Source organism: Ruditapes philippinarum, unplaced genomic scaffold (assembly GCF_026571515.1).
Source record: "Ruditapes philippinarum isolate M1 unplaced genomic scaffold, ASM2657151v2 ctg3467_1_1_1_1, whole genome shotgun sequence".
Lineage (NCBI taxonomy): Eukaryota > Metazoa > Mollusca > Bivalvia > Venerida > Veneridae > Ruditapes > Ruditapes philippinarum.
The window spans coordinates 1-72,089 of NW_026862068.1; the positions used below are offsets into that span (position 1 = coordinate 1).

At 32.6% G+C, this 72,089-nt stretch overlaps 2 protein-coding genes across 2 annotated transcripts; one reads left to right on the forward strand and one right to left on the reverse strand.

Annotated features, from left to right (window-relative positions):
* Positions 1–4,876: 4,876 nt before the first annotated feature.
* On the reverse strand, positions 4,877–54,944 carry LOC132717826 (uncharacterized; the record flags this gene model as incomplete). Its single annotated transcript, XM_060701398.1, has 7 exons — positions 54,885–54,944; positions 37,277–37,510; positions 17,911–17,964; positions 16,082–16,336; positions 14,161–14,202; positions 6,089–6,379; positions 4,877–4,906 (listed from the first exon to the last, which is right to left on the reverse strand). Coding segments are annotated over exons 1-7 (930 nt in total), but the record flags the coding sequence as incomplete, so codon positions are not given.
* Positions 54,945–55,071: 127 nt separating this feature from the next.
* Positions 55,072–58,529, forward strand: LOC132717828 (uncharacterized). The gene is made up of 2 exons (XM_060701399.1): positions 55,072–55,137; positions 58,083–58,529. Exons 1-2 carry the CDS (start codon positions 55,126–55,128, stop codon positions 58,467–58,469), a joined length of 399 nt encoding a protein of 132 aa, XP_060557382.1. The 5' UTR covers positions 55,072–55,125; the 3' UTR covers positions 58,470–58,529.
* Positions 58,530–72,089: the final 13,560 nt, after the last annotated feature.

Here is a 72,089-nt window from a genome sequence, read left to right on the forward strand (position 1 = left end):
ATATCAATATTTATATGACTGAAATATTTTGGAGGGAAAAATCAGCACACAAATATGCAAAGTGCATTCTTATTAAAGCAAGACGGTAAGAAGAATTCATTATTGTCATTATAATCGGACAATAAAGGTACATCATGTCTCAGAAACAAATACATTTTTTCATCTTTAGAAGTGGCAAACATGAATCTTTTTAATAAATATGTTTAAATAATGTTTTAAGAGAATGTTTGATTTCCGTACAAAATTCTAATTCAGTATAACTATATACTTACGAATATTGCCAAATATGAAACAGGTTAAAAAGATGGCAAATGTCATTGGCTAATGAGTAACTCATTAGATACTACAATAGTACATGAAAATTAAAAAGCATTTGAGAAATAAAAGTAAAAGCATATCTTATGCATAATGGGCATTTAGATGGGAGAAAAGATAAACAAAATCTAGTTGTCGCTTTTAATGCATACAGATGAATTCATTAATATATACACATGTTTCACATGGTACATGTCAGCCTTAAATAAGAATAAATTTGGACAGTATTTTAAACATTAAGATATTTATATAGTTCATATCTTTTAGCTTGTCATACATATCTTATTTATTTTTCAAAACTGGAATCTATTAAACATGCATAATATAACATTAATATTTAACAAGTTGTTTGTTTTCAGTTTTATGTAAAAGCAATATATCTTTAAACTTATTAAAAAGTGATATTAGCAGAGTGCAGACATGCAGATATTTGGGTTATGGGCCCGCCACGCTTTCAATGCGCCATATATTTGATTTTTCAACTACATAAATTAATGACAGTTCAACTTTCATTATATTTTTCTTACAAAATCTTTCATTTACTAGAGACATTTCATGATATTATTATGAATTAATATTCAAAACATTTAACATTCGTCTTATGTGACCGGAATATGAATTTATTTAATAATGATATCCTATTTTATGTTTTCCATTCTTACAGTATTTTAAATATCAGACATATGTTTTAAGCAAATTTAAAAAAAAAGAAAATTAGCAGAGCGAGGTTTCGCTTCACGGACCTCTGGGAAATGGGCCCAGCACGCTTCCACTGCGCCACTCTGCTGATATAGTTATCATTTAAACCGCCCTTTTTAATGACTATTCAACTTTCATTCTATATTTTCTGATGCAATACATCATTTTAATTAATGACCTCTGGGTTATGGGCACAGCACGCTTCCACTGCGCCACTCTGCTGTCCTTATTTACATTTAAACTGTCCTTTTTAATGACTATTCAACGTTCATTCTATTTTTCTGATGCAATCCTTCATTTTAATAAATGGTATGCAACTATATATATATAATAAAGAATTTCAAAATACAGAGTTATCTTATTTAAATTACTGGTATTGAAGAAGTATCCGTCGGCCAGTAGCTTCTTTATCCAAGTTTCTTTAAACTATTGTCTTGCTGAATTTGGAAATAGTCAAATATTATACATGTATTAATATTTATATGACTGAAATATTTAGGAAAACTATCAGGATACAAATTTACTCAATGCATCTTATTAAAGGAAGCAAAAAAACAAACAAACATAAAAAGAGAGAACAGATAGAAAAAAATGAAGTAAAAACTGTTTAAAATCGTTTATTAAACATAACTATGATTTCATTTTTAAGTGCATCCCATAACATAGTCATCCTCAAATGATAACTAATTTGGGTAATGTTTCAGATACTTAGATATATTAACATTGTTCATATTTTTAGTTTGTTCACATATTACGTTTAATTTTCAAATAATGCAGGTATTTCAGCATTTAATTTATTCTTATGTGACAGGAATATGAATTTATTTAATAACTATGCCATTATTTAATGTGTTCCAGACCTACAGTATTGTATCATAGCCATATATTTTAATCAAATTTAAAAAAAAACATTTAGCAGAGCGAGGTTTCGGACCTCTGGGTTATAAATATAAAAGCATATCTTATACATAAAGGGCATTTAGATGGTAAAAAGATAAAAAATATAATATTGTTGAAACTATTTGAAATCGCTTTTAATGAATAAAAAATAATTCATTTTTATATAAACATGTTTCACATAGTACATGTACTGTAAGCCTCAAATATCAAGGCATTTGGACAATGTTTTAAACATTAAGATATTTATATAGTTCATATATTTTAGCTTGTCATACGTATCTTAATTATTTTTCAAAATTGGCATTTATTTAACAAGCATTTATAAAAGTATTGTATGTTTTCAGTTTCATGGAAATACAATATATTTTTAAACTAATTTAAAAGAAGTATTAGCAGAGTGAGGTTTCGATCTTCAGACATAATGGTTATGGACCCAGCACACTTCCAATAAGCAACTGTGTTTATATATTTGATTTTTCAAGTACATAAGTTAATGACAGTTCAATTTTCAAAATATTTTTTATGACGAAATCTTTCATTTACAAATGGCATGCCATTATATCATAATGAATTGATATTCGAAAACTCTTATAAACTTAAAGATATACCACATTATCCACATATTAATATCAAAATGTGAGAAAATAAGAACCTCTACGGTAAAATTGAAAATGTTGCAGGTTCGGTTTGATTGAGCCCGGCCATGGACGGTACTGTCAAGGGCAAACTACCGTCCTCGTCCCTAGCACCGGCTTAAGCAGAATTCAATATTTAAATAGTAAAAATTTTAATTTAGAAACATCGGCAGATGTGTCAAGTTAAGCTATGTCCAAATTAATTTTAACTGAAGGCTGACAGTCGATGTACTTTGTTACTTTTGTTAGCGATCTGAAGTTTTTTCTTCTTTATTTTCTTTTACGGTCCGAACTTAATTAACGTGAGCACACTTCTACTGAAATGAATACTTATACGACGATTAAATATAAAAGAACAGATAAAATAATGAACTCATTTAATGATAGATCTTATTGAAAGTAATGTATGTTCTTGTTGAAAATATAAAACTATTCAAAATATTTACATGGCCTAAAAGTTTTTTGGTAGTTCAATGTGTTGCCAATTATATTTGCATGTAATTTTCGTGCACTTATTTCAATCGGACAGAATTCTCTTTCATTCATAAACAATGATAAAATGGCTGCTTTCAAAAGAAAGTCATATTTACTCAAATTGGTTTTGTCTTATAACATTGAAAAAAAAACACTTAACATTTATTGCATTAATATGTATAGATTCCGGATAATGGACCTCAAATTTCGTATGTTTGTTTCCTTATTGACATTTTAACGCATTTATCCGTTGATTTTTTTGTGGAGGGGACATGTTGTTGTAACTTGGATTTTTTCTGATAGAATGTCAGACGTTATACAAGAAATCAGCATTTTCCAACGAAAAACTGTTTGTGTCGTCGAAAAAAACATTAAATGCTGAAATCAACAGTTACTTTATTCCAGGATATAACCAACCAATTTATTTTATTCTTCTTATTTTAATTAACTAAATTCACTCCCGAGTTGCTATATCAAGTTCGCTACACTTTTCCGTCTGTTTCTATGATGTCCTGTTTCAGGCAGTTAAAATATCACTATTGCCCTTTTTGAACTTATAATTTTTTACATTATCCAGGCTCTCATTTTTACTTTCAAGTACTTAAAATAGTCGAGCACACTGCTCTTGTTAATAGTCGCGAAATATCGAAGAACCTTTACCGTTTTATTCTCTTAAGATACATGCGAAAGTTAAGTATATATTAGTGTTCATTCATAATTAGAAACTTCGACAGGAGCGACAGGAAAATGTTTCTAATTCCTGTAGAACAGCTACAGATGAATACTAACATATTTAGTGTCAAGTTTTATTTGGCCTCATTATTATTCACTTTATTACGTCACTATGCGGTCTATGAAGTACTATGAAAAATAGAAGTCGACTATGAACGGAATTGGATATACTAGTAGTATTGACTTTTGTTCTGCTATGAAAATTAACGTACAGAACTTTTTTTTAAAAAATACAGCGTTTTCAATGGATGACAAATAAAGTTAGACACTAAGGTTAATTATTGCGAACTCTTACATTTTAAGTATATGTTAGTGTTCATCCGTGCTGTTCTACAGAAATTAGAATCTTCGACGGGAGCACAACAGCACGGATGAACACTAACATATACATAGTATCGACTTTTGTTCTTATATGAAAATTAACGCACATAATTTTAAGAAATACAGCGTTTGCATTGGATGACAAATAAAGTTGGACACTAATTCTCCAAAGGATTGAATTAAGCATTCGACAAAATCAACTTTGAAGAACTGCCAAAAGTTTCAATTATGAATGTAAAATCTCTCTACTTTATCTATAACTGACCCAGACAGGACACCGTACATTTCAGTTGCACTACATCCACATGGAAGGTAACAGTCGAGCGTTTCTTACAGACGTTAGAATACACTTTTTGAATAGTTCTGCTGTGGGTATAGTTGTTTAATAAAACTTATTGTAAAAAGAATAAATAAGTGTTTTATTGTTCCAAGGGATTTTGAAATTTCTTGGCATTAAATGTTCACAAAATTGGGACCATGTGACACGCTCAACACCTAGACCCTACATTCAAGAGCAAGGTCATTATTGGGTGTCAAAGCTTAACATGGTTTGTTTTAGGATATTTTAGGATATTTTTTTGTGTCAAGTATGTATCTTTTTCATCAATCAAGGGATTTTGAAATAACTTGGCACCAATGTTTACATTAATAAGACGACATGTCTGTCATGCTCAACACCCAGATACCTACCTCAAAGGTCAAGTCACACTTGAAGATCAAAGCCTAAAATGTCTGTTACAGGGTATGATGCCAAGTCAAACCTATCCAAATAAAATGTCATTTGTGAATCGCCCACATACCTTGATTGATGACTGGACACGGAATATACCCTGTAACAAACCATATCCTGTATTGATTTTGTATTTGTTACATTTTGTGGCTTTGAAATAGTAACAACAACTGTAAAAATGTATTTCTGTTGACACACGTTATTTCATTATTCGTTATTTCTTTAATGTAAATATTATTTCTTGCTTGTGAAGATGTCGCTTTGATTAAAATTGTTCACTGAAAGTTCAAATCAATACCTCAATCTTTTGAGTTAGCTACATTTTGTGCTTCATGTAAAACTTCCCATAGGCGGGGGACGTTGGTAACTCTGTGACGAATTTTTTTCTTTTTTTTCAGTTTATTAATATTACTTGCTCAGAATCCTTGTTATGATGTTTTTTGTCCAACAAAAAAATTGTTGAAAATAAATTAACAGGAATAATGGCCCAGGTAAAAGAAATGTTATGTCAAGAATACAAAAATATTGCATTTGTCATGACTCCAACAAATTCGGCGCAGTCTGTGTATTTTTTTTAAAGTTTCACCGACTTTTATGTTCGCCACATCTCACTTTGTGCATTTGCAATCAATCATTTTTTTTATTAAAACTCAAAATCTTATTAAGTATTATGGTTATGTTCTGGGAAAGAAATATGTAACATTTTAGATAATGAGTTAAAAGTGACATATGATCCTTGTAGAAGTGGTCACAGTCTACTGTTTATAGTCTAGTTGCATTTCATTTAGCTAAGTTTTAAAACCTTTTTTCGCATATTATCATGTTATATCATTGTTACAATCTTACAGATTTAGAGTGGTTGAAAATGAAATGAAATTAATTCTTCCCTTTAATAATGCAAACATAACCTTTCAAATAAATAAACATTAATTGTGCAATAATTAGTGTTAACTCAGCTTTTGTTGCTATTTTATTTTGACGTTTGCCAAGCAAAGAAATATTAAATTAGCCAGTATAAAATCAACAAACATAAGGTAATTAAGGAAACGAAGCAATCTGCAATCTAACAGAATGAAAATGAAACTACATTTTATTTATATATGTTACACAAATAGTTACTCAGAGCGTGCAAAAATACATTCTCAAAATATTTATAGTTACATGGTATTCTTATATATACCAACTCAAATGTAATATATACACTATTTTTAAAGTTCAAAGTTTATTTCATTTCCCTTTTGACACCTGTTGTAAATACTCATATTGTTTAAAAGGGACTAACTTGTTCTATTCTACATTCGCCTTCACCATCTAAATTTGCAACAAACTTAATATGTACGTTTTTGCATCTCAGCTTCCAATAATCGTAGTTTCTGTCACAAATGGTTATTTCAGCATTTTTCCAATCTTTTTTTTCTTCTTTTCCTAGATAGGTAATAAGGCCATGCAATAATTTCCTAGTTTTTGCCGTATTTTCGTCATCTGTCATGGCTTCATTTCCACAAACTTTGATAATCATATGTCCGACTGCTACTTTATCGATTTTGTCGCACTCGTAAACGAAATCGTTACACTATAAGTAAAAGAAAATAAATAGATGATATTTGTTAGTGTAAGATTAAATAAACCTACTATGTTAAAAAATATGAAATAATAAAGCGCTAGTAAGAGAACAATAATCAATTTATAAAGTTGACAGGATTAACAAGAGCCACCATCAGGCGGGGAGCGCTCGACATTTTTACTTTTTCTTAAGGCAAACAAATAAACGGTTAAATGGAGACGCAGGCAAAATTTTCATATCTTCGATTTGAATTTATCATCCAATATTCTATAAATGACAATTAAACGTATGCACTAAGCAGTCTAAGGAAAGCAAATTTTTTCCATAGAAAGAAAAAAAAATGTTGGTTTCCTAACCTGTTCCACGTGGGTCAGGTTAGAGCAATATGAGTTCACGATAGTTATCAAGAGAACTATGGGAACGTAAAATGACCCGTCAAATGAGGGGCTTAGACTTGTTTCAATTTTACAATATCCACTCTGGATGAACGAGTTTTGTCACGTGACCACAAATGCAAACGCCGATTTAACATTTCAGCAAAAACGGACCCAATTTCAGGTAATTATTTGCAGATATCTTTTTTCCACTGCGAGCACAAAAATAAGACATAGACCGTAGGACCCGGCGTAAATTAAGCTTTTATATTATGTGAATAGTTATTACTAGACTTAAGTAGTTTTTTAGAACACTTCGACACAAATGTTCTTTTCGCAAAGCAAACGCCGATAGGTTTTACTTTTTCCAATCAATTTTTTCACTGGAAATACATGTTGAGGTAAAATAATAGAGAAAATGTCTTTTTAAATGCCATTCCCGTCCCTAACTCATTTATAATTCCATTAGCAAAGTCATATTTGACATAATACCATGATATTCCCCGTATTGTCTAATTTGCAAACGTCGTTTGAACATGTAAATATGCAAACGCCGGTTGAACATATTAAATATATATATTTCTTGCATCTCAGACAGGATTATCTACCATTTACACCGGTGCTTGTAAACTCTGTCTTACACCCACATGTAAGACAATTCGCGTGCTTTAAATGACGTCATTGACGCGCGCCTTTTATGAATGAATCGCGTTCTTAGGATGACGTCATTTTCCTTTATGAATGAAGTTATATGTTTATATACTACTATAAGAAAAAAGTGCGTAATGTATATACCAGTTTTCATAATTTTTGTTCCGAAAATATTGTAAGCTGTTTGTACAGAAGGGAATATCTAGCTCTCGGGTAACTGTTTAGTGGAAAGTCGACAGATATTCCGGTCTGTACGGCAGCCGGTGTAAGATTATTATAAACCGGTGGTTATTTAAGTCAAGTTGCAAATATTACAATTCTCTGAACAAAAGACTTCTCTCTTTTCTTCTTTTTTATTTAAAACATTCTTCTTCTTGAATAACAAACTTTTATAAAACTTCTGTATATCTCATATATAGATGTATACATAAAACCGTATAATCTTCTCAAAAATCAATTCCACACAAAATCCGTAAGGAATAAACTTTGATTTAAAAATTTAGAAAAAATTTCAATCTTCTTAGGTTGAACTATACAGCGACGTTGAACTACACAGTGAGGTCACTTGGAGTTACGTGTTTCAAATAAAATTTAACGAAGGTGTTTTCTTTCGACCAATCTGCAGCTTTGAGAATTTGGACCTAAAGCTCTTGTAGAATGTGCTGTTTCACTTTTATGTTTATCTTCATAAGCCTCTTGAATAGTTTTAAGAATATATGAAGCCAAAGTTTGTGAAGAAGCTTTAGAATGAGGTATATTTATTGTCAGAAATAAACTTGTTTCATCTTTACGTCTGATGGTTTCAGTTCTTTTAAGATAGATAGCAAGTGCTCTTCTTGGATGGTCTTAAAAGCTGGTACAAAAATTTTTGCTGATGAATGACCAGGTCTATCCTGTTTAGCCAAACCTTGTCTGATAAAAGTTTTCCCATCTGCCTTCACAGAAATAGCCCCTCCTAATGTTAACGCTTGAAGGTCGCTCCAGGCTCTCCTGAATGTCGTGATAGCTGTAAGAAAAACAACTGTTAAAAATTAAATTGATGTTCTTCTCAAAGGTTAAAAAGGAAATGTTTGTAGCGTACTAAGAAATTTAGGCAAATCCCATTCAGGCAACAACTTTGTTACAGGAGTTCTTAAATTGAAGTAAAACTGCAGATAAAATAGAGCGGTAACCTACTGTAAACCTTTATTGTACAGATCTGATAAAAACTCCGCACAAGTATTTAAGGATGCTGTGAAGGAATCAATATTCTTTTGACGACACCATATCATAAATTGTCTTAATTTACTGGAATAATCTTTCGGAGTACCAGTTCTCAAGCTGGCTGTAAGATGTTTTGAAAAAAACCTTTTTCTCGAAACTGTCTGTCGATAGCAACCATGCAGTCAGTTTCAGAACACCTGGATTTGGATGACATATCTGAGATTCTGGTTGTTACAGGTTTGTAACCAATAGAAGACATAACGGTTGAGCTACCGACAGATTCAATAAATCTGGAAACCATGGGCGTCGTGGCCAGAATGGAGTTATTAGAATCAGTTTGCAATGAAATTGTTTCATATGATGAAGAACTCTGGAAATGAGACAAATATAGTTCAGCGTTCAAAAAGACACCAACGGGCGCTTGCATATATTTCAAATGACCAACCGACGTTTGCACATTTTACATGATCAAACGACGTTTGCAATGGAAAACATTGGTTGATATCGAATATAACCTTGCAAATGAGATTATAAATAAGTTAGGTACGAAAATTACTTGTAAAAAGACATATAGACACTCTACATGGGTTTCCAGTGAACAAAAAAGGTTAGAAAAGGTAAAACCTATCGGCGTTTGCTGTGCAAACAGAAAATCTGTGTCGAAGTGTCCTAAAAAAACACCTAAGTCTCGCAATTACTACATACATAAGATAAAAGCTCAATTAACGCCGGGTCCTAAGATCTAGGTCATAATTTTGTGGATGCAGTAAAAAAAAGATATCTTCAAATAATTACCTGAAATCGGGTCCGTAATTGCTGAAATGTTAAATCGGCGTTTGCATGTGTGGTCACGTGACAAAACTTGTTCATCCAGGGTGATATCCACAGTATCTGATTTTTACGTCCAGGCTTTGTTATTGTCAAATAACTTGTTTTAAAACAACTCGTTGATTCTGTCTGCGTCTTCATTTCGTTCAACATATGCATATTTATTAAAATGTTAAACTTACATTATATAGTATTTATACAGAAAAAAAACATGCTGAACTTTAAAACACATCGTTTTAGCGTTTTAGTTAATATGACGAATTTGATATTTTGTCATTTATTTCCCTGAGTATCCCTTTGAAACAAATATTTAAAAAGAAAATTAAAGACAAAAATGAGATTGTCTTTTGTTATTTTAATAGGTCCGTCTAGTCACACTAGTTGTTTCGTCCAAGTCTTAAACATTTCCATAAATAAATGGCAAAGCTAAAAACAAACAAACAAAAAGCTTAAATAAGCAAAATTCAATCATCTGACCACTGCGATAAGGTCATTTAAAGCTAAAGGTCAAAAATAGTTCAACCTTTTAGAAGGTGTAGTCAAAAAATGTTTTGTTCAAGTATTGAGACAAGAAAAGCATTGATGCAAAGCATCAAAGGGCGTCCAAGCAAGAAATGCAGAAAGTGGAAATGAACTAGTAGACATATGATGTCAGGATATTCTTATAAACTTTTCAATGGTTAATTGGTTTTTACCAGAATGAACGGACGGAAGACATTGTTCATTATGAACTTTGATTGGCATGCTAGAGATTAGAATATTACTTGTTATTTCTTTATGATCGTGATTATTAATAGCAACGGATATACATGTATACAATCATTTATAATCCATATGTGTAACGCATGATCAACACCACACTTGTGGAATTGTCCCTTATTATGTAATCGCTATTAGCGAAAACCCCCTCTTAAGGTATCTGTTCACACTTAGTAAAAATATGACACTGGTTATATTACCATGTCATGTTGAGCATTATTGTTTATTATACAATAATTGTAATATCTATTTTAATAACAAAAATACAGATTTTATGAATATTGTTTCCTCTCTTTTTTGTGTTTTTATGTGCTTTTTTAATACTGAGTTTTTTACGTTTACTACTCTTTTTTTTATTAAAATTGTAAAATAAATTTTAAGAATTCAATTGTCATATTGACCGACGATTATAAGTCAAAACTTAACTGGAAAAATGTCAGTAAATTATGGTTAATCTTTCAATATATAATATTGTTTATTCTTAAACCATGTACATGTACATTTGTATTTTTCTTTATCATTTTTTAAATTATCAATCAATTAAATTATTAATAAAATCTAATTTGTAACTTTGAATAATTCCTCGACATCTTTACTAAACACGAATAACAAATTAAATAAAATATTTCAAAGTTGATAGTGTCATATTAAAACCTTTTTTCACAATTATTGTACATTTTTATTGTTTTTATCTCATATAGATAAAATAAAACATGCTATTGTTGTTGTTGTTGTTGTTGTTTTCTCGAATTGTATGTTTATGTATAATAATAATCAATAAATTTGAGAGTTGATCTATGTTTATTAATTATTGTAACCAAACTAAGTGACAAACATTCATTTTGGAAAAAAGCTTATTTATCTGTAAAATATTTGTTCTGTTCTGTAACGATATCAAACATCTACTCCAAAACCGGGAGAGACCGGACAATAAACGTGTGGTCACTAGTATCCCGGTCAAAATAGACCGGTAGAGACCGGAATTACCGATAGGAGTACATCCCTCTATAAATAGATTTTCGGAATATTTAGGTCATCAACTCATCATTCTATTTTAACATACCATGATAACCCACTGTGTACTACAAAATGATAAATAAAAAAAACGAAGAGACGGAAAAGGTTATTGCATTTGAAAATGTTTGCATTGCGAAATCCTCTAGTTCGCTATTCATTGTACATATCGCGACATTTCAGTTTTAATTAATAATAATCAAGCACCCTCATACCGATCGGAATGATCGGCTTTTATTATGACCGACTAAAAGGCTCGAGAAGTTGCTGTCGCCCTTTCACAAAATCTGATTTCATTCCATAAAGGGGCGCCGCGCTTCGGCGCGGACGCCAATAATTAATAGATTAACTACCAAGTTACATCCATAGCAGTAATCCATTTTTTTATATTCAAGGTCAGGGTCATACATGATTCCAGGTCAATTAGAGTTTAATGTACATGAAGGTCCTCGTGTTAAAGATGTTATGTTTAAATATGAAGTTTTTTTCCATTAAAAACAAAGGGACAGCAAAAACAAGCGAATTTAATTATTTTTATCTTGATGGTGAAGGTCGATTTAAGGTCAATGTCACATTTTAATTAGTCAATTATGTTTCTTTTGATAGCAAGTCTTGTTTTGTCCAAGTACAAAATCAAATTGGTACATAAATAATAAAATTATGATAATTTAACCACAATTCAATGATTTAACCTTGACGGTCAATGTCATTTAAAACTCAAGATCATAGTCAGGTCAGCCTTTCAGAAAGTCTTGTCCAAAAGGTTGTTTTATCGAAGTATGAATATAATCCATTGATTAATTATTCAGTGACAGTTAATTATAGCAATATCAGTGAAAATTTAATAATTTAACATTCAAGGTCAATGTCATAATAAGCTAGTCTCAATTTGAATTTGACAAACAAGAAGTTCTTATCCTTAAGAATGCTTTGTCTTTATAAGTCAATCCAGTTATAGTCAGTTACAGCACAAAAAAATAATGAAAATTTCAATTATTTGACCTTCAAGATCAAGGTCATTTATGAGTGAGTGTTAAGGTCTGTCTAATTAACTGGAAGGTCTATCCTAGAATTTTGTTCTGTTCAAAGTCTGGATTTGAATTGGATTTGCAAATTTGTAAATATTTCGAGGATTGTTTCATTTGAATAAATAATTGTTGACAAATGTGTATACATTCAAGAAGCGACTATCATGTTTTTGAAAGATTGTCTTATGAACGCTGGATTGCTATTCCGACGACAAAGGCGAAGAAGATATTAGAAATGGTGTACGTCCGTGCATCGATGGATCCCGGAGAATAACTCCAAAATTACTTGAGTGATTTCTTCAGTATACTGATAGAGCATATTGGGAGAAAGTGTTCAAGAACAATAACTCTACTTTGCTTACGTTAAGACTTATTCCTCTGTATCATATTTACTTGAAAACTTTGTCCGAATCATAACTTCGAAAGTACATGAGGGATTTACTTCAAACCTTATACACTGATATAGCACATTAGCAAAAATTGCACTATACAATAGCAATAATTCTACACTGCCTACTGTTAGAGTTATTCCTCTTTATCAAATCTATTTGAAAAAAGAATCGAGAGCATAATTCCAAGTGTACTTAAGGGAATAATTTAAATATTCCGTTTCTGATGTCATGCCTATCCTATACCATACATATACAGTTCATCATTTAAGATTGATACACGTATCCATTTGACCTAAACTTGCATTGGTGGGACGTTAACCAACAAAATAAATAAATGTTACATAGTTCTGTTAATCCTGTTACCACCTCATTATTCCTCATACCTGTTTTGGTAATGAACATTAATATAATTTTGAAAACATTTTCAATGCCTTATCTTTTTCCACCTAACTCAGCATGATCCTAATGGACCTTTCCGGTTTTTTTGAGCGGAACATTTAGCCCCACCTTTTCCATTCATTTCTAGGTCAACTGCTCACAAACAGTATCACAAACATAACCACGTGTTCTTTTGTGCAGGTCAACCAGTGACTATGTATTATCTCGGTGTAGCAATTAGACAACAAGTTAGCCAATTTACATAAAATTGTAAACACTGGAAAGGTCCCCTTTTAAAGGATTTCCTCTCACAATGTAAAATATACGAAAGTACCTCCTTCAGGTTCGAAAGAACAACCTTCCGGAGACGGGATTAACCATGTAAAACATGGCTCTTATTACCTACGGGCTGGAGCCCTCAGGATATTGGTTTGCGGCTCTTTTTGAAGCATGGAGGAACACGAGACCTGTTTCAATACACGGAGGAGCACATGATCTATAAGTGTCTGTGAACCGTACTTGATTGGTCTCGATACAAAGTTATTTTCAAACAATTATAAAAAGAGTTAAATAAAATATCTTTAAATTATTACAAAACTTTCCACCGCAGGAAACCTTTTTAACTTGTTTGAGGACTGTTATTGCTTCGACATATTCATTGCAGTAACTGTTTTTGCTCGTAGGATATCAAGAGCATTTTTTTTTCTTGAAGAAGGAATTTTGATTATCAGACTGTTCTGTGTTAATATAAAAATTAGATACGATGTTTGGTGATCAGTAAATTGAATGAATTGGAGTATTTTTTATCCTTTTAATTACGTTTGTAATTTAAGTTATTTATAATTTCAGCTTTGCTGACATCAGGTTTGATTATGTCGAAATTGTAAGCGAAAACAAAATTGAGTCTGGGAAATCTCTTCAAAAGTAGCCTCTTTGTTGAAAAATGTGAAATAATATTTTGATAATTTTCTCTGTGAAATTATCAAATATAATTTTTACGGATAAACCATTAATCCAAATAACAATAAACAAATTGAAAAATATTTGATTCAACGACGGATTTAACAGAAATATGTTATTTTTTGTATGGTTTATTCTGTTTATAATCGAATCTTATGATAGTGCTTACTTACTTTACAGTACTAACAAAATTTTACACTTACCGACGGTGAAAATGAATATTCTTCGCCTTTAAACTGAACAATCTGAAGAGTAAATGAAAAGCACCTGTAAATTCATGCAGGACAGAAAGTGATTAAAGAAAGAAAATATTAAAAATACAAATAAAAACAACAAGAGTCACCACCGGGCGGGGGCAACGCTCGACTTTTTACTTTTTCTAAAAGCAAACAAAGAAATGTTTGAACAAATCTTAACGTTTCCTTTTTAAAAAATTAATCGGTCTGTCTTGTCACATTAGTTTTCTCTATACAAATATATATACATACGCATTGATATGTATATATATATAATATATATAGAAATGAGAGAATATATACTCACATACCACCACATCGATATGCCAGTCCAATTACGGCACAGCGCCTAACAGAACAGTCATGAAAGCATAGCCACTGCTCATCCACCATCTCAAAAATGATGGTTTCAGAACAGCTTTATATACAGTCACAAACTGCACTACACATTAAAACAGGCTCAACATTCGCATATATAGAGTTTGTTCTCTGTAATAATGTATCACAAATCAACGATGACATTTTTATTGTCTTCTTCACTGATTGGGACCAGAGAACTATATATCTATTTCCGATAGTCAACTCGATCCCGTAAGATCAAGTAGGATACAATGAATTTAGATATAAAGGGAGATAATTAAATTCAATACAGTTATACTTTCCCCTACGTGGGATCAGATAAAGATACAAGTGTGCAGATAAATTGTTATAGAAATGAGAGAATATATATACACACATACCATCGCATCGATATACCAGTCCAATTACGGCACAGCGCCTAGCAGAACAGTCATGAAAGCATAGCCACTGCTCATCCACCATCACAAAATGATGGCTTCAGAACAGCTTTATTTACAGTCACAAACTGCACTACACATTGAAACATTCTCAACATTCGCATATATAGAGTTTGTTCTCTGTTATCATGTCTCACAAATCAACGATGACATTTATGATCATTTAATGCACAAATCAGTAAAAATTCAGTAAATTTAACTTTCAAGGTCAAGGTCATTAAAGAGCCCAAGTCAATTTGAGTTTGATAAACATGAAGGTCTTGTGCTTTAGAATGTTCTGTTATAAAATAAAGATATCCATTCAATAATTACAAAGTTACAGCCAGTTACAGCAAAAAATAATGAAAATTTCAATAATTTGACCTTAAAAGTCAAGGTTATTTATGAGTGAAGGTCAAGGTCTGTCTAGTAATTTTTAAGGGCTATCCTTGAAGATTATTATGTTCAAGTTTGAAGACAATCCATTCAAAAATAACAAAGTTACAGCCAATAATAGTCCCCCAAAAATGAAAACTTCAATAAATTGACCTTCAAAATCAAGGTCATTTATAAGTGAAGGTCAAGGTCTGTCTAGCTTTTTTAAGGGATATCCTTGTAGATTATTATGTTTAAGTTTGAAAACAATCCATTCAAAAATAACCAAGTTACAGCCAATAATAGCAAGGACAAGCAAAATTTGGACTTTTGACCTTGAAGGTCAAGGTCGTTTATGGATGAAGATCAAGGTTAGTGTGGTCCACTGAAAGGTCTTGTCCAAAGGGTTGTTGTGGCCAGGTATGAAGACAATATACCAAGAAGTAAAACAGTTATGATCCTGGTACAAGTTTGCGGACGGTAACGGCAATGCCGCCACCTCTACTTTTTTTTTAAAAATCGAGCAAATAAAATGAAAAATAAATAATAATGGTTAAGAAAATAAAGATAATTTTATGAAAGAAATGAAAAAATATAAAAATATGAAATTGAAATTTTTTTTCATCTTCTGCTGAATATGTGTTCATCAACAGTTTAAGATGATGTTTATATAACTGATTTTTATAAGGCACACGAAATAAGCTCTCGCCCTATATAATAGATATATTCATTCTTACGATAGGATTTCCTTTGCTGTCAAATGAAGCAAGAATATTGTTCTCTCTCTTTCCTGCAGAAATTGTGTATAACTTGCCAGCATCGTCATAAAAAGCGATTTCTGTATTGCATGTTATATCCTTTTCACTCCTTTCTAGAAATTTTGCAATACGCATACACAATAACCCGATGGCAGCCTGCTTTTCTTCTTTTGCCATCATCTCTGTCATAATTTTAAATGGTGTATCTGTGTGTTTCCCATGAAAAGGCCATGTCTGAATCGATACGACAATGTTTTAAAGTTTCATTCATCATCATGTACACATAAAACATTCAAATCTATATTACATTCAAATATTTTAGCACAATATTTATACCTTAGCCGCTTTTCGACTCCTTAAAAACGGTATTATACGAAGGTAATTCAACCATAACTTTGGTAGTAAACAAACCGCAACCATAGGCACTCGGTTCCTAAACCTTCTATGATTTTAATTTATTTTTTAAAAAAATTCATATCATGTTTATAAAATACTACAAGGTTTCGCAGCCGCCATGTTTTAACGCAACGGAAGTACGTTGACTGGTGTACAATTTTCATTAAAAAACACTAGTTCCCGATTCGATGAATAGAGACTATTGGCTAATACGGGTACCACAATTATTGACTATTTCGCCGTGGTACCCGCATCAACAATATGCTTTAATATGTGACTCGGGAGCCAGTATTTTTTTTTAAAATTGTACACCAGTCAACGTACTTCCGTTGCGTTAAAACATGGCGGCTGCGAAACCTTGTAGTATTTTATATACATGATATGAATTTTTTTTTAAAAATAAATTAAAATCATAGAAGGTTTAGGAACCGAGTGCCTATGACTGCAACGACATATATGTCCATGTTCCCAATCTAAAGGGGGACATTAGGGGTATTCGTTAAAACAATTAAGAGGAATTTGCCGTGGTCACGAGGGTGAGATTGTTTCAGAATAGTTGCCTAGCAATGAACATAACTAGGTGGAAGTACGTCAATGATCACAAGGGATAATAATAGCAACCTTAGAATATTTACTTCTGAAATTATTGCATTATATAATGAATGACTCTCGTAAAGACGAACTGAATTATAAGCGCGTCAATGAAAAATGATTCTTGTTTACCGTTAACCGTTCTATGAACAGACACTTGGGGGGTCAAATACTTTATTGAGCCTTGATGGTAAAATATGTAAAAACTGTTTGAAAACCAGTTAGATGTCAATTTTGTGTTTAAATATTATAATATTTTTATATAGTGTTTACAGGGGCGTATCACGTTGGGGCAGGATATGACCCCAACCGTCTGTGTTTCAAGGGTGTGTGATAAAAAATAATTTATATTCGTGTAACCTCCATAAAAGTTTAACAAACACGCTCTTGTTTGTTCTAAATACATTGCAGCCTTTACCTCTTAATGCATTATCTCTCTATAATAATAATTTCCACATTTCTATCTATCTGTTTCGATATCCATTGAGTTCGATTCAAGCATTGGTATAAGAAATATTATCTTCCAGTTCTTGAAATCTACTTATGAATGGTAAAAGTTTTTAAATACGAGGTAATCTATGTAGATTGACCAATGTTTAAATGTTTCTGGTAATATATCAGTGCGTATGTGTGAGTGTGCGCGAGCGTGTTTGTTTTGTCAGTGTAAAAAATAGCAATGTTTTACAAATTTGTCTAAAAATGCGAGGGTGCACGTATCGTTATTGATTTATTTTATATTAGATAACATACTTTGATTTATAAACCACGAATTGCAATACTTTTGAATTGTATCTAATTTCATAAAAATGAGAATTACGTACTTTAAATGGTTTTCCGTCTGGCTTTAATTCTGCTGCGCCAACAAAACGTCTTATCTGCAACAAAGAATCATACATATTCTTCAATGATACCGCGTTAATTATATCTAACAAAAAATTGTACATGGAACAAAAGACAAACAGGGAAATTTCAGCGTCGTGAATTCATCAATGCAACTTAACGAATTCACCTTTTCAAATTCTTCAAGGTGACCTTGACCCTTGACCTTACAACCAAAGTATCATCAATTGGTCATGGGCAATGCTGTTCCAACCAAGGTATGGTTATTAAATACACTTTACGTGATTAACATAAGAAACATTACAAAGCCATAGATCAAAACAGACATGTAACTGCTAATTTATGCAAACAATTTTACCACAGTCACGTGACCTTTCTGTACTGACCCTAAAACCATGACATAAATAAAAGGTAATGTGATCATGGTAAAATTGGCGCAATGTGTAGAGTGCAGATTTGACATTTCTCAGGTCAAGGTCACACCAAGTCATCTTGTATCGACTTCAACATTTCGAGTTCGCTCTGTGTCTTTTAGAAAGAAATTAAAGCTTTTTGACAAACATATTACTTATTATGAGACGGTATGCAGAACTGACGTGCGAGCCACCTGAGATCAAAATGCGTTCGTCCCTATATAGACTTATATAGGAGTTTCCGTGTCCGGTTTGTATATTTTGAACCAGTGGAAGGAAAGTAAAACTGCTTACCAGAAATCTTAACAATAACAAGACAATGTGCAGAGCGCAGGTTTAAACTTTTATAGATCAAGGACTCGGTCACAATGTAATAATTCATAATTTCAAAATTTTGTAACCTCTCTGCATTTTTATACGGATTGTAGGAAAATAAATCTATTTGGCAGAAATATAAATATTACTGAGATGATGCGCAGAGCGCAAGTTTTGACGTCTTCAGTCAAGGTCACACTGACTCATTTAAACTCTTTATATAAGTGTAAATACATGTATTACAAAGGGAGAATTTATTAACATGTTTCCTCTCAATACATATGTATGCTACCTCCCTTTATTTCCCAAAATCTATAACTTCTTTATGTATACACCCTATATTTTTTTTTCTGTAAAGTTTCTAATTATTGAGGAGACATTAGGTTAATATTATTTAATTATGTTTAAATAAGTCAATCTTATTAACTAAAATGATGTTATTTAAAATGTGTTAATTCGCTAAAAAAAATAAGTTGTAAATTATACATATAAAATGTCATTTGTAAGGCAATTTATCAGAACGTCAGACATGAATGAAGATGTCAAGAGTACCGGCAATGTAAATTTACAATGTTACCTCTGTTTAGTCATACTGTGGGCAGTCTTTTACTCATGGAAGGACTGATATGGGTTGAAGGGCTGATATTAAGTTGATGTTGCTGTACCTGTTTTATTATGCATTAAAACAAAATATATGTTCGAAGAAATACCAAATTAATATTAGAGGTTGCAAAATGTGTATCCCCTGACTACCAGTGTTTTTTTTAAAGACTGTTTTTTTAAGCTTTACATTGAGGGAAGAAATAATAACACATATTTATATGCCCAAGAATATTATATCTATATAAAAACTTAGATATCTTGCATGAAGCGTTGCCTTGTTGACATCTACAAAAGCTATATTGATCATGCTCCGGGGTTCTGTATTATTCTGACCTTATGATGGCCCTTATATCGCTCACCTTATCATTGAGGCTCTGAATTAATATTGATAGCAATGAATGCAATATCTATATAATGCCATTAACTTAAACTGATATCATAACAGTCATATCTGCACCTGAAATAGCGCAAAGGTTTTTCCATACATGCCTATTTATGACCTGTGACCTTTTTTGACCTCAGATGACCCATATTCAAACCTGAACTAAAAATAATTCAAACAACCTTTCTGACATATTTCGAGGATATTTGGACTAAAAATGTAACCTCTAGAGTGACAAAAAAGCTCAAGGCCTTGCACTTTCAGAGAAGAAATTTTTAAAAATTTGTGACCCAGATCTTCAAAGGAGAAAACAATTGAACAATTTTAGTAATGAACATCCAAGGAAAATTTCATTAAATTTGACCCAGTCGTTTCTGAGAAGAAATCGTTTGTATAAAGATTTAACGACGGGTGGACGGACGCACTAATGGACGATGGAGGCCGGACAAATTGTTATCACAAAAGCTCAACATTTTGTGTACCCAGCAGGGTGGTGGGTAGGTCTCATGTAACATGTGCACATATCTATTATGCTCCCCGAAGGGAAAACATATAGTCGCCGCTTTGTCTGTACGTCCCCTTTTCATGTCCGGCAACTACATATGAACAAGAAACTTTGTAGGTAGATAGGTCTTATTGAGTCTTTCTCGCCTATTTTTTTAGTTTTGCCCTTTGTTCATTTTTTAAACTTTGAACTTTGTCAGGGATATAACTCTGAAATTACAAGAGTTATCAACAAGAAACTTTGTAGGTAGATAGATCTCATTGAGTAGACGTGCAGTGCAATAAAACCGTAAGTCTGCCTTGCCTAATATTGAAGATATTGCCCTTTGTTCATTTTTACATCACTTTGAACGTTGTCCGGGATATTACTCTGAAACTATATAAGATAGAATAAAAAAAGAACTTTATTTTTTGCTTTAATATCAATAAAAATAGTTCTTTATTTTCAACACCTTGGTTTAACCATACATGTTCAAATCCTCAAACCTTTTATCAGTAAGCTCTTAAGATTAATCACCCAGTTGGTTACATTTAGTTCGTTAACTGCGTCATTCTGTAACATCAAATAAATATTTCTAATATACTTTGATGCTTTACTGGACATGTACATATTTTAAACCAATATTTTATAACACTAAACATTCTATATGATATCATACTTTGTCTACTAAGCTCGCCATATACAAACTCATTTTGGGCAGATGCTTAAACACTTAACAATCTTTAACAAAAACTTAAATATGTTCTTTCTATATGTGAAGCTTTAAAAAATCCAACACCTCTGAGGAATACATTAAAAATTGGCATTATTAACTTATAAAATAAATTAAGTGTATGTTTAGGTAATAAATCTGTAAATTAATATAAATATTTATTCATTTTGAAAATAGCTTTTAAAGCCTGCCCAGTTACAGCTTTTGATGCGGAATATATGAACCACCTGACGTAAATAGAACACCTAAATATTTAAAACGTGCTACAATTTCTAACTCTTGATCGTTATACAAGAAACGTAAATTCTGAGGTAATCTACCTGCTTTTCTGAACACCATGACTTTAGTTTTTCTCGTATTTACTGTTAATTTCCATCTATTACAATATTCTAATAAAATATTTAGGGAATGTTGCAATTCATCTTTTCGCAAAAAGAATTATATCATCGGCGTTTAACAACAGACCTATCTTTATTCTTCCAACATCAATACCTTCTATACCTCTATTATTAAACATCTGCTCCAAATCATTTAAATACATGCTAAAAGAAAAAGGTGAGAGACTTTTACCTTGACGAACGCCTAAATGACAGTAAAACGCATCACTTAAATCATTATTACATTTCATTTAACACTTAACATTGCTGTACATTGACTTTATAGCATTTCTATATTTCCACAAAAGTTTGTACCACAATATATCCCCAACAACAAAATCGAAAGCTTTTTGAAAATCTATAAATGCACAGTACAAATATTCCTTATTATTTAAACAATGGTTAATCTAACCGTTAAGAACAAAAACATTATCAGTTGTACCCGTACCTTTTCTAAAACCTGCCTGAACCTCAACATACTCGTATATAGAATAGTTTTCAGCCGAATTATCGAGTCTGTTGTTCAAAATTCGACTAAACAATTTGCAAAATTTACTCAGTAATGTGATTCCATGGTAGTTTCCTAGTTCATTTATATCACCAGACTTATGAATTGGAACAACAAACCCTAACTCCATTGCTCAGGAAAATAACCCACGCTTAAACAACAATTATATAACACGTAAAAGTAACTTTTTAATTGATCAGCACCATTTATAAAACATATCCGGTCCACTTGCCGTGTTACACTTTAATTGCTTTATAGCTATGATAATTTCAAAAATTGTTATTTCTACATCTAATTCATCAAACATAACTATTTAACTGTCAGTACATACGATTTTTTACACTTCATACAACTTTGCCACATAAATTAATCAATGATAAACTAATTTCCCTAATTCAGAAAACTTTTGCACGGGAAAAAGTTACCTTTCTAGCATGTAATTCTAACAAGGTTTTTTTACTAACGGTATTGTTAAACATTATACTACGTGGACCTGTGACGAAGTTTGTAGAGCACTCTCTTTTCTTTTAGACAACATTTATGTCAGGTTTGGTAATACCCTATTTAAACAGATCATTGAAATTTCTATGGGTACTAGTTGGGCACCCCTGGTCGCCGATTTGTTTTTGTACTGCTATGAAAGAGACTTTATGTTGAGTCTCTCTGAAGATAAACAAAAAGATGCTATAGTCGCATTTAATAATACTTCCAGATACCTTGATGATATTTTTAATTTAGATAATTATTATTTTGATCAAATGGTGTCTGACAATTATCCCCATGAACTACAACTTAATAAAACGAACTCTAATTTTAGTACATCATTTTTGGATCTTCATATTACTATCAACAACAATTCTGTTCACACGAAAATCTAGGATAAAAGAGATGATTTTGACCTTTGTTTAGTTAATTATCCAAATTTAGATGGAGACGTACCGCATGCAAAATCTTACGGGGTATATGTTTCTCAGTTAATTAGATTCGCTAGAGCTTGTAGCAACGTAAAGGATTTCAACGAGCGGAATATTTTTATAACCAGCAAGCTTCTAAAACCATGAAAACAGGGCTACCGCTATCATAAATTACGGGAATATTTACAAAATTTTACAATTTCAAAATTCAATAGTGATTTAAAAACTCTTCTGCGACAAGGGATTAGCCAGTCTGGTTTTTATGGCGATGTGATTTAAAAACTTCGTAAGGTTTTGGGTCATGGTAATTAGCTGCTGTATTTACTAAAATCATTAAACGTTTTATTAAAAGAGGTTATGATCCTACTATTTTAAGACATACTGCATGCTTAGTGTTCAACCCTTTAACAGTTGGACACTACGCTTTCCTCTTTTGATTTCATCTGACGGACTAAATGGGAGACTCTATGATGGACAGTTCGTAAAGCCCTTTGGGACTGAATTGTCTTAATGTTCGTCTTCTGCCTTGCTTCGTCGGGCCCTTGTAGGTGATTTTCTTGTTGCTCTGTCTTCCTTTAGGACATTCAGTACTTTTGTTATGGTCATTGGGTTTACTTTTATATGTTTCTACATAATCATTTTGGTGTTTTACTTATTTAACCTTTTGTAACCATAACAACTGTTAAAATTTCACTTGGCGGGGATTCATTTTATTTACACTATCTCGTTTATAGAAACATGGTGGGGCTAAGAGTGAGGTTTGGTGCATCATTTAGCGGCTTAAACTCCCCAGCAGTACTTGTGCTGCTGACCGTTCCAAGGCGACGCCCCTCTGTGTTCCTCAGATGTATGTCTATGTAGTTTCATACTGTTTTGGTGACACTTTTGCTTGTGTCCCTTGTTGGTCTACGATGAGTTTCTTCGTCGTTGCCCCTAGTCTTACTTTTTTTTAATTTACCCCCTTCCCCAGGTCTCCTGTCCCCTTCCCCTGTGCCCTTTGACTTTGTAGGCCTGCTTTTCAATCATTTATTTGTTTCCTTTGAATTCCTTATCAGGTGGAAATTATTTCCTATTATTCAATCATTTATTTGTTTTCTTCGAATTCCTTATCAGTTACAAATTACTTATCATTTGAGTGATTAGCCTGTCCGTGCTCTGTCTTGTACCTTGTCCTGATTTTGTTTGGGGTCCGCCTGAGCTCCTTGCCACTAGTTCTTGTTGCTGGGACATGTGGGGGTTGCGTTCATTGAACGCCGCCTTTCCTTGTTGATCATGTTAATCATATTGTATTTCGTTATTGAACATCATATCGTTAAGATAAACAAGTCGCTTCTTTTAAAAGAAGCATGCGAGAGGTATTTTTGCAGCTGTGGAAGATTTGTTTAATTCGAAACTATTTGGGGATATTTTTGCATAAAAGGCACAATTGGTTATATATTGCAATTATTTAAAAAAAAAGAATTTAATTGAATATAGTATCATAATGAAAGTTTGTTTAACACTTCATTTTTTTAATACTTTGAAAGGTTATATGCCGGAGAAATGGACTTTTTTCTTGGCGCATTAGGGATACATTTTCTACAAAGGGAACAGTTTATGTTATGTCATCAATAAATGATATATATACATGTATATATTAAAAGTAGTATAAAAAAAAAAGTATTTTGAAAAATTTAATAAGCAACTTTTCGGTTTATGTTTTATTAAATATATGGAAACGTTTCCTGTACATTTTCCAAAATGTTTCAAATAATTTTAAGTCCTAGATTTAATCATTTGATTAGAATAAACAGTATATAAAGCTGCATGTCTCCAACCACAATATTTGAAGAAAATCAAACTTGAGTAAAATTTGTACCATTTGCGCCAAAAAATCTCCGTTGCGTCATTTAGTCATTTAGTCATACTGGTTCAAAAGTTAAAGGAGCAGTAAAACTTCGGTACACGGTTCACGTGCATGGTAGTCTCATCTCTACCTTATCATAAAACAACAACACAGTTGTGCATTTCGAGAATTGACTTTAGAAAAAACTGACCAATCCAGTTTTATTAACACGGTAAGGACAAGACAACAATTATCCGCTATACGATGTAACGCGGATAATTTGAAAATATCGTAGCTATAATGTTCACTGTTACTATTTATCGGAATATGAAATAGTTAAAGCTATTCAGAAAACAATACGGTAATCGATTTATACAGTTTAAAAGATTAAAACGGAATTAAACATCCACGTTGCGCTAAGTAACGTAAACAATATTTTCGAGTTTTCTTTGTACCGATTTGTTCTCTCGATGTTAATTTTTCGTTTAAATTAAGTCGTATTTTGAAGCGGAGCATGCACGTAACAGTTTTTATTTGTTTGGGTCGTTAATTGCAAATGCCGAAAGTAGTCCGCTTTTTTGAAGCGGTTACTTCCCTTTATACGTACACTAACGCCGTAAACTTCAGGGGAGATTACTGCGTAAAGATGGTCAAATGACAGGCGCATTAATTTTCAAGCAAAATAGTTCCCGAATGGTCGAAGATTTCTAATATTGTTTTATTCTTTATAGATATACTCGTACATGCTTATAGTAAGCTCCATGATTATTTACACCTGTGTTACAAACCCTTATTTAGAATAAAGTGGTTTTCTTCAGGCCGTTAACATATATCTTCACCATGGCCGTGGGGTTTTGCGCGCTCACTTAGGAAGCGAGAGGTCTGGAGTTCAAATTTTAGTTAAGGCAACCCATTTTTTTCAAATTGTTTAAGTCAAATAAACATTGAATTGAAAATTAGTGTTGCAATAAGTCCTATAGCCAATTTACAACAATTAAAACGCTGGAAAGCATTGGTGGCACTATACAAAAACAAATTGGTTTATAATCTCACAACCTTCACCTTTCTGACATTCTGAGACCGAAACAAATTCAGTGCCTTCTGTGCTTTGATTGTAGACTGCTCCTAATGATTTTACGCTTTAAATGAGGTTCATTCACTACAATCTGATATGCAAAAATGGATGCCGCCAGCAATCACTCTGAACACTGTGGAGAGGTCTGGTGACTTCTCCAAAAATGTCATCATCAGCTTGATAAAAATGACTTTCTGGATTATTAATTGCGCTAAAATAATTCGCAAATGTATCTACACCTATTTTTGGAGAAATATTATTACATACAGATTCCTTAAGTAACTTCCAATAAAGTTTTGCATTTTTATATCTTGACTGTATAAACTTATCAGTATTTTCTTTTCTATGTAAATATTTTTTGTTTCTAATCATGTTTTTATATTCCTTTCTTGAATCAGCCATCAAGTAAAGATTGTCATCTGTTTTATTTTTATTGTAAATGTTAACATTGTTATAAAACTGTTTCCGTTTTCTTGAACATTTGCCATTAAACCATGAATTATCGGAATTTGTTTTGTATCCCGCTTATTAAAAATACGCTGTCTAAACAAAGGTGTACAAATGTTTCCCATAATTTCAGAAAATTTATCAGCATTTGAATCCATATCTGCTGGACTCGGGGCGACACCCAAATCCTCCTTAAGAATTTGAATAGAATTTTAAAAATATACCTCTGTTGATGATTGTTTCTAATACATATCAATTTCATTTGGGTCCCGTATTTTACTATCACATTTATCATCCATGTGCATTACATTTTAAACATCATTACATTTTAAGAAACTTTAAGAAAAAGGTAAGATAAATCTCGTTATGTATAAGTGAAATACAGAAAAAACGTAACTCTGCCTTGTCTAATGTTGGAGTAATTGTCCTTTGTTAATTTTTACAATTTGAACTTTGTCCGGAACATAACTCTAAAACTAAAACATATAACAACTAAAGACTTTGTAGGTAGATAAATCGCATTAAGTATGTTTGCAGTGCAAAAACTGTAACTCTGCCCATCTTAATTTTGGAGTTATTGCCCTTTGTTCATTTTTACACTTTGAACTTTGTCCGGGACATAACTCTGAAACAGTCTGGCTTGCCTTATTTTGGAGTTATTGTCCTTTGTTAAATTGTTACACTTTAAACTTTGTCCTGGATATTACTCTGAAACTATAAGAGTTATGAACACTTTGAACTTTGTCCAGGACATAGCTCTGAAACTGTAAAGGATATCAACAAGAAACTTTGTAAATAGATCTTAAAATAGGGGTGCAATGCATAAAAACCGTAACTCTTACTTGCCTGATATCAGAGTTGTTGCCCTTTCTTCATTTTTACCCTGTGAGAATTAACAAGAAGTAGTTTTTTTGTGTCTAATACCTGTTCGGGGAACGTCAACCGGTTCAACCGGCTCTTGAACAGTGTACAGGTTTAACAAGTCTTTTCATCTAACCAACTACGTGCAGTGCATAGATATTTAGCAGGTATGATCACTTTTTTGACTTAAAAAAAGAATTATTAGTTTTTTTAATGGACATAAGATTGATGTTTGTGTGAGTGTTGGTGTTATAAATGTAATCGGAGGCAATGAAAAAGAACAAGAGGGCCATAATGGTCCTGAATCGCTTATCAGAAACAACTGTTTTTCTGTGTTAGAAATAATTTTTCAAATGAATGATATGATGTATGTTGTTATATTTTTGATCATTGAAAATCGTTCATCGCAACTATATTGTTGTGTATACATGTTTGTGGTATTTTTGGTTCATTCGTTTTTTTACCTTTTTCAATTGGGTGGTTCCAGTATTCCTTCTTGAATATTGTATAATTACGCCTGCTATATAAATTTGTAAAAATTTCCGTAAATGATTATGCTCAATCAAACCCAGCCTGTTATTTTCGATTATTTCGTTTTGGGCGTTCTTAAGGGACTCCGTTATTCTCTTTTCTTTGCCAAAAGGAAAGTCTAGTTCAACTTCAACATCTTCCTCCAGTTATATAGTTTCCCCGATACTGATTTTCTGTCTTCATAACAAAAAAATGGAACCTTTCACAAATTGCCCAAGTTCATTGTTACTGTTCATCTGGCATGTAAAGCATGTCACCCTTCAAATTTCCTTTTCATACTGGAGCCTATTTAATTCCATTTTTCGTTTATTTATTTTTTTAATCAGGATAACAGTTTGGCTATTAAACAACCCCAAAAGCAAAAACTACAGAAATCAGGGATAAGGGAATGTTTTTTTTCGTGAAAAATGATCTTGATTGGCTAAACAGCAATTGCTTTTTAACTGTTTTTTGTACATTCACATTTTTATATTCAAAATGTATTTGCGTACTGTATAAGGTAAAGGAAAATAATGATTATATAATTATGATGTTTTTGTTTTGTTTTTTTGTGTGTTTTTTTTGTGTTTTTTTTATTTGGGGGAGGGGGTGGGGGGTGAGGTGGGGGTGGCATTTCAACAGCGAATTTTGTGGTTGCTTGTTAAAGGCTATAGAATTCAGACAATTTAGTTCTTCAGAGTTATCAGTTTTTAATACTTTCAAGCTTTGAAAAGGGAAAAATATAATGTAATGGTTACGGTAACATTTCCATTTAAAAAGGGTATTTAGGCTTTTTATGTTATTTATTTTTTAAGGGGGAGGGGGATCAATGAACTTGTTCATACCGACATCATTTTAAGTGTTTTAATGTCATTTTCTTCATTAAGATTAATTTACTTTGTCTTTTCCTTTCTTGTTTGAGCTGAAAATGTGATACGGACTATTGAATGCCAACAAATGCCAACAAATCGCACTGAAAAAATGGTGTCTATTCAATGATTACGCCAACATTTACCAAGAAAACCATAAAAAAAAACTTTAGGGACCAATCACATTAATTTGAACACACTTGAAACAAAAGAAAGAAAACACCTAAGAAAGCTACTAACAAACTTTGTTGACAATTCATGAATAACTTTGTTAAAAGATTTCTTTCTATTTTCAGCTTTAATGGCTCCTTAAAGGGCCAATCAAATATATAATTTGAGCAAACTTGATAAAAAAAACCTCTCAGAATGCTACAGACAATATTGGGAATCATCCATCCATAAATTGTAAGTAAAAGATAATTAAATGTTTTTCTATTTTTATCTTAAGCGGTCCCTAAAATGACCCAATCAAATTATTATACGCAAATTTAGATAAAAAAAGATTTCTTTCTATTTTCAGCTTTAATGGCTCCTAAAAAGGCCAATCAAATAAATAATTTGAACAAACTTGATAAAAAAAACCCATCTAAGAATGCTACAGACAAAGTTTGGTGATGATCCACTAGGTAGTTCAGTAGAAAAAAATGTATGTTTTAAGGTTTTTCTATTTACAGTTCTGTTGACTTCTAAAAAGAGCCATTTGAAATGATACGCGAAAATCACATGTGACTGTCACAAGGATGCTACTGACCAAATAAAAAGTAAATTTGCCCAGCAGTTTCAGAGAAAATGAATCCTGACACATTACGACGGACGCCGGAGCAATCCCCTTCGATATTAATTGCTCTCCCGTAAATTTAGGTTCTAGGGAGCTAAACTACTTGTAAGCATAGCATTTTGATTTCTTTATTATTTTTAGGCATACTGTTTTGTGCTTTTGAATTTCTGGTATAATATTATTTGTAGGTTTCTTTGAATTTTTTATTTTTTTTAAACCAACATTATTGTTGTTTTCAGCCAGTATATACAATGCCATTCATTAATACCTTTACACCTCTTGTAAATTACTTAAAGAACAAATTTCAAAGACATATACATTTCTGAGTTGTTTTACATAAGTTGAATGTAATTGTAATACATTATTATTTTAGGTCATTTAAATAATTTACAGGACATTTATCCACATTTTCATATATGAAAGAAAATCTAAAGTATTTAAAAAATTGTTCAGAATGGTTAACCTTTATCTGATTTTAATTATATGCACCTTAAGCATGAATAAAAGCCTAAATAAGAATCTGACAAAGTTAAAAAAATATTATTAAAAATTACAGTTATTTGTTTCAAGATCTTGCAGGTTGCCTGGGGTTCATCAGACTATTATTGGTGTGCTGGACATTTTTGAAGTGGTTGAAACCTGATGATTGAACACACCATTACATGTCCCTCCCTTTATTGAGTGGCTAATGATCATGTGACACAGTGCACTATCATTATGGTGCCGTTACTTGTTGACCTGTTCCAACAAATGCGGATACGGAATAGGAATGTCCCTCAAATTATCAGTGAAAACCATGCCACGCAGTCTTCAAGATACTTTTTGCAGTATACTAGTTGCCTTGTACAACACTACATCACAGGCTTGGAGTAATGATACTCGTAATGGTAATGCAGTAGGAATGCATTACTTTTCTTGAGACTTATGCAATGCAATGATACTGCATGCTAATTTGCGTTGCTCGTAATAGTACTGGAATGCAACAGTCAGGTAATGAAGATGCATTACTATGCATTACTTTGCATTACATTACCAAACGTACTACACCATCCAAAGAACACAATATAAAATTCTGATGGCCTTAATCAGTCAAATAAAATCGTTTACTTATATGTCTGCACACAGGTGCTAGTGGCATTGATTTGACATAAAATGTGTTAAAACCATTTAAAAGTATGTAAAATCCAGTTGTTTGCATGTGTGTTCGACCCGTTTGATCTCATTGTTGATGTATTTCAAGCGTAAATACCAGGTTACAATGTACATGTCATGACGGTCTCATCTTTCGGACCTGGGTGATTTCTTACTTTCGGGCTTTAAAACATTAACTAGTGGTTAATTGGGGATCTGTAAATAGTAAATTGTAATAGAAAAATATATTGTTCATTGATTCCATGCAAAAATCCGACGATATTACCGCCCGGTGAAAAATTTTAACACAGATAACCGGCGTACCCATAATTTTCGTACCTGAATGTTGCATACCTTGTCTATAATAATATAACAGTGAAAATTTTTTTTTTAATTTATTGATAGTTTATTGTATAAATAACAAGGTCAAACACATTTTAGGTCAAATCAATGCCACTAGCACCTGTGAACACTAACGCAATACCGTTACAATCTCATTATAATAGATGATATAGCTCGAGGTCTATATCATATATAGTGTCAGTTTTTGAGACGGTTGTCATTGCTGAAAATACGTGTTACATCAAATGGGTTGGGTGGACCATTTTATACACCTTTATGAAAAGTCAAAATTACTATTTGACACTTGCCTTTGTTTGACCATTTGGGCACATAAGCACCTTTTTGGAATTTTCATTGTTAAATTGTGTCAAGCTGCCATGATTGTGCCATACTAATGATTAAGAAATCCATAGTCATTATTACTGACTTAAAATACAATTTTATGTCGGTTGTATTTTTATTTAAAGGTAAAACACAGATGAATATATTGAGTCATCTATAAAGAAGGCAGATAATCAAGCAAAATGTTTATATGCATAACTGAAAGCTCTTTGAAAGCGCCTCATATATGAAAAAATATATGTAAACAAATGTACATGATTAGTTTGATTTTTTTTCTAAATATAAGCTACAAAACATCTTAGCTTGGCAAAAAAATGTCTTATGCTCAAAAATAATGGAAATGATACTGCATTACTTGATCCAAGTAATATTAATGTGATACATTACTTGCCCAAAATCAAGTAATGGTATTGGTACTTATACTTCACTAAAACCCAATGTAATGGTAATGGAATGCATTCCTTTTGCAAAGTAATGGCCCCAAGCCTGCTTTATCAACTCATCATAAAAATACTATTATGAATCTTGACTGTGTGCACCTGACTGTTGGTACCACAATCAAATCTTCATGGGACCTTCTACAACTTTAACTGGACAATCATGTGAGAATGATTAAACATGGTTTTATTGACAACAGTAAAGATGTAACACATCATTTCATGACCCATACAATAACACAGTAGAAGGAAATCATGAAATGTATTTGGGATGTCCAATTCTGTTACCAGACCTCAACCATTGCAAAAACCTATGGTACAAAAATGCAATTTGAAAAACACACACCTTAGCAGTCTGCAAGGTCTTAAAATGTACATTTGTGATTTTTGAATTAAATAATGGTGTTCACAAGGTCAGAGGCAATCATGAAAAAGCAAATGAAAATACAATCTGTTGAATATTAGATAAAAGTCGTATCTGAGTCCATGATTTTTAACAAATTTCAATTTCCTTCAAAAGTGTAAATATGTATAAATAGATATTGTTTTGTTGATTTTCAATAAATTCCTTTTGAATTTTTATTATAGTAACAATCATTTATACTAAATACAAAACATACTTCTGAAATGGATAATACTTGGCACATCAACGAAAATATATTTTTCAAGGTATGTAAAGGTATTTATGGATGGCACTGTATACTCCGTGACATTGCATGTAGGTAAATTATCACAATTATATGCTTCAAAATTAACCCTTTAAGGACATGACTGGTGACATGTCTGGGGTCTGACCTCGACAGTGAAAACTGTAGCATTATCTCAAAGTATTCATGTGACAACAGCATGGTTTTTTAATATTTATCAATATAGATGTTAATATTGATAATTTAAATAAAACATGTTCCAGAAGTATTTCAAATAGAAACAAAATGCATACAGTCTGAAGAAAAGCCTTTAAAAGTTAAAAATGTAAATAAGAACTTCCAACAAAACAATTAATTTTGTACTTATTTTTTCTTCGTGTAAGTTCATTTTTACTTTCACGTCATTCTGTTATTTCTATTACTGTGAATGTCGTTTTAGCTCAAAGAAAAACATTTATGTCATTAAAGTTTAATAAAATTGATTTTTTTATAGAAATATTATATATGACAACGTTTTGTTGATACAAACCCGAATCAACAGACTTGAAACCCCTTTGCAAATAATGAAAGGAACCTAAAATCCGAAAAAAAGAACCAAAAGAAAGCTTTCTAACTAAAAATACTTTAACAAACATTTATTATAAACAAGCATTCAATCGTTAGCGGTAACATAAAAACAATGATGTTTTATTTTCGATCCTTGAAGATCGTTCAGCACGACATTATTGTTGTGTATACATATTAGATGGTATTTTTAGTTTCTAGTATTTGGCCTTTTTCAATTTGGGTGGTTCCAGTATTCTTACTTGAATACTATATAATCACCCTTAGGATATGTTTCCTGCTTTTTAAACTTGGCTTTTGACGTCTTGTCTGTGATATGCAGGCTTCATAACCTCAGAACCCCTTTCAAAATTCCATTTTATTCAGTTCCGCCTATTGTTTTCTTGTTTAGGGCACACGTATGCTTTTACTTGGGGACCATACGCCGCTTTTCATGGAATGACACTACTGTGTCTCATTGAAGGTTTCATGATAATCGCCGTATAAATATATCTGCGGATGTTTCTATTCAAAATTCACAATTTTTGTGTTTAAATGTTGAATTCTGCTTAAGCCGGTGCTAGAGGGGTGTGGACGGTAACTTGCACATTCCAGTACCGTCCATGAACAGGCTCAATCAAACCGAGCGTGCAATATTTTACAATTTTGCCGTGTTGGGCTTTCTTTAGGGATTCTGTTTTTTTACTATTTCATGTATATGTAAAATACATGAATATTATAAACTTTGTATCCTTTTCACATACATTATTAACTGATGATACCGGATAAGTTCGTTTTTTGTGTGCTTCTCGGCTTTTTCATGCCTATGAGTAAACGGGGTCGTGGACGTAATTGTAAGTGGTGGTATCGTTGATGTTTGACAAAATTTATAAGTCACTAAAGCAGTGTAAAATAATCTGTAGCAGGATGCATCGTAAAAAATATAGAACTTAATATGTATAGGAGAAGGCATGGTAAAACAGAAAATATCTGAAATTTAACTTGATAGTCAAAATAACTTATGCCTTATGCCCTTCCCTGTTTTTGTTTGGGGTCCTCCTGGGCTCCTTGCTACTGGCTCTTGTTACTGGGTCGGGTGGGGGCTGCGTTCATTGAACGCCGCCTTTCCTTGATGATCTTGTTTATCATATTTTATGAATGTAGATAGTTCATTTCCAGATCTTCATTAGATCAATTTATAAATAGAAGCGTTTACCATGTTAGAAAAATCCTTTTTGTAATTTTGCCCCCTTGGGATATCTTGCTTTGCATTAATTTTGTCTGTCGGTCGGTCTGTCCGTAGACCAAATGGTTTCCGATCAATACCTAACGAACGCTTGAGCCTAGGAACTTCAAACTTGGTATGATGATTGTTCATGACCAGTAGATGACGATATCGATTTTGGTGTCAAGGGGTAAAAGGTCAAGGTCGCATTAACCTTGTAGGTAAAATCTGTTTCCGATTATTAACTAAAGAACCCTTAGGCCTAGGAACTTCCGACTTGATATGATGATTGTTCATGATTAGTAGATGACCCTTATCGATTTTGGAGTCAAGTGGTCAATGGTCAAGGTAATATTGACCTTTTAATAAAAATCGTTTCCGATCAAAAACTAAAGAAGGCTTAGACATAAGAACTTCAAACTTGGTGTGATGATTGTGCATGACCAGTACATGACCCTTATTGGTTTTGGGGTCAATGGGTCAAAGGCCAAGGTCACATTGACCTTGAAGTTAAAAATGGTTTCTGAATAATAACTAAAGAACGCTTAGATCTAAGAACTTCAAGCTTAATTGGTAGGATGATTGGTCACGACCAGTATATGATGATGATGATGATGATGATTGTTTATAACCAGTCGATGACTTCTATAGATTTTGCGGTCAATGGGTCAAATGTCAAGGTTACATTGTCCTTATAATTAAAAATGGTTTCTTTGCAGGTTGATGACCCCTATTGATTTGTGGGTCAAGGGGTCGAATGTCAGGGTCATATTGACCTTGAAGGTAAAAACGACTTCCGATCTATAACTTGACAACCCATAGACTGTTGGCCCTTAATCTTTGTTGGGGCATTGGTCTTGGCAAAAAGATGACCCGTTTTGATTTTTGGGACAATCAAGGTTATATTGACCTTGTAGGTAAAAACAGTTTCCGATTACAAACTTGACAAGCTATGGGCCTTTGACCCTAAAACTTTGTAGGTGGATTGGACTTGGCAAGTAAAGCACCCCTTTTGATTTTGTGGTCATGGGGGTCAATGGTAAAGGTCACATTTACCTTGTATGTCAAAAAAGATAAATAACCTGACAACTTATTGGCTGTTGGCCTAAGGTCAAAAACTACGTCAAACAGCCCCAAATATTAAAAAAAAAACTTGTTAACACTCTTTAGGCTAATGTTTAGGTCTAAATATCCCGGAAATTTATCTGAAAGGTTGTGATTTCTAAATAAAATTCGAAAATGAGTTGCTTGAGGTCAAATACCTGGGTTACACTGCTCAAATATATAAAAACCTTAATAACACTTTAAAGGCTACTTTAGGAAATTGGTTAGAAATGTTGTTTTGACGATTTCTGTGCAAGTATGAATGTGTATTGTCTGGAGTCAAAACTAGATCACACAGCCCTTTTATGGTAAAACATCAACAATCTACTGTTTTGGTCCAAATATCCTGGAAAGTAAGAGAGGCTCTTTTGATGATTTCTATATTGGTCGCCGGAGGTCAAAACTAGGTCACACAGCTCGCTAAAACATGTATAAACATTGTTAACACTCTAGAGGCTACTTTTTTATCAAAATGTCCTGGAAATTGGTCAGAAAGGTTGTTTTGTTGATTTCTAGGTCAAGTTCGAATATGGGTCATCTGGTGTCAAACACAAGTTTGACTTCCTGTAAAAATTATAGGGAAGAGCTGAATACAAGAAAGGTTTTCATTGGTCATATTGAAATAACAAAATGAAATCTGGGAATCCCATTGGCCATTCTAAAATAAAATGTAAAGAATAGTTCTTGTCAGTCTAAGATAGTTCTAAACTAAAATGTTAAGGACAGTTATTGTGATAATGAAATAAAATATAAAGAATGATTCAAAAATAAAATGTACAGAATAGTTCTTTATTTTTCTAGTAAAATTTCACAGATATTTAAGTTCTGTTTAACAATACTTCTTGCATTCAGATCACATTACATTAGTGAACAGTTTATTTTTCGTAAGAACTTACTGAGTTTATTTTTCATAAGATCTGATTTTTGCATTTTGTCCAAAATAACGAGTATATTATCAGAACTTATCAGGTGCCCATAGATTATGACGTTCAATACTGTGTAATTGGTGTGTTCAATTAATATAATGTTCATACTAGTTATTCTTATATATTTTATTTATTTTAAATAATTGTTTTACCGACTGCGCAGATGTTGGTGTTAAAAATTGAGTTCACCCACCGAAACACGACAGGTTTGTTTAGAAACAATACACTTTAAGGTACTCCATTTTTTCAAGATTATTAACCCTACAATAAATTATTATGTCATTGTTATGCAAGCTACGCTAACATTTCAATATGACTTTGCATGGAAAACTTACTAGTTTTACTTCGGCGAGTATCTTTCTTAAAGATACTTTTTTGTTTTTAAGATGTGTTTATAAGTCTACATAAACTATGTGAACCTCATGATGCACAAGGGTCATGATCTACGACACTTTTGCAGGGGTCGACTACGCAATGCTACATGCCGAATATTATTTTTTTTGTTTTGTTTTTGTTTTGGGTTTTACGTCACATCGACACAGTATAGGTCATATCGCGACGTTCCAGCTTTACTGGTGGAGGACGATCTTGCGTGAATTATTTCAGGCAAGAACGGGCACCTGAGTAGAACCACCGACGTTCCGTAAGCTAGCTGGATAGCTTCCTCATATGAAAGAATCCAAAGACCCTGTCGGGATTCGAACCCACAGTGGTGAGGGGCAAGTGGTTTGAAGTCAATTACCTTAACCACTCGGCCACGGACGCCCCATCCGAATATTATGTGCATTTTAGTTACACACATATATAAGGCAGGACAAGGGCAAGGCAAATATCAATCCAAGGAACATGATTAATATCAGTTTTGTAGAGGTCATCAAGACTTTTCTACGTGCAAAATATCTAAGCTCTCAACATTGTAGTTACACAGAATAAAACTAAAATGTATTTCCTATACAAGTCTTTAAAAATCAAGTGACCCCTTGGCAAAACAAAAAAGTGACTTGAAGGAAATCATTATATCAGTTTTGTAGATGCCTATAAGTTAATACTTTTCTCACCAGTGGCTTTTGACATGAAATGAATTTACATCTTACACAAAAACAATGCTGTACTTCATGTATGAATTTATTGCTCGTATGATACTTAAATATGCCAATAATATCTTGAACAGCGGGAAACATTTAAAAGTCGTCTATTCACTGGAAAATGTAAAAATATATTTTAACAATTTTAACTGTGGACTTTTAAAATGTGGACTTATAAAATATAAATATGATTTTTACGGATAAATTGGTAATACACTAAAAAACATAAAATAAAATACGTTAACGAAAATGCAAAAGAGTTCGAAAACGACAAAGCGAAGTACTAAAACGAAAACTCAAAACTCGCAATTTCGTTATCGTATTGTCGTTTTATCATTATCTCCAGTTGCGATTGTGTGTTTTGTTTCATTATCATACTCACATTTAGGCGTTGGTCCTAAAGGTTTTCGTAAATTATATATGCAATAAAAGATAAATTGCAACTTAAAAGCTTTTTAAAAGAAATTGTACCTTTGGTTTTCCGTTGCTGTCATATGTTGCGAGGAATTTATGCTGTTTTCCTCCAGCTATTAAGCGAATTTCTTCACTACTGTCTTCTCTTATTATTAGTTCAAAACTTCCCTTGATGTTTGCTCTGGACCTTTTTTCAATGAAACCAAATGCACAGTTTAGAAGCTCGTGTTGTATTTTCTCGCCATGCTTTATTTCTATTGATTCTTTGTCGACTTTGTCAAATTCGTATATCTGATTTAAAAAAGAAACTAGTTATTTTATAAAAGCTTTACCAATAGTTTCCAGAGTGATGAAAGTGTAATAATTATTGCAATATCTAATAGTTAAACTGATAATATAAACTTCAATAGAAACATGTATGATGTGGTGACATTTTTTTTTCATGCCCCCGGGTATGTAGTAATTCAACCGTCCGAACGTCTGTCCGTGCGAGGTTAACATAAAATGGCAAGTTGATTTTTTCTTAAGTTCAACCTATCCCACAGGATTAATAATTTGCACACTTACTAAACAATACAATGTATATGACCCGGGCAAGTAACATATCTATGGCTTCCATTTTTACCAATTTATTGCCTTTCACAGCACTTTAAAAATGAATAATTGGTTGACTTAAACCGGCAAGTTGGATATATTTTAAGTTCTATCTATAATAATGGCTTCTTTATTTCCAAACGTACTGATCAATGCAAAGTACATGGTATTGCCAAGAAATATAACCGTGCCATCCATTTTTTCCAGTTATTTCACTTTTAATTACTTTGAAAATAGTTAACCTATTCTGGCAAGTTGGATTCATTTTCAATTTTTTCCGTTTATTTTATAATATCTTTCATATGTAGTAGGTTGATACCTTGAATTGTATTCTAATATTTTGTGGATCAATGTCACTGGTGTAAAAATCAAATTTAAACTTTTTTGCTCATACAGCCTTATTTTTAAGTTGATTTATTTCATGTTTAAAACAAACTGCAAGGAGAGATTCTCTTCCTTTGTGTTTAGTTAGGGGTTATTTGGGTCAATGTCACCAATTTAAATAATGGATTTTACACTTTTTAGGTGTATTTATCTTATTTCATTGTCAGATGTCTTTTAGGAACATAAAATTGGGGTTTCTCCTTTCGATTGAGTTAGGGGTCAGTTAGGTCATGGTCACGAGTGCAACGTATAATATCGCAACGCCACTTAAGGTCGCACTTGCCGCTATAGTCGCAGCATTGTTGTTAAAGATATAGCACCGATAAATCTAATAATATCTTCCACTATTAGATTAGTTAAATAATAGTTTATTGTATAAATAACTTATAATATACAATTTCACAATTTTACAAACGTAATCAACAGTAGATACAAACGGGTTGGGCCAAAAGTTGTAACAACATTATCGTTGTCCCTTCCCTTCCACCATTAAACGTCGCAATGGTGACGTTAATTAAATGTTGCACAATATTTATTTGCCGTTGAATGTCACAACACTACCGTTAAATCGGAAGATGTACATTGATGATAAAATTAAGTTAGCTAGTGGTATTACATCACAATAAACATAATATTGAGTGGATGTTTGTATATATATAGTAACTTTCGGATCTAAAGAAATATCCCGATCTATTTGCCCACTCAGGATGAAATATACTTTTAGATGTCCTTTTTGTTATATGCCCGTTTGAAAAACGGGTCGTATTATAGTTTCGCCCCTGGTGGGCGAAAGGGCGGTTTTGCCTAAGGGCGGCGTTAAATTTAGTCTGGAACATATCTCTTACACGCCTGGAGGAATTTTAATGAAACTTCATAGACATTTTACCACTATGAGAAGCTGTGTAGCCTGCTTGACGCAGGTCTCTAGGTCAAAAGTTAAGGTCACACTTTGAGGTCGCAAGCAAAACTTTTACATGCATGAAGGCATTTCAATATAACTTGGCACACATGGTCACCATTGTGAGGCGGAGTGTCGCGTGCAGAATTTAGGTCCCTATGAATAAGTTCACACATAGGGGTCAAAGTTCAGATAAAAATATGAAATGTGTATTCGGACCATTAAGTAAACATTTATTGAGGGAATGAAACACGAATGGTCATTTATCATGACAACATATGTCAAACATGTAATTTAGATCAATATGCAAGGTCATGGTCCCTCAAGACGATCAAATATAGAGATATTGTCCAGAGCATATCTCCTACATGCATGGGGGACTCTAAAAAACTTCATAGAAATGATAACAACTTTGACAAGCAGTACCGTGCGCATGAACTAGGTCTCCAGATCAAAGGTTAAAATCACATTTAGAGGTCTTTAAAAAACGCTTATCTGAAGCAAAACTTCTACATGCATAGAAGAACGTCAATATAACTTGCGAAGTTTTGCATGCAAAATTAAGGTCCGTCCGTCCGTAAGGTTAATGTCACACACAGGGGTCAAAGTTCAAATGAAAATAAGAAAATGTGAATTTGGACCATGTAGTCATCATCTATTGAGGGATTGAAACACAAATGGTCAGTATAATGACTAAGGGTGTGAAACATGTAATTAATGTTAATGTATGTAAGGTCAAGGTCACAAAAAATGATAAAATATACAGATTTTGTTCAGAGCATATCTCCTAAACGCATGAAGGAATTCTGATGAAACGTCAAAGAAATGTTTATTACTACATATATGTTTACTCTCGTTTTCAGAGATCGCTTCCATTTTATTTCTGTAAAAGTTTTCATTATGCAACAGCTAGCCGCTATTTTTGAAGGATTTCATACTGGGTAACACAATAGAAATAGCCTAAAAATCATCAAAAATTTTGCGCATCCTTAAATTCAAGCTTTCCACCTTAAAACCAACTGGTCAAACATACAAACATATCAATACACACAAAAATATAATAACAATAATAATAATGATAATAATAATAATAAAATATATTCATCTCATCACAGATGTTTTTTATTAATGGAGTTCAATGTTTCCAAATAAGGATTGTTATAAGCCGTGTCTTTTAGGATTTACTGCGTAATGACACGATTTACTTTGCGAGCCTTCAATAAAAACAAAAGTACATAAAAAACATTCTCATTCATCAGCTTCACATTACAAAACATTTTTGATTTTCATGTACAGATAATGTAAAACGAATGTATATATTTGAAAATAAAGTCTGTTTCGGTATAATTTTCATTGAAAATATGTCTGACAATCCCCTTAAATTTGAATATGCCCTCTGATGTACAATTTTAAACAAATCCGACTAAATGTCAACAGGTTGGCATTTTTTATACTTTCGGTTTCTTTAATATATAAATAATGTATTGTTTCCTTTTGTATATATGAATTCACTTATTTTAGATGGACTTTAACTTGATTTAGTGTTTGAAACTGTACCTCTGCTCTGTCATGTACGTACAGAACTTTTAGTTCCTTGCGAAAGTGAAGTTAACTATAGTTCTGGTAAACTGCTTTACAGTCTGCCATTGGAACGATGCGGTCGTTAGTAAATTCAATTTGGTACTTAGTGAAAACTATCAATACCACTTTCTCTGCCGTCACAATAAGTAAACCCCATAATAGATGAGCCGATATACGGGCATGCTCTGGAGTGCGGGTAATTAATACCTTCACTCTATTGAACGCACTGTGCATGTACGCATATGTATACGACACATTTTCAACAGAAAGGTTATAAAACTACTCGTTTGATACAAATATAAATTGATGTTCTCAGTATCTATAACAAAGTGACATTCAAAACTGAGATTGTTCTTCATATTCAAGGAGCGTGTTCTGTTAATCTTTACGTGTATCTCTTCAAATATGCTTGTTGTTGAACCTTGATAAAAAATCTAGTCAAAACAAAAACAAAACAACTTCAGTTATAAAATGGTACTCAATGCAAATATCAATATAGTTTTATTGTTTTAAACATCATATAAACATTTTTTCTGATGTCAAAGTAAGAAAAAGGTTGTATTCTACTGAAAAGTGTGTCATATGTTCAACTCTCCAAATTGACATCAACGTAATGCGAAAACACGTAGCGACGACTAAGTTGGACTTTGTCGTCTCATCGTGTTTTCGCTTTTTCTGATTTTCGAGGCAACAAAGCGAAATTACGACAAATGGAGGGCGAAAATACGATACATAAAACCTGTCGTATATTCGCATTCAATCTGTTGTATTTTTGCTTTTCGTCGTGTTCAAAATACAAAAATGCGGAAACACAAAAAGAAGACAAAGTATAACTTTGTCGTCTCTTCGCATTTTCGGTTTTTCGCATTATTACATTTTCAAATTGTTACATTTTCGCATTGTTGCATTTTCGTTTTTCGCATTGTTACATTTTCGCATTGTTAAATTTTCGCATTCCTGCTGTACATGCGCATGGAGACATCAATCTATTATTATTACCATTATTATTAAGTTTTGTAATGTCTGATCACACTGATACATAATTATTTAATAGTATATAACATATGTTGTATTCACGTAGATGTATAATTTAAAAGTATCATCCCGCTCCTTGCACATGTAAAATAATTAAATAATATAACGGTAAGGCTTTCAGATTGTTTTGAATCTATTAATGCAACAATTATTATAATGGATACATAAATGTACGGAAGCCCATTGACGCCGTTTTGAGTTAGAAGTTAAAAGGCAACAATTCGAACTTAGATGTTAGATCTTAGAACTTAGATCTCAGAACTTAGGAAAACGCCATATTGACTGGAAGATAGACATGACGATGTACGTGAGGTAAACTTCTGTTTATATTTCTTTAATTTCAATTTTTTTTTTAGAATGCAGAGATATAGCTATTATGTTAAAAGATTAGGTGATTGTATTAGTATAACTTTATCACAACTGTCAGTAGCATCTGTTAACACGAGATTCGAGTTTCAAACATATACCCGGTCTTTCAATCGCTTTCTACGCCATTAGGCATCCTCGTGCGAAACGTTGCGGTTTCGTTGCCATTGGCCAATCAAAATACTCGATACAAAATACCGAACAGCTGATTTAAAATGGCGTAGAAAGGAATAAAAGACCGTGGAGAGGTTTGAAACTCGAATCTCGTGTGTATCAGATGCTACTGACAGTTGTCAGTAGTCCAATTTAATGTATTTAGTAATATTATTTAGTAAATTCATGTGATTCTGACCCGTACTCAGCTGACAAACATTCATAAGTCTATGTTTACGTACTATGTTCTATGTTTGGAAGTTTAACAAAAACATGAAATAGTGATAAAAGTTTTTTTAATTGTCTGGACAATTGTTTTCACAAAGGATAGGAAATGAAACCCTTGGCTCAAATCTGGAGTTTCCGGCCTTCTCTTAACTTATACATTTTTATAGGGGAACATATTTTACAAATATTTTTTTTTGGTTTTTGACACATTTAAGATGAATACAGTTTTTTTTATCAATCTGGTTATATTTTTTCTTCCCAGGTTCGATACTCGTGCCTGTGGGAAAAGGTGGCTATTTAGCCCATTGTAGCCAACAAAAAATATCTACAATGAGGGAAACAAGCGTAAAAACTGATATCTGTTGCCAGTCTTTGTGTAATTCCCCAATTGTCAAATTTGGAACAGTATTTAAAATTGTGTAACTGAAAGTTTTGTTTGTTTTCTAATGTGTACAAAAATAATTTGATTATATTTCCTATGACAGAATCTTATTTATTCCTTTTCTCGACGACCGACGAAAATGGTGTTTACATGGGCATGTACGTTGGGAAATGGCTGTTATAACACAAGGATCATGGATTTAGCTGTTATTCTCAGAGGGGGCGCATTTAACAAGCCTAGAACTGATTAAAAATACTTACCTATAGTTTATTTTACAAGAATATTAAACTGATATTGAAAGCTTTAAAAATTGTCCAACACAGAACACGTACACCTAAGGACGATTATTGCAGTTATCCATAGGAGTGCAAAGTGTGTAGGTTTCGATCGATGTAGCGCAAATTGGAGACTGACTACCGGTTGCAATGCATAGACATTCTGTAATGAGGATCATCCAAAAGGAACTGATGAACGCAAAGCCACCGATCATCTCGGCGAAGATATATCCCGAAATGTACTTACTTTGTGTGGCATGTAAATGGTTACGACAAGTTAAAGGCATATCAATTGTCAAGTTTTTTAAGTTTAAAATTACTTTAATTCACAGGTTTACAAACTGTGTATTATTGTTTTTGAGGTTTTTATAACATGATATAATAATTCACTTTGATATATTTATTCAATGTAGATAAGATTTGCATGTTTGAGTTTTTATTCATATCGTTCGTCTGGTGTATTTTTGAGTACATGACGACGAATGTACTAGGTTGCTCTGTATTTCCAATTTTATTTCTTCAGATCAACTTTTAGTATATCATCCGTAAAAAGCATACCTGAGCATGAGGTATTGTGAGTTGCATTTTCCATTCAACAATATGCACCATTTTATTATATTTGTTTAAACATAAGCTTATGTTACATTAACATTCGGCTCATATTCACATATATTGTTTGTTTGTTTGTTTCATTTTACGCCTTTTTCCAACAGTATTTCAGTCATATAGGCGGGTAGTTTCCTAACCATCGTTCCTGGAAAGGTACACCAGTACTAGACTACCTTCCTCCGTCATATTCACACATAACCATCCTTGTGGTAAGAACGAGAGTCGAATATACTTACTTAACTGTGAATATAAGGCCTTGAACTTAAGATGACCTTGATCTAAAATAATATTCATTTATAACATGTTCCAAAATTGAGTATTTCTTGAACTGTTTTGGCTTAAAGTCACACATTCATCATAGATTTTATTGGATTTTACCATAACTTAAGCATTTCTTGACCTTTTGTCTCATGGTATCCCTAAGATCATACGGTCTTTTTTCTAAGAATAGTTGATGTAGACCTACAGATATCATTGATAATTACTATAAATATTATTGTAACAGAGATGAAGTATTAACTATTTATTGAGTGTGCACGGGGGTATGCCATCAACAAGTTCTTGTCGAGAGTGTGATATTATTTTTTGTGATCAATAAGATAAATATCTTGTATTAGGTTTAGCAGTTTACTGTAACTTGAAGAAAGTTTTATGTATGAGAACGGAGTTATGTTTCCTTCTTTTAGCTTTTTCAAAACCGAGTTTTTAAAGTTCTAATAACTAAGTTTTAATAAGTAAATTCTAATAACTAAGTTTAATAACTAAGTTCTAATAACTAAGTTCTAATGTCTAAGTTCTAAGAACTAAGTTCTAATGTTTAAGTTCTAATAACTAAGTTCTTATTACTAAGTGCTAATAACTAATGTCTAAGTTCTAATGTCTAAGTTCGACATTTTGCCTGCACAGTGTCCTTACTAGTCTAAAAGGCAGGCGCAAGTGCAAATGTATCGCGTGAAAATCAATTGATATGGTTCTTCTGATGCTGACACTTCTTTGAACAAAAGGCCGACACACAGAAACAAGAGCACCGCTAGGCGGAGCATTATATGCCTGAAAGTGTTTTTAGTAAGGTTCAAGCATTTGTAAGACATGGTAATTAAACTAAGCATCAATAGGGGTCTTCTACCTAATATTGACAATCAACCTATGAAGTTTGAACACTTTGGGCTAAATGAAACTTAAGTTATGCTCAAGAAACCACAATTTTCAGTGTAAAGATCATTGTGATCCTGACCTTTGACCTTATGACCCTAAAATCAATAGGGGTCATGTATTGGACATTGTTGTTCATCCTAAAAAAATTAACAGCTGTAGGTTGATTAATACTTAAGTTATTGAGCGGAAACTGGTTTCAGTTATAAGGTAAAAGTGACCTTGACCTTTGACGTTGTGAGCCAAAAATCAATAGGGGTCTTCTACCAAATATTTACAATCATCCTAAGAAGTTTGAATATTGTGGGTCAAATGGAGCTTAAGTTATGCTCCGGAAACTGTTTTCAGTTTTAAGGTAATAGTGACCTTGACCTTTGACCTTGTGACCCCAAAATCAATAGGGGTCTTTTACCCAATATGGACAATCATCCTATGAAGTTTGAATATTGTGGGCCAAATGGAACTTAAGTTATGCTCCGGAAACTGTTTTCAGTTTTAAGGTAATAGTGACCTTGACCTTTGACCTTGTGACCCCAAAATCAATAGGGGTCTTCTACCCAATATGGACAATCATCCTATGAAGTTTGAATATTGTGGGCCAAATGGAACTTAAGTTATGCTCCGGAAACTGTTTTCAGTTTTAAGGTAATAGTGACCTTGACCTTTGACCTTGTGACCCCAAAATCAATAGGGGTCTTCTACCCAATATGGACAATCATCCTATGAAGTTTGAATATTGTGGGCCAAATGGAACTTAAGTTATGCTCCGGAAACTGTTTTCAGTTTTAAGGTAATAGTGACCTTGACCTTTGACCTTGTGACCCCAAAATCAATAGGGGTCTTTTACCCAATATGGACAATCATCCTTTGAAGTTTGAATATTGTGGGCCAAATTGAACTTAAGTTATGCTCCGGAAACTGTTTTCAGTTTTAAGGTAATAGTGACCTCGACCTTTGACCTTGTGACCCCAAAATCAATAGGGGTCTTCTACCCAATATGGACAATCATCCTATGAAGTTTGAATATTGTGGGCCAAATGGAACTAAAGTTATGCTCCGGAAACTGTTTTCAGTTTTAAGGTAATAGTGACCTTGACCTTTGACCTTGTGACCCCAAAATCAATAGAGGTCTTTTACCTCATATGGACAATCATTATATGAAGTTTGAATATTGTGAGCCAAATGGAACTTAAGTTATGTTCCGGAAACTATTTTCAGTTTTAAGTTAGCAGTGACCTTGGCCTTTGAACTTGTGACCCCAAAATTATTAGGGGTCTTCTACCAAATATGGACAATCATCCTATGAAGTATGAATATTGTGGGCCAAACAAAACTTAAGTTATACTCCGGAAACTGTTTTCAGTTTTAAGTTAACAGTGACCTTGGCCTTTGAACTTGTGACCCCAAAATTATTAGGGGTCTTCTACCAAATATGGACAATCATCCTATGAAGTGTGAATATTGTGGGCCAAACAGAACTAAAGTTATGCCCCGGAAACTGTTTTCAGTTTTAAGTTAACAGTGACCTTGGCTTTTGAACTTGTGACCCTAAAATTAATAGGGGTCTTCCACCCAATATGGACAATCATCCTATGAAGTTTGAATATTGTGGACCAAATGGAACTTAAGTTATGCTTCGGAAACCAAATTGCTAACGGACGGACAGACGGATGTACCAACATTTGATATGTAAAAGGCAAATAAGCTCATTAACTACACCTGGCCCCGTATTAACAAAAATTGAAGGATCAAGATCATTATCAGGATCAAATCTAAAAACTCAAATATTCTCCATTGTTTATTCTCATAGATTAAATATTTAATATTAACATGATAAAACTGGACTTGAAATAGCATGTTTTTGTAATTTTAGAATAAATTAATTGTTATTTTTGCAAGATATGGGCATTTTACAGTTAATCCAAATATTGATATTGATCCTAAAATTGATCCTTATTTTGATCCGATTATTTTTGTATTTGTTTCGATATGTGTCTATTTTATCCCAAAATAGGATTGTTTCTTTGCAAATCAGCAAAATTTTATATTATCTCTATGTACCATTCATTCTAGCAAATACGATCAATATTAGTTTTAAAAAACAAAGAAAATAAAATCAGGATCACTTAATCCTGAACCTGATCTTTCCTTTGTAAACACGGGGCCTGGACATAAGTCCATAAGCTCATAAAAAATAGCTCACATTATTAATTTTATGAGTTTTTGTTCTTTATTTAACTACGGAATGAAGCTCATAACTATCATATGTAAGCTCGGACAGACGGATGTACGGACGCCAGGGGGTATAACATAATATGCCCGAAATTTTTTCGGGCATATAAAAAAATCAATAAATAAACGTACTTTTGCAATCTATGATTTGCCTTATCACTGAAATCTAAAGGAACATGCAACTGTAGCCACAATAATGGCATGAGGTTTTTATAAAATCGCTATGGATTATTTAATTATTTTTGCACGCTTTACATCTAGTATTATAGGTAGTTATGCAACAATTACTTAATAAGCTATCATTCGGTACCCTGTCAATATGACGATGAAATACTTCTTTTGTAAAATTATAATGTGCCTATTCAGTAATGCAATTCCTTGTGAAATATACTGATGGCCCCAATTTGTAGCTAAGTGCAGGTCACACCATCAATAATTTGTGCAGAAGTATGCCCCTTTGTCACCTGAGGAAATTGTAGCAAATGACAATTTATTTCAATACTATATAAACAAACCTTGTCTTTTAATATACTTTTATATCATGGTAACCTCAATCAGTATTAAACCGCTGATAATTTCATCAAATATTAATACAGAAGTGCACTTCGTTAAAATTAAGGCAATGGTTATCTTTTATTCAAGTGGCCACTGTGATCTTGACCTAGTAGAAATGGAAACACGGAAGGATTGACCGTCAATGCAAAGTGCACATACATGTAATTTAAAATGTAAAATAGACACGCAATTTGATCGGGCCATTTATTGAAGCTGTAACTACACCAGACATTCGCATAAACAGTTATTTTGAAACAGTTCAATAGGTATATCAACAAGATTCCTGGCATCATTTAGCAGAAAGGATATAATTTGGACACACAGTTTGAAGGGTCAGAAATCACATAAATCTAATGTTAGACTTATAATTAATTATACAAGAAATATAATAATTCATAAATAGTATAATTTATAATTAATAATTTTGAATGCCAACACGAAACCGAGTTACATGTTAATTGTATGTCATTGTAAATGCTCCAGCATCATCTGCAAAAACTTACGGTACAATTTTAACGATCCGTTTAATAGCTGTCAAAAGCTTTCTGTTATGCGAAGACAACACTCGAATAAGTTTCTCGGTTTCGTTACAATGAGGCCATAAAGTTCTGGCATATCTGTCTTCTCGATCAACACGATGACCAACGTTATGCCCACCATAGATACCAGGTACAAACTACATTGTATCAGGTCTTCCGAAATGTATTTCAAATTTCTTTCATTTCGATTTCTGCTTGGATCTTATCCATAAAACAATATCTGAGGCATTCAATGTGTACAGGATTTGTAATATCCAATCTTTGAAATCAATAAGATCCTTGAAAAATGAAATCCACTGGTGCAACCTTGCCTACGAAGGATTCTAAACGCTTATTTGTTAAACTCTTTCCATACAAATAACTTTTCAAACCTGATACAGTTTCTGTGCCGTTATAAATGAAAATTTTTTGAATCAATGCTAGCGTTGAATTTTTAGTTCCTCTAATGTGTTTGAAATATAATAGTTTATTAAAGTTTCTCACTTACATCTTCTTGTCTCTCTTGCAGTGAATATGGTGTTTCCAACCTTTACGGAACCTCTTAGTTCTAAGATCTAAGTTCTAAGGTTCTAACTTCTAACAAAAAACGGCCTCAATGGGCTTCCGTATAAAATAGATATGAGGTGTATTTTCACAGGAAAACATTTTATAATGATTGTTAATTCTAGTACTAGAGTTTTGTAAGATATACTTTATTTGATAACATAGAGTGCATGTTGGATAAAGTTTGAAAATACAAGTTTGATGGTTTAATTTAATAATTTGATTGTCATACTGTCTGCCATCTTACACATATTGCACGAATATCAATAAAATAGGAGTACAGTTCAAATTCATAAAAAATAAGAATTTTGTATTGACATCATATTGTATTATACTGTGCTTTTCTTAGTTCAATGTACTTAGCGCTTTGAAACAAGAAAGAAAACAATAAACTAATGGTACAAAAAATGTCATTAGCTGTAACGTTTAGGTATTTTCAGATTGATGTCTCCATGCGCATGTACAACCGGAACTCGAAAATGCGACAATGCGAAAATGTAACAATACGAAAACGTAACAAAGCGGAAGAGCAAAAATACTACAACGCAAAAATGTAACTTTTGAAAAAGCGAAAATACGACAGATGGAATGCGAATATACGACATATTTCAAATGTCGTATTTTCGCCCTTCTTCTATATTGCCTCGAAAATCCGAAAATGCGAGAACACGAAGAGCCGACAAAGACAAAACTTACGTGTTTTCGCATTTTCGCATTTAGAGGCGAAGAAGCGAAAATACTACATGGCTTAAATCAGCCACCATAACAAACAGTAAAAAACTTTGAAAATATATAAATGAATGAAAAAGAATTTACGGCATCAATGTAGACCACAACGATATTCGAAATCCAGGTTTTAGTATTGCCAATAAAGCTAAGGGACAAGCTGTTAAACTGAGCCTGCAATTTCGTGAAAATAATATCACAATGCACATGCTTTTTACATAAAGTTATTAAATACAAATAGAACAACATATTTGTTTACTTGATTTTTACGAATCAAAACAAAACTTATTAACACAATATGACATTAACTGCTAATAATAACAGCTCCTTCCATAGGCAAAATTAAAAAGCATTCCATAAGAGACGACGCCGCTCACCGGCGTCGCCAATAAATGTTAATCATTTACATGCATTTACATGTCATAAAAAGATAACACTTAATATTTTCACACTGGCCAAAGCTTTTGCAGAAGCGGTGGATCCATCTCAACGGCGGTGGTATATTTGTCGCAGAAGCGGTGGATAAAATATGGCCGTTTATTGTTGTCGGTAAGTTTATGACTGAATTTTACTTTATTCTTAAATGTTTTACTGAAAACACCTGGTGAGACAAGAGCCCACATATGTACCCTTCCAATTAACACGCACACGGGGCAATTTATTGCCATTTGTGCAAACACTTCTGTACAGTTTGACGAGGGGACGCCCGTTTTGCCAAATTGTGCTTAAACCACGTACAAATGTGAGCAAAACTACCCCTAAGTACACCAGAAACACATCGTATGTATGACACTTGCACAAAACAACCATGTTTTGAAAAATTTGAAAATTGTTATTACCCTGCCAAACATTGAATATAACGCAGACGGAGGTGGATTCAATAGCAATGCAGTGTGGTGGGCCCCAGAGCATTGATGTCAATTTGGAGGGTTTAATTTGATATATGACACATTTTTCAGTAGAGTACAACATTTTTCTTTCTTTGACAGTAGACAAACGTGTTTATTTGATGTGTAAAACAATATATTTATATATACAAAATAGATGTCCGAGGTCGTCTTCCAGCTTCCTACAACTGAAAATTCTTTCGGCTGGTAATATCATAAATTGATCTTTGTTCAACATAGCGCGTTAAACAGCTTTAAAAATAGTAGACCAATAACCGCAATGGTTTTGTTATAAACCGTGCACGTCATACAGCGCTACATGTTTTACTATTAATTTATTTTGTATTTAATGGTGCACATTTTAGGGACATCTAACGATATCCCTTTCTCTGCCGTCATATCACCGCCTGGTTGGCTCCAAACGTATATTCAAGAAGCATGTTCTGTTAATCTTTACGAGTATCTCTTCGAATATGTTGGTTGTTGAATCTAGAGCATGCGATCTTTTTTCAAATCTGATCACAAAAAAATATTCTTCAGTAATGAAATGAAATAGTTTGTTGAACATAGACTACTCTATGGTAATACATCGGCCACGGAATTTTCTATAAAGGAAAATAGAATAGGACCTCGAACATCTAGTTTTTTATAAAATTCTATCGTTTGAAACACTAAACAAACACTTTTCTCTGATGTTAAAGTAAGAAAAAGGTTGCATTCCATTTAAAAGTGCGTCATATGTCGAGTTAAACCCTTACAATAGCCATAAATGGTACCGGCCCACCGCACTGCGTTGCAATTGCATCCACCTCCGTCTGCGTTGTTATCAATTTTGGGGAATAACAATTTATTAAGTAACATACATACGATGTGTTTTAACCAAAATTATACAAAAAGGCGTCTCTTCGGCAAACTGGGCAGAAGTGTTTGCAAAAATGGCAATAGATTGTACCGTGTGTGTATTATAAGTTAGAAGAGTACATATGTGGGTTCCCGGTTCAATTTAAAACATAAAGTAAAATTCAGTCATAACCCGACAAAGCAAACGGCCATATTTATCCACCGCTTCTGTGACGAATACCCTACCTCTGTTGCGATGATCCAACGCTTCTGCGAAAGTTTTGGCCAGTGTGAAAATATAAAGTGTTATCTTTTTATGACATGTAAATGCTTGTAAATGATTAACATTTATTACTGTTTGTTTAATGATAAAGCGTGGTTTCACTGACGTTTCAAATAAATACATGTATTAAACAGGGCAAATACCTTACAAATCAATCATTTTTGTATGATAAAATAGGCTTTAGTTTGCAAAAGATATATGTAGGCTTTAGCTATCAATAAATTTTATGTGGTACTTATCTGAAAACAGCTATCCCATGTATCCTTGAAGATGAAAATTGATAAAGGTGATTTATTGTGCATTGACATAAACGGGGAAATATTAATACTTAAAGATAAAAGATATGTTTGATGCGTCATGGCAGGGATAAAAACTAACCATATAAGTTTGGTGGCCACCTGGACCACTGACTGTAAATTTGGGGTGGCTCTATAAATATTTTAGTGGACCAATATTATAGAATTATACTAAATTACAAATTCTAACACGCTTCACATTATTTCCCTATCAAACAGATAGGGCAATCGATTCAATATATTCACAAAAATAACAAACACATGCTTAAAAGTCGTATGACGTCAGACATGACATCAAAAAACCAAATGACGTTAAGACATTTACTTCTTTGCTCAAATAAGTTCAACATATTTTATCAATTCTCTTTTTATTAGCATGTTAAGATTGAAATAGGTATTAGTTTTTCTTGCATTGTAGTATAATATTGCACAGTTTATCGTTAAATGCTGTGTAATTCATCACTCAGGCCAGCCTAATCTCCCTACAAATTATGATCAAACACAGCAATAATCAAAGCACAGAAGGCGTTGACTTTGTTTGGGTCTCAGAATGTCAGAAAGGTGAAGGTTGTGAGATTAAAAACCAATTTGTTTTTGTATAGTGCCACAAATGCTGTTTCCAGTGTTATAACTGTAGTAAATTGGCTATGTGGCTAATTGCAACACTGATATTCAATTCAATGGTTATTTGGCTTAAACAATTTTTTAAAAAACAATTAAAAAACAACAACAAAAAACAAAAAAATCATGAGTTGCCTTAACTGGGATTTGAACTCCACTAAACGAGCATGTAACCCCTCGACCACGGGAAAGTTATAAAATAACAGCCTGAAGAAAACATTATTATTCTCAATTAGGGTTTGTAACCCTTATTAATTTCGAGATGTTTTGTTCACGGTAAACCTGTTGTTTAACACTGATGTAAATAATCATGGAGCTTAATTTAAGCATGTTTATCTGTAAAGAATTACACAATATTAGAAATCTTCGACCAATCGGGAACTATTTTTTCTTCCCCAAGAAGGCTTGAAAATTAATGCGCCTGTCATTTGACAATCTTTACACAGTGATCTCCCCTTAATTTTTCGGAGTTAGTGTACTTATAAAGGGAAGTAACCGCTTCGATGAGTTCGGACTACTTTTGGATTTTTCAAATAAGCATATCAGGATCTGAAATTTCGCTACCATTATTTGTATGGACTGACGACCCAAAAAAATAAAAATGCCCCACAATACATGTGTTCAATAAGTTACATTATAAACTACAAACACTCAAGCAAAAAAATTAACTTCATAGCATCTTATCCACATAACATTTCAACTTAAACCAAAACAACCAATGTGTATAGATATCTTCAAAACCAAAGCATAATCTGTGAAAATAATGACAAGACAAAATAGCCCAATACAACTCAACTAACATCAACCAATAAAATATAACTCAGCAACCAAATACGATTTATCAACCAAATGCAAATAAATACAACCAATAAACCCAGATCGATAAGATCATCACAATTAAATTCAATCACACACAATTCAGAGAGAACAGGAAAACATTTTGAAATATGCCTCCGTTACCGAGTTCGGATGGTTATTACGCATTACGTATATAAATGAAAATAAATATTTACTTAGCTTTGTAGTAACCATATTCAAATTTAATCCATCGACATATTTCGGCTTTTAAAACATTTTGATAGTGAGCGCAAAGCATGTACCCTGTACTCAGCCCTCTGTACACTTTCGTACTGCATTCTTTCGCAACCAGTTTACAATTTACTTGCCAAAACCTTTCTTTCGTAATGCATCTTTAAAACATTAAACGAAATGGCTTTGATCATGTGAACATTGTCGTATTCAGTTAATTGAATTTGATATTAATTTGAAAATTTCACATTTGTGAAGTAAGGAAAGATTTTACTCAAAAGCAAGGCATATAATATGCAGTTGTATATTTATGCTACTTTCCAAATGCTTTTTGTAACCGATTTATCCTTTTATTATCTGATATAACATAGAACACGATGTCTGTCCCGGTGTGCTGTTCAGAGGTTGCTTGTTGATTAGAACAAACAGAAATGACGCTTCGCTTTTTTTAAATTATATTTTTCATCGGGTTTTAACCAAGGCGGGTTATCTGTTTTCTGTGTATTTGCTAAAAATGTTCGGGGCTTGTCGCTTATGCACTTTAATTTGTTCGATTATTTTTATGACCTCTGCATTGAAGTAATCATTTTTGCCTGACTTATATAAAAACTCTCTGTATATATCGCAATAAAACTGTAACATATAGTTATCGTGCTTTAAAAACTAATAATCCATTCATTTCACAACAAAATGAATGGAACACATTGTTAAAATTATTTACAGCTTGACATTATTTTTTTGTCCAATAGAATTGCAATATTTCAAACAAATCGTAAAACATTTACTCTGGTAAATTGACAAACTGTAAATCAGTCCAGTAAATCGAATGTTTATTAAAATAATTTAAAACACTAAGCTGGTTGAAATTATTTAGTACGTATTTACAAAATTAAATTGGTTGCGCGGCTGCTCCGCACCTGACCAATTTAATTTTGTAAATACGTTATAATAAACTTTAACCTATACATAACTGTTGCAGTTTCTATTTTCACTGCAAACTGATAATGGATAATGTTCGCACTGTGATTATAAACATTTAAAATAATGGCCAACGCAAGATATGATCCCACTAAATTTTAAACAGTAAAATGTATTAATTGTTTCTATAGATGAATTTGACTTTTTCTAAAACAAAAACTTATAATTGAAGGTTCTGACACATAATCATGATGGAATTATGCGTTTAGCAATATTATTGATCCTTGATTTTTTTTATTGATTTTTGTAATTGACAAGTTCCGTACAAAAAAGTTAATTGGCAGTGCGCTGTATGGTAAGTCTACTGACACCAATGCTATAAATTGTTCACAGTAAATTTCATTTTTGCTTTGTTTAAATGTGTTGCCTTCTTTTTGTTGAAAGATAATTACAAACCCATTTACATGCTTTACAAAATGTTAAATTAATTTCTGAAATCTAACAAGTCAAACAAATTAATAAAAAACAATAAAACTCACGTTGCTGCTGCTTTCCTCAGCCATTTTTAACGCCGTGGTAATTCAGCCAGAAGGTAAAATTGAAATGCGACAAAGGATGTCGCACGATAAGCGGATCAATCGGCGTTTACCTACTTTTGATTGGACGGATTACTTGTATAACAACGCCTTCGAATCCTAAAAGCTATACTATCCTACATCAATATTCCTGTTAGGTGTAATATAACATAAGAAAATAGTAACTATCAAGAGACTCACAAAAATGGGAGGAAAGGTAAGTTCAATTTAAGTATGGTTACAAAAGTTGTAAATTGTTTCATTTTTTACTGAATTTCGTTACGTATATACTTAAATACGTTTTTCCAAATTCAAAAGTTTTGTCAAAACAGATATGAACTTTATTGCACTTTATTTAAATGTTTATCATCAACATAATTATTACACACTTTTGAAACATGTGCTACATAATAGTTTATAAAAATAATGTGGCAAAACAAAAAAAATTAAGGTAAAGAGGATTCTAAAATATTGAATCTGAACTTTTAAAATCAAAGAACGTGAAAAATAAAGTGAAAATATTTCACTTCAGATATTGAATATTTCTAGAGTTTTTGAAGTACTTAAACATAGTTTGTTAAATATTTTGAAAAATAGTGTACTTTGAAGTTTAGTAATGGAACTTTATAAGAGAATCTGACATTTAAGTATTGTAAATTATCCCCTAAAATTACAAATATTATTAAAAGTTTCGGAAAAGGAAAAGGTCGGAAAAAAATCATAAAACAAGGACGTCGGCAACCCCATCCCCGGTGGATCTGTGCCTGTTTTTCTATACTTAATATTCTTTATGAGCATTTTGTCAGAGAATGTCTACAGCTTTGCTATTATGTATTACTTTTTTACCTAGAATGGGAAACGCGCGAATTCAAATAGTTCTTTAGTCGATTAAGTAAAAAGTTTTTATTGTCCTACTTTATCTTCGACTTTACTTAATATTAGCAATATACAATATTATTACGAATATGAACTTCAATCATTCTTTATTATTCACACAACTTAATTATTTTAAAACTAAAACTGAAACACGGACTCTTTCACTATAAAAATACATGTATGTGGTTATCAAGATTTAATGTGTGCATTAATTGTTTGAGTGTTATTTGACACGGACCATATAAATAATTGTCTCTTCTTAAATTCTATCTGTATACGTTGCATATATCCTTGGTCTGTCGCAAAAGCAATGTAATAAATCGGAACAATTTACGGAAACTATCGAAGAACATTCCAAATATTATGCATTGTCCTTGGTTGATACACAGGGGCTTCTGTCATTTTTTTTCTTTTCCAACTATATTATATGTTATTTTATTACCCTTCCAGATTTTTTCCGCCTTTTTGATTGGCTATTGATCACCCGAAAGAAATTGATATAACCGAGCCAGACGGGTAATATACACACTAAATTTCCCCGTTGGGTACCCAACATTGTAAACAACATGCGCTGAGGTGATGCGCGTACGGTTCGATTTTACGGGGTGTAAATTCCGATTTACAAGCACTTTTAACTGTCAAATGATAAATATTTACCAAAGTAGAGTAATGATAAATATTCCCATCAGTATTGAAAACAAATATAACCTTGTAAAAGCTTGATATTAATTACAAAAAAGTGCGTTCAATAGACTACTCCTTTTCTTTTGTTTACATTCGTTAGGTACGGGAAAATACCTCACGTATTTATGTGACAGTTAAAAAGTGCTTTTAAATCGGAATTTACACCGCGTAAAATCGAACCGTACGCGCAACACCTCAGCGCATGTTGTTTACAACATTGGGTACCCAACGGGGAAATTTATTGTGTATATTACCCGTCTGGCTCAATTATATAAATTTCTTTCGTGTGATCAATATCCAATCAAAAAGGCGGAAAAAATCTGGAAGGGTAATAAACATGTATATATAATATACATATTATAACAAAGGATACAACTCAAAATTGTTAAATTCATGAAAAAGTAAATAGAACACAGTATAAGACAGGTTTTTTGAATGTTGGACATTCATGAAAGAATTGATAACTTCAAAAAAGCCTCACTTTGATACATGGACAAAATATTATAAAAAATAATCTTTCGTGTTTTATTTTCATACATGTTGTAAAATTACACACGTAAAACGATATCTTATGCAGACGTAAAAACATATGAGAAAGTTTAATTATGTTATCGGTTAAATATAAATCACCCACCACCATCAGTGATGCAATCATTATTTTTTGGTACAAATTATTCTAACAATTTTGTTTGTTTTGGAAATTTCTATCCCCGGCTTCCATTTTGAATGTTGCCCGTATTTTCCGTGTGTAAACCAAACTTCTATCAGTGACTGTCAGTTTCATTTCTAATGAATAAAAAATAATAATTCGGATAACAATGGTGTATAACCGCGGCGAACAGCGGTTTTTTATCAGCCAATGAAAATACTCGACACATAAACGCACCTGCATAATGGGCGACAATCTGACAGACAAGGGGGGGGGGGAACTTAAAAATGAGAAATTGTAGTTCAGTGTGGCCATAAACATAATTTCAAATATTTCAGAAACTGTTACGCAGGCAGAAAACCAGTTGCTAAAATGTTGAGTTCCACGTAAAAACCTAGAAATATTGCTTATTTCCTACACACATACAAGAGAGAATTACAATGACAGAAAAATATCAAAAGTTTTCAGTACCTTCAAAACACCATGTTTGTGTTATTAATAAACCTGACCGTGGCCATCGTACAAATATGTTCCCGGCCCTCGAAAGTAAATCTTGAAATGTAAGTTATTCCTTTCCTGCAATCTACCATGTTTTAATGAAGCGTTTGTTGAAGAACTTGGGTAATGACCAGTTCACATACTAACTTCTACAATAACTTTGATGGAAGAGAGGATAATTTATGTAGTTCACATGTGTGAATGCATTTTACGAAACCGTGTTGATAATGCAAGGCCACGATTTGTATCCCTTGTTATATATATAATCAAATAAGGACAGATTCACTGTGGGCGGATGTTGCCAAACAATATGTCATCTCTGACAATCAGAGTCAATCATTATTTATAACAGAATAGCGCTGCGCAAATTCAGTCTCTATGAAATGATTGTGATAGTAAGCTACGCTGTTTGTAACATTGAGCAAAGTCATTTTGTTTAACGTTTCTTTTTTAAGGGGTCAAAAATATTTTCACACGAAGAAATGATCGAAGAAATGAGACCAACGTTAGATTCCCTGACAGAAAGAGACAGACGTCTATTTGACCATGCAGTATGTGAAGTGTGCAGAGAGTCAGGAAAGTTGAACCTAAAGAGTTTTCGAATTTCAATCAATTTTAAAGATATCGATGCCGTCAGTTGCGAATCTGAGGAAAATCCAAAAAGTCTGCTTGCAATTTCTTATGATGGATATGGCAGACCTCAATCTATTTGGGAAAGGGAAAGCAAAACACGAATTGTCTATCGACTGATGAACAGAATGGCTGAGGATTTTTTACAATGGTTAAAGGAATTTACACTTCAGTTAGCTGGTAGTACAAACAGAATGATTACACAGCATTAGATTTTTATCGAAACGCTTACAAGTTACATAACTTAGAATTAGTGATAGTACCCGTTTATACTTTTTATATAATTATATTTATTTCTTTTTATTATTCTTTGTCTAGCCTATGTGTTATACTGTTAACATTTACCATATATATACTGATTGGCAAGGTTTCTTCAATTTTAACATATGTGTTCTATAACTTCTCTTAACGAATAAACAAATGGCATCTGTGTGAAATTACAAGATATGAATAAACATACAAGTAGTATTTTTGACATATCACAATGTCTAATCAAAGCGCTGAGAGCACTACTGTGACGCAATTTATAGCAAAAAAATGTAGAACTGTCCATGTCAGCTGTTACAATGTGATGTCATTACTTCTTTCAAAGCAGACTAAGTCGCATTTTTTGTAGACATTATGAAATGCCTTGAAACTCTTGTAAAACTTTGAAATCTTGACTGAGAGCATACTAACAAACCCAGCCAAAATTTATGGTTGATACCATATGTACCATAGAATAAATATTTCAACATATGACATTGGAATTAGTTGAGAAACGGTATGTTGTCATATTAGGTTGAAACTTTTCTTTTAACCAATTTCCTTGAAAGGGACGTCCATATGCGAGTAGATGTGTATAATGAGTGTCATTACATGCTGCTTGCTCTTGAAAGTACGTATTTCAGAATTTTTCTTGTACATTTTATAGCAAAAGTCCCTGATATGTTGGCATAAATACAAATGTAGTACCTTAACATATCTTACTTATCTTAATCATCTGGTTTTGCCTCATGATAGGTTCAATTGTATGCTCAAATTTTTGTCTTAAAAACGTCATGATTTTCTGTAACTTTACACTCACATTTTATGGCCCTTTACATTTATAGTGTCATATTAATGTATCTTTATATTGATTCACTTCACAGTCTCATCTGCAGTGTATTTTTGTATGAGAACTAAAAGTTACTGATAAATATTTGTTCAGCAAGTATGCCTCAAAACACTTTATTTACTACACCTTAAACATATGATTTGATAGTTGCTAAGCTCGTAACGTTATTATCTGAATATTAAGAAACTTATCATATTTCACAAAATGTTCTGAAGTAAATTAAACTTTGCTTGGCAAACATACTTATCCCTTTTTTACTATCATTTGTATATTGTTTCTGAAATGATAACAGTTCAGTCATTATTCTGTTTAAAAACTACATAAATTAATTTTATCCCACCATTGTTTTGTCTTTTATAACGTATTTCTGTTAAAAATAATTATGGTTGACTCTCTCTTGGTCAAAGATAGACACGTTACCACATACAGTAAGTATGATTAAGACAAGATTATTGCCGTTATCTCGTCAATTTAGGAGGGAACCACTCAGATTTTTATATATACATATGCCTTATCGATTTAGCCTATTAAATATCATTTGTGGACGTGAATTATAGTTTCATAGCTGGAAAAGTATGGTGAAATAATCATATCACATATCTATTATTCTAACTTAGACAAAAAACAATTTAAAATCACGAAAAAACGAAAGAAACAGACATGAATTTCCAAAATTTTATAAATGAGTGTAGGATGCATGGCATCCTTCTACCTTGAGTTATTGAATTAACACTTAAGATTGTTCATTCTAACACTATCGGACATTTTTCTATATAAACAAAGAAGGCCCAAAGCGTGCATTATTCTACACCAATGCACTCGCCGTTTTTATTATCTCCCTGTGTATTTTCACATTGAGGGCGCCATTTTGTTGGAAAAATCTGATAAATAAAAAACATTTTTTTGTCGAATTTTGTTGTGAAAACAATCTAGAATGAAAGAAAATTGTCTAACTAAGAAAGTGAATCCGAACACCAATATCTTTAATTCATTCGTTAATGCTGTACAGACGTTTAAAGTGTTGTTTACGTGACGTCACAATGTAGCGCTAAACAGCACGTGCAAAACAATCAAATCAAGTACGCTATTTTGATGTTTCTACACACGGTAGATTTAACGACAGTTTTTTTTTCCAACCCACTGAAACAGCCTTTAAAGAACGTTTCTATTGGATACTCTGAGGCGAAAACAAATTTAACCAATAAACATAAAATCCAACTTTATAATAATAGTTATATTTTTTCCTGACGTGTTAGAATGGAAATAGATATTAATTCTTCGTGCATTATTGTATAATAACGCACTTTTTTCGTTCAAATGCTTTGTAATTAATCACTCAGGCACTTCGGCCTTCGTGATTATATTACTACGCATTTAAACTATAAACCGTGCATTATTCTACAACAATGCACTCAGAATTGATATCTATTTCCTAATTAGGTCACTGAACTTAAGTGCCAAAGGTCAATTTCAAAGAAGAGACGCATACATGTCTCACTTGCAGTGACTTAGAATTGCCTTTAACCAAGATTCTTACAAAGTGCTATGTGTATAGAAGAACTTTTTGAAACCAAGTTCATCATAAAACATAAAATAATTTGTATAAAGTATTATGTAAATTAAGTTTACACACGTATAAACTAAGATTTATGAATGATATTGGTTAAAAAAGTGCGACAATCACCTTTTCTCTTTTCATCAGGGCTAATAATTATATAGAGGATATTTGTTTGTTTGTGTGTAAGAGGAAAATTTATTTCATCGATAGGGCTTCAAAAACAGTATTCTCAATACTGTTTTTAAAGTTTACGAGATAAAATCAAATAACATCTTATACAACAAACAAACACATTTTCTTTTATTTCATGCTTAAAAACAAGTTAAAACGAAATTTCCTTTATATAACCTTTAATATTAAAATCTGTTTTCCCCACTGGTAGCCTCTATTAGTCGAATTTCTCATAAAATACAAGAAGTCTTGGGCTGAAAAATAAGTTCGACATTCAACGTTTAATGGCGGTGATATTATTTATTTAATTAAAAAAATATGAATGATCGCTTGTTCTAATAATAAAAATTGTAGTAGAAGAAGAGTCACACCATCCGACCTTATTTCTGTTACTTACGGCGAATTTATATTAGAACTGGCTTTGTGAAATGTAAGCGGCAGCCATTTTTAAAAGTTGTGTATTTCACGGAAGGAAACTAATTGTGTTTGGTTCAGGAAAATTATTCAGATTTGTTAGTCATACATCTTTTTAGAAGAATGAAAACTTATTTGAGGATTGTTACAGACAATAAATTAGTGTTGACAGATGTGTATACACTCAAAAAGCGGCTAGGAAATGGGAAAACATGGAATTGTTGAACTGTTGAAAGGCTGCCTTACGAACGCTGGGTTGTTTACTTTTTTCTCCGGGCTAATGGCTGCCGGCCATTGCTTTTCATACTGCATTAGGAAGTTATTGCTCGTAGGATACTCAAATATGCCCAGATGTCTCCAAGAGCAGTTGCATGTGAAAGGAATTGTATTTTTCAGACTGTAAAAATGAAACAAAATTTAACAGACGATATTTGGTAATTGTTAATGTGAATGAAGTAAGTTTTCTTCTTTTTATTACTTTTGATATTCAAGTTATTTATCAAGTTTAGCTTTACGTTTCTCTAAACAACCTTGACAATGTCAAAATTGTCACCAAAAATAAAGTTGAAGTACCACACGGGGAAAACTTAAAAAGTAGTTTCGTCATTGAAAAGTGTGAAATTATATTTTGATAATTTCCACTGTGAAATTATCTAATATAATTTTCAAGGATAAATCAGTAATCCACTGAAAAGCATAAAATAAATCTTAAATCTAAATTTTTCCATCGTTTTTTCATATTTTGTCGGATCTACCGTTCTTTGAAAAGCGTTTAAATTTATCTGCTGTAGAATATAAAGTTTACCTTTAAGGGCCATGGGCTCTTGTTTCATACTCTAGACTCTTTTTGGTAAATGACGTAGATTGTAAGTGTCATTTGCAATCTTTGTCCACTTCACAATATTTTACTTTTAAATAAATTTTGAAAATTTTCATGAATATAAGCATGAACCTGGAGGCATGCTGCTTTAGAATAAAAAAAAATACCTTATTCAAAACAGCCGCACTGGAGTATCCATATAGCCTAAAATGTCAATCAGCTGCAAAGCAACTGAGAGTTCTGGTAACTCCAACATATTTTTCTTTAAGTATAATTTTTGTACCTTTCAAATTAGTTTTAGATGCTAGTAGAAAACATCATCAAATTTAATTATGAAATTATTAAGAGGTTGCCATCAAGCGATAATGGCCAGAAGATGTGCATAATGACCTGAGGGCGGCAGTCCCGAAAGTAAATATGGATTCGACGACCTTAGATAATAAGAAATGCCCCTGAAAAGATTGCTTAAGTACTGCAGAAAGGTATTATGGAAAGAAAAGACAATAAACCTAGTAACCTACTTAATATTGTTTTTGTGAAATGAAATGCTATTCATACCAAACTTACCATCTTGACCTTGAAGGTAGGAACATTGGTCTTGGACGCGACACATAATCTTGATATTGTAGAAATTCATGCCAAGTTATTTTAAAATCCTTCAATGGATGACAAAAATCTGGAGAAAGTGTGATCCCTCGGAAGCATTAAACTCAACAAATTACATGAAAATTAAAGACTCGGTTTGATTGAGTCTGTACATGAAAGATAATGAAAATGTGCAACATCCCTCATTTTTCATGGTACCGGCTTGAGCGGTTCTCAGTTTTTCAACACTTATGGGGGCATAAAATTCCTGCACGTCGGTGTAGGTCTGTTCAAATATTTTTTAAATTTTGATTGGCAGAAATTCCCGTACTCCAACCTCTCCAATGTTACCATAAAACCCACAGTGCTCTTACTTCTCACGTGTTTTCTGACAACAAGACTTTTGTTCTTAATTTCTAGTAACAGATTGCAAAATGAAACGATATTTAAATTATTCTTTTTTATAAATTTGGCTTTTTGTGACAATTAATAGTTTATCCAGTGACAGAAGCTTACTGACTTAAAACAAACTTTGGGTCCTGTTATGATGTGTTTAAAGTCAAACAGCGGTTTTAAAGAAAGTGTATACATATATATCATGTATCTCTACATTATATGCAAAAGTCGTTTAAAGAAACATCGTTTCATTCATTCACTTCATAGTTAGTAAGATTGACAGTCTTACATTTTAGCATTCCAACCACATTGACCATGAATCCTCTTTACTTAACATTCAACAATCTGACATGAATCTCAAGAAACAGAAAATTTTGGAATATATGTCAACAATTATGTTAGTTCATTCTATCAAATAAATAATTTAGAAACAATTTGGGCGAAATTTTGCGAATACAATGACATTTAAATCAAATCTATGATATATAATAATATACATTCTATACTTTCATTTTACCTATAATTTAATTAACCAAGTCACGGGAAATGTTTTGTAAAGAAGTAATACTAGTATATACAGTTTATATCAATTATCTTCACAAAACACTCCATTATCAAGAGCTACGCTCAACTTTTTTAAACGATTGAAATAAATCTTTAAAAAGAAAATTAAAGAAAAACAATAAAGTTTTTTCTCTTTTTTAAATTCAAATAGATCTGTATAGTCACACTTGTTGTTGTGTCCAAGTATGAATCCTGTTCATAAATTAATTACAGTTTAAGAAAATATAATCAAAATTTTAATCATTTGATGATCAAGGTCATTTAAAGGTGAATGTCATATCTAAATTATTCCACATGTCTGTTTGATCACAAGTGTTTGTCCATGTAAGTATCAAATCCGTACATACATAACAAAATTATGACAGTGTAACCAAATCAACAATTTTAGAAGATCTTGTCCAAAAGGTTAATTTGTCCAACTATGAAAATAATCCCTTGATAAATTACCAAGTAACAGTCAATTATAGCAATAATCAATGAACATTGAATAATTTGACGTTCAATGTCAAGGTCATACATGAGTTAAAGTCAATCTGACTTTGATATACATCAAGATCCTGGCGTAAAAGATGTTGGATGTTGTGTATAAATATAAAGTTAACCCATTTATAAATATCTAATCATGTAAATATCTGATATATGTTTAAACCAAATACATTAATATATCAATAATACATATCGAGCATTTAGTTTTCTTGTAGATAGCTCTAAATCTATATTGCATATGAAAAAGTATTGAATTTTCCTTATCTGAAATTCAATGAATTTATCTATGCAAAGTGACAGGACAAAGTCTTCAAGAGATCTTGACAAACAGATTACCATGTCAAAAAAATCTAATGCATCTGTCTGTTATCACAAATCAGAAATCAATGTGTTTAATCCTAAAAATAAAGATATCTATATCACTACCAAATAGCATTGATAATGCCTATCCAACTATATATTGCTTTTTATTATTTAGTCCTAGTGTTTTAATGTTTTTTACTAGTACAAGTTAACCATTGCATGGCTTTTAAAATAGAAATAAGCAAAAAGGCCTAACCCTTTCTTTTTGGCAACTTTAATTTCGTTTTGGCAAATTTAAGAGCAATTATTTACCGAATTGAGAAAAGTGGAAATACCATTAAACAATACACAAAAAGTACATACTTATTACTAACAAAATCGCATTCATTGCATGTGTAGCATTTACCTATCTTTTAAAAAGTCATTCGTCATTTCAAAAATCTGCAAAGGAATGTGTTTGGGCTTTCATTATCATACAAGATAGGAATTTTGTTTGACCTAAAAACAACAAATCTTTATCTAAACCTCCAGTGGTTGAGTGGTGATAATATTTTCAAAATTGTACACTAGACATTATTTTGGGAAATCCAGTGATAACATTTAGGAGTAAGGTTATCTTTTTCATCCTTACAAAATAGTTTCAACATTTTTGAGAAATATTTTACTCAGTGGAAATAACTGTTAATGTAGACCATGGGTAATGCATTACCTACGGTGGCATAAAAATGACATTTGTATTTTTTTTTCGTACACTTTTGTTTTGTTTTTGTTTTGCATACATATTTTTTTTAGTTTTGTACACATATTTTATTTTAGTTTTGAATACATATCTTTTTTTGTTTTGCATACATATTTTGTTTTTGTTTTGCATACATATTTTATTTTAGTTTTGCATATATATATTTTATTTTAGTTTTTCGTACATATTTTTTTTTAATTTGCATACATATTTTATTTAAGTTTTGCAAACATATTTTATTTTAGTTTTTCGAACATATTTTTTTTGTACATATTTTTACATGACGCCATTTGCATAGTAGAGGTTTGGATAGTTATGCCATTTGTAAAACACCATTGTCAAACACTTCGCCATCTGAAAATTACAGTACCCCATTTGCAAACGCCATTTGCAAATACCAAAACTTTCATTTTTGGAGGCATCAAAAAAAACAACAACAGTTTTTAGTATAAATATTTAACATTTTCCCTCTGTATAAAATATTAAACGAAAGTGACTCTTTTAGAGAAGAAAATCAAATTTTAAAAACCACAGCTAAATGCTCAATGGTAATACCTGTTTAACAAGGTATTTATATATAAGTACATCATATTTATTACAATCTCTTCAAAGAAACGCTTGCGATTTTATTCAGTCAAATTGTTAGTTTATTAACAAATATTCATTCAGTAAAAATTGTTTATTACCATACAATTTGTGGCCATAAAATCATTAACATGTGAATTTTTAATACCTCCCTTTAATAAATGTCATTAATTCACTGCCAGATTGTACGGATTATGCTTAATGTCCGTAATATTATATATTTTATAGTATAAATTAATTAATTAAATTGTAAGACGCCGTTTGATTGGACGATACTGTGACCAAGCTCAGCTTCGTATTTTAATCAACCAATGAAATAATCCGTTTCAAATCGGTCACGTGATAGCCAATGGATGCCGATAACAACTTTTATTTTCACATTTAGAACTTAGTTGTTAACAGATGTAATAAAACATTTTAAAAATCGATTTAAGGCGGTAAGTTGTTTCTTTGGTTTTGTTTTATCGATTTATTGCGGGTTTGTACAATGACATGATTTAGAATCGCGTTTTTACACGTAGAAAATCGAGTGTTTACAGGTTGCAAGGTTGTTGTCGACCTAGCAAAAATACGGTGTTCCATCCAAAATATAGATTTGTTGTTCAAAAACAGTTTAAGTGGGAACAATAATGCTATTGTCAACGTCTAGTGATGTCATTTAGCTGCAAATTGATATATAACTTAATATGATTTACGTTAAAATGACTTTGCAATTTGGACTTATACTGGACTAGTGGCATTCTGCCAATTTGGCGAGTTCAACCCGGCCCTTGTCTATATTTCATATATATAAACTATTTTTTTTTCTTCTAGAATTACTTTTTTACACTATCCAAACACTGTGCCGGGTCTTTTTGGAGTCCTCCAGAAGAGTATTATTCATTTTATATTTTGGAGGATAGTGCACGACACAGAAAGATGCCCCAATTCCAGAAGCTTCCCCTGGTTCTTTAACGTGCCAAGTGTTTAAGCCCTCATACACGGGACCTCGATTTAAAGTCTCATCCGAAAAACTTATTAGTAATTTTAGTTGGCAAGCCCGGGAATCGAACCCACAATGACGATATTACAAGTATCACGCTCTAACCGATTGAGCTATTCGGGCTGGCTGAATCGAGCAAAAATGGCGGCCATTATTATTTCATTTTATTTAGAAAATAGACCACGTGACCAGATTTTAAACCGTTAAAATGTACTGTTACCTATGTAACAGTACAAATTTCTTAGTCACGTGGTACACTTGCATTAACAGTAAGAATAACTCCTAGAGTCCTATGGGAAATTAACATTACGAAAAAAGTGAGGGGTAATAATTTATCATAATACGCAAGTATACAAGGTTTAGGTACAATTAAAAAAAACAACATATTAACTGTTCAACTCGCCCATATATTTTGTGTCTTGTACCACCGGGTGTTGGGTTACGTTCAGACCATAATTTGTTAACTACAAAATGAAAACAGACACTAAACTAAAACATCAGGAGAAAATTGATTGAACAGGTGTAAGCTCTTCAGATAAGTGAATGATTACCGAAATGCAGTATTTTTATTGGAGAGCAAAGTATAAAAAGTAAAGTACATATAAAGCCAAAGTCACACTGACATCCCGGCAGAGCCCCGGTAGACGTCCGGGGTTATCCGGGAACGACCGGGGTACGACCGGGAACAACCGGGTACATCCGTAACTCTGCCGGCAACGTCCGGAATGATCCGGGAACATACGGCATTCGACCCTGGATGGAATAAAATATTTAATACAAGTTTGCTTCTTTAAAAAGAAGCATACGAGAGGTCTTTTTGCTACTGTGGAAGATTTGTTTAATTCGGAAATATTTGGGGATATTTTTGCATAGAAAATATTTGGGGATATTTTTGCATAAAAGACACAATGAATGTTTATAAATTACAATTATTTATATATATTGAATATAGTATCCTAATGAAAGTTTGTTTCACACTTCATTTCTTTTTTAAATGTTTTGAATGATTATATGCCGGAAAAATGGACTTTTTTCTTGGTACAATCGGGATACTTTTTCTAAAAGGGAACAATTTATGTTATGCCATCAAACTAAATTTAAAATAAATGATATATACACATGTATATATATATTAAAAGCAGTGTCACAATAAAAGTTTAGAACTAATAAAATTCAATAAGCACATTTTCGGTTAATTTTTTGGTAAGTATATGGAAACATTTCCTCGACATTTTCCAAAACGGGCATAAAGTTTGTTAATCAAACAATTTTAAGTTCCAGATTTACATAAAAAATGTTTATATCATTTGATCAGAATAACAGTATATAAAGTTGCATGCCTCCAACCACAATATTTGGTAAAAATTGTGCCATTTGCGCCAATAAAATCTCCGTTGCGTTATTTAGTCATTCTGGTAGGAGCAGTAAAATTTCGGTACACGGTTAAGTCGGTCATATAATAGTGCATGGTGATATTGTACCTGTAAAATTCACTGTACATGAAATAGTAAAACGCTATTCAGAAAACAATACAGTAATCGATTTATACCACTTAAAAGATTAAAACGGAATGAAACATCCACGTAGCGCTAAGTAACGTAAATGATATTTTCCGGGGTTTTTTTTGTACCGATTTGTTTACTTCGATGTTAATTTTTCGTTTAAGTTAAGTCGTATTTTGAAACGTAGCATGCGCAAAAAAAAATTTGTAGACTGCTCCTTATGATTTTACTCCTTAAATGAGATCGTTCATTACAATCACATACGCAAAAATGAAGGCCGCCAGCAATCAGTCTGAACACTGTGGAGAGGTCTGATGACCTCTCGAATCACCGGGGTGGTCCGGGAAGTATAGCTTTGCCGGTTTCATCCTTAGCTCTGCCGGGAACGACCGGGGTTACACCGGGAAGCACCGTAGCTCTGCCGGTACAAACCGGGGATGATCCGGGGTATGATATAGCCGGTAGAGCTACGGTAGAACCCCGGTGAATGCTGGCAGAGCCCCGATGACCGGGGCTCTTCCGGCGTCATCCGGGAACGACCGGGGAAGCACCGACATGAACCGTAGCTTCACCTGGGCTCTGCCTGGATGGTCCGGAGCGCATCCTGGGTGGTTAGTATGGAATTACCGTAGTGCTGCCGGGGTTAGTGTGACAGCAACAATTATTTCACCCCGGATCATCCCGGTAACTTATCGGGGTGGTCCTGGGCTCTGCCGGAAATAAATGAGACCGCAGCTTTTTAACAGATAAGAAATACATATATACAGATATATCTGGCATCGTTAAAATTATAATATACATGTACATTGCATAGTTTAAAAGAAATACAAATGCAGATTGTACTCATTTATAAGTTATATATTAACCTTAAGCGAACGCTAAGAGTAAAATAAAAAGTCTTTTTATTGTTAAACATATATATTAAGTGATGACATAAAACAATGTCAGCTGACTATTTATCAAAAATTTAAACAAGTTCAGGTTTAGGTTATATAACTTATAAGGCATTCACTGTCGGGATTAGTTTTCAACAAGAGACTTTTTTTCTAAAAGCAAACAAATAAAATGTTTAAATAAATCTTTTAAAAAGAAAATTATAGAAAAAAAAATAAAAAAAAGCCAAAGTATGTCACTAGGTCAAAATCTAGGTCAGCTGATAACAAAGTTCAATCCTGAGCACATGGTCCAAATTTCATAGCTGTACATCAAATGACAAAAAGTAGTTCATTTAGTCAAAATTTAGGTCAGCTGATATCAAAGTTCAATATAACATCTTAACTGTAGTTAATGGATAAATTAAGAGAATTTAATAATTTGACCATGACGGTCAAGGTCAATTTAAGGTCAAAGTCACATCTGAATTTTTCAGTATGCTTATTTGGTAGAAAGTCTTTTGTCCAAATATATATCGAATCCGTACATAAATAACAAAATTATGAAAATTAAAACAAAATTTTAATAATTTGACCTTGACGGTCAATGTTTTATAAGGGTCAATGTCAGTTCAACTTTTAAGAAGGTCTTGTCCGAAAGTTGTTTTGTTCAACTATGAAGATAATCCATTGATTAAGTACCAAGTTACAGTCAATAATAGCAAAAATCAGTGAAATTCAATATTTAACCTTCAATGTTAAGGTCATCAATGCGCCAAATATATCTAAAGGCCTTACTCTAAAGAATGATGCATTTTATATGAAGTTAATAAATTCATTAATAACAAGGTAATTTCAGCAAAAAATGAGTAAAAGTCATTATGAAGGAATGTCAAGCATAGTCTAGTCTACTTGAAGGCCTCGTCCTAAGGGTTGTTGTAACCAAATATGAAGACAATACACCAATAACTTAAAAAGTTATGATCAAGGTTAAAGTTTGCGTACAGCAACGACAACGCCGCTATGACTGTAACAATACCCTTATTTATGTTTGAAAAAAAAATCCAGCAAAATGAAATTTCAGTATTAATATATGGAAAAAAAAGATTAGTGATCTTAAAAGTAAAAAGTAAACATTATTGCGTATAAATGAATTTAAATATATGTATGAAATATTTATTACTAGTAAATTATAATCAAGTAAATATTGCCACCAATAACGTGGCAACAAATGTTTAGCAACCGAAATAGGAACAGGATGGTTTATGCAGTTACATTTCCACTTAAAAATTTATGACATAGCGGGTGGGTGACAACGTGACAATTGTATACCATTTATGGCCGCGTACATGACTTAATTTGAATAAGTAATAGAAAGAGCATCGAAACAAGAGCCTATCTGATTTGTACGAGGGGGCGTAGCCCCCGAGTATTTATCAGATTGCCAAATGTTTTGATGTTCTTTCCCTTTTGTATCATAGTCAAACATAAAAACACCTTCCCTGTTGTCACAATATTAAACCCCGGAGAAAAGTAATCAATGAACGATCATCTAAATATGATATTTCTGTCGCTTTCCCTTTCTCTGCCGTCACAATAAGTAAATCCCAGCAAAAATGAGCCAATCAATGGGCATGCTCTGAAGTACCGGTAACTAATACCTGCACTCCAGTTAACGCAAAGCGCATGTATATGTATACGATTTAACTCGGACACATTTTCAACAGAAAGGTCAAACTATGGTACAATAAATATTTTCCCAGATATAAAGAACATCATTGATGATGACTGGCGCCTTACGATAAGAGGTATTTTCTGAACAATGTGATATTTGCATAACATTCTCACTGAAAACTTTGAAAATGGAGCGTGTGTACGTTAGGTCGCCAGGTTACTTGCCAGTGATAATAAAGAAGTGCGAGTTAGAGCAGCAAATTCATTTCTTTGCAAATGGAGAAGGAGCGGTGATGCATTTTTGAACATAATTATTTTAACTGAATCATGGTTTCACTATTTTGAGCCCGAAAGCAAACAACGGCCTAGCGTATGGAAGCGCATAAAGATTCTCACTCTCTTAGCCACCAAAGAAAGTCAAAGTGATGAAATCAATGGGAAAACACATGTTTATTCTATTTATGGATAGACACTGTATGATCCTTACCCACGGGACCACTGTTCATGGAGACTACTACTCAAAGGTAATTGTGGTTTTTATTACCTGTTAATTAAACGTTAGCATACACATAATTATCAATTGAATTTCTTTTTGTAATATTAACTGCACGTGTGTAATGCCTTAAAATGTAAAGACGCAATTAGGTATAAAATGCTATTTTCAGGTCCTAAGGAGAGACCTCATTCAGGCCCTACGGAAGAAAAGACCCGCACTTTCAGGGAATTTGGAGAATGTGATAATTCATCAGGACAATGCCCCTGCACATATTGCTCATATTGCTGGAACTACGTCGCTAGAAATTCAGTAACTAGGGTTTGAGACTCTGCTGCATGCACCATACAGTCCGGACTTAGCGCCGATGCCCATTGATAAAGCCGCAACTCAGAGGTATAGAATTCAGGAATTTCACTGAACTAGAAACAGCAACACTACGAATTATTGTCGGCAAATAAGAGTGACTGATATTCAAAGGTGTAATACAAATGGGTTGATAGACAGAGGAAATGTGTTGGATGCAACTGTGAATATTTTGAGAAAGAAGTACAGCGCTTTAACTTCGACGTCACATTTTAGTAAATTCATG